This window comes from Pelophylax lessonae, assembly GCF_965119305.1.
Source record: "Pelophylax lessonae genome assembly, chromosome: 7".
Lineage (NCBI taxonomy): Eukaryota > Metazoa > Chordata > Amphibia > Anura > Ranidae > Pelophylax > Pelophylax lessonae.
The window spans coordinates 85358125-85430213 of NC_138774.1; the positions used below are offsets into that span (position 1 = coordinate 85358125).

The window sequence follows — 72089 nt, forward strand, 5'->3', positions numbered from 1 at the left end:
TTCCAGATGTGCCCCTTTGTAGAGAAGACTTGTGTCTTCATGGATGCAAAGCATACCAAAACTTTTGAAATTAAGAGATTTATTACCTGCTCATCTTCCAAGGTAATTTACATGTTGGAGTGCCCCTGCCAAAAGTATTACATTGGCAAAACTAAACGCCAACTGAGAGTATGCTTTGGTGAACATCTCTGGGATTTAAAAAAAAAAACCATGTGATTGGGAAAAAGAAAAAAAAACAAAGACTAGAGGAGAACCCTGTTGCACAAAACTTTAAAGAGTATCATGGGAGCAAGACGGATGCTTTAAAAATAAGGATATTTTCGCATCGTATCTGCCCCCTAGGAGAGGCAACTTCGACAGGGTTTTGCTTTGCAAAGAAAAATTCTGGATTTATAATTTGGATACCCTGATGCCGAATGGGTTAAACACCGAGTTCAATCTAAATGTATTTTTAAACGATTGATTGTTGTGGTCGGACCAATTTTGACCCCCTCCCCTTTTATCCATCCAGTGGTTAATGGTTATTTTTGGATTTGGAAATTGGGCTTTGGGGGTATACGCGCTATAAATACATTAGTTGGCCATCTTTGAACAGAGTTTCCATTACCCTTGTTCTTTCATAATTTGAGATTGCCATCTGTTCCTTGATTGCTAAGCCTCATGACTGAAAATGTATTTCCCTACTAGGTGTGTCCTTATTAAATGTATGATTAGGATAGTCTGGAGAAGTCTAACCATTACCTCCCTTTCCCCTTGGATTTGGATATTTATAGCAATTTTCATCTTGTGATATATTGTGTTATTCCATGTGTTAGTATGTTGTAATGCTGTAATGACGTTTTTAACAGCCTCATGACAGGGGAGGGCACTGAGGAGTCCGCGGGCTCACAGAATATAAAAGGACATTGATTGTATCCCCTCCTTCGATCATAAGAAGTCTGCTGATTGGCGGATGAAACGCGCCATCTAGTGACATCTGTTATCTCTGGGTGATGAGCCAAGGTGTTCTGAGTCTTCCACTAAGCCCGACCACACGGCGTCTGAGGACTTGAATATCATCTGTTCAGCAGCTTACACCCTGACCGCGCCATATCTCAGGCGGGCCGGCTCACTTAACTGCACCTTATAGTACTCCACTATCCCACCGTCTAGGGTGACATCTTATGCACCAATCGAAAAGACTGGGACTATTACACAGTTCCTATGATGACAATGCACCCATTTTGTAATCTACAGAAGACAATGTGGCAAGAGCAGTGAGATACTTCCAAAGCAATTGTTTGGTGATACATTGACTATCGTGCTCAGTGTGTTTTCTCCCCTACCTACACCTGTGGGAGCTATTGATTACCCTGAAGTGGGCTTGGAGGATCTTCTTTCTTACAGAACTATTGATCCCTAAAGACATTACAGCTTATAGTGCTGCTTATATCCACTCATAATCCCCGGTCCTGGGGAGGATCAATATAGTAGGAGGGATGTTTGACTACTCTTCAGAAATGAAATGAAGTTTACGGTCTGTAAACTTGTGTAACAAGGTCCTGAGCAACAACATATTTATATGGATTGAACTATTTTACCACGATCTTGCTTTGAAAGTTGTTTTTCAACACGTATTTTTTCAACTTGAACTTTGTGCTTGACTTCGGATTACATCTACTCAGCTACGGCTTGTTGCAGTGTGAAAGGCGATACATTTCTGTTTTCTGAATTGCCTTTTGATCCTTGGTTTAGAAATAAAGGTTTAGAATTAAAGGTTTTTAAATAATTGCTTCTGTACTTTATATAGGTGAAGTACAACTTGGGTGTCTCCTGAGGTGCTGCCCAGCCTGCTTCAACTTTGAGGGCTGATGTTCCTATTTGTGGGTTCCTGCCTATATGTCTCCCCTTAGCCTGCACAGATATGATCTCATAAGGTACTTGGTCAGATGACAAAAAATTGAAACGCTAAAGAAGTGGCTGTGACCATGAAACGCGTAGGAAAATTCTACAAATAATCTGACTGTTGCCTTCTTGATTTTATATTGAGGATTTTATAATTGCCCGTCTGACATAGAAAGTCTTTTTAACCTTTGTGTAATAAAGTTATGATTTTTTACATGATTTGTATATTTGATGTAATTCGATGTATTAAAATGCCATCCTTTAATGCCCATTCTCTTTTACTTTCCTTATCTTAAGTCTAGGTTCATCTTTAGCTCAGTGGCAGTGTCAAAACAGTGAGTTTACTCCACGCAAGATATATTTTTCAGGGCTTTCCTGCCCACATTTTTATTTGAAGAAAGCAAAAGTTCATACAAGTATGTCTTCCCACGCAGGGGGTTCTCACTATCAATAGAAATTAACATAGAACTCAGCCTCCTGGCTCTTTTGCTATCTGCACTGCTCCAAGTGGTACTCCTTGATCCTCCTGACCATTAGGACCTTTTGGTCCTCCTGACCATCAAACACGTCTCAGTGTTTACGCACAGACACTGCTCCTCAGCTCTGTGTCTTGACTGCTGAGGCGCATAGGCCCAGAAACAAAGTTACCATAGTAACAAACACCCCCCTTGCCCCCTCCCCATAAAAACCACACTTTTTTTTTCTGAAAATTTGTTTTTATTGAATTTTTGCACAAAAAAACAGACAAGACAATGCCACGCAGGGCAACAAACATAAACATTGACAACAGGTCAAACCCCTCCCATACCACCCCCCACCCACCCCCCCCCACTCCAGGCTCCATCCAGCACGTCCAGTGGAAAAACAAAGCATCCATCAGTAATAAAGATACCCCTCAAGACTGCTCCAATTATCCAGTAGTAAGGTCATAGAACATTATAGATTAGTCCAGCACAGAGCCCACTAGCAGCAACCCCATGGCTTAGTCAAAAAATAGAGAGACTTCTATACATGCAGTAAGAGCACAATGAACAGGAATACATCACCGACCGGCATGGCCATCCCCCCCCCCCCAGACAATCCCGAACAGTAGCACATAGAACACTAAAGCTGATCAACGGAGGTCGAGGCCGGAGAGTCTATCCATGTTTTCCATACTTTATCAAACTTGCGGGGGCATCCCCTACTGAGATACGTGGCCTTATAGAGCGGAGTCACTTTATTAACCAAGCCTTTCCTGAAAAGGATCGTGGGAGCCAAGGGACTCTTCCAGTGTAAGAGCAGAGCCTTGCGTGCATAGAAAAGCAGCAAGCTGACCAGAGTACGAACGGCCCTCGCAGGGGCCAAGCCATCCACCAACCCCAAGAGGCAAACCTCCACGGAGCTGGGGACCGGAATCTTAACCACCTCCACAATACAAGCTAAGACGGATGCCCAACAGTCCTTGACCACCGGGCACCCCCAGAAGATGTGACTGAAGTCCGCCGGTGAATGGGAACAATGCCAGCACTCCGCCGAGGCCGTCTGATAAATACGTGCCAGCCTCGCCGGCGTGTAATAAATCCGATGCAGAAATTTAAAGTGAATCAGACGGTCCCTCGCAGAGACCAGGTAGGCGAAGGGTGAACTCCACATATCATCCCAGTCATCACCATCCAGGTCAGGCACCTCCTCCACCCAGCGTTCCCGACACCTACGTACAGCAGGCGGAGTGATAGCGAACAATTCCCTGTACAATTCTGAGAGAGGCTTCCGCATACCCGCCGCTTGTATCGCTGTTTCAAGAGCTGAAGCTTTAATCACAACCCGAGAGGAACCGAATTGTGCCACAAACGCATGGCGAAGTTGAAGATAGCGAAAAAAATACCCATTTGGAAGATCATAACGCGCCTTCAGGGCATCAAAGGAGCACAGCTCCCCACCAGAGACAATATCCCCCAGCAACTTCACCCCCTTAACGGCCCAGATGGTAGGATCAGGGATCGAGGCAAAATGAGGAAACTTGGGGTTCCACCACAATGGGGAGGCCGGGGAAACACCAGTGGCTCCTGGCTCCACCAGCACCTGCATCTGTTCCCAGGCTTTGATGGTAGAACGCATCGTTCCTGTCAGCTGAAATGTAGCCCTGGACCCTCGATGCAGTAAAAGGCGAAGACTCTCGTAGGAGCCCAAAACAGCCGCCTCCAGCACCGTGGCAGAGTCCCCATCGTCCCCTGCAAGCCAGCGTCGCGCCACCACCCCCTGCCCAGCCAGGAAATATTTATAAAGATCAGGTAAAGCCAATCCCCCCTGACCCCAGGGCTCCTGCAACACCTGCAGACCAATTCTAGGAGGAGAGGAACCCCAAATAAAGGAACCTATCAAGCCATGAACGCGGCGGAAGAAAGAACGCGGGACCCACACCGGGGAATTTCTAAGGAAATACAGAAAGACAGGGAGAAGTTTCATTTTCACCAAGTTAATGTGCCCCAGAACCGACAAAGGTAAGTCGCGCCACACCTCCGCCCTGCGTTTAAAGACCTCCAGCAGTGGGTTAAGATTCAGAGTAAGATAATCCGCCACCCTCGCCGACACCCTGACTCCCAGGTAGGTGAACTCCGTCACCCATTTCAATGGTAGCGCCCCATCAGCTGCAGCAATGGCACCAGGATCAATAGGGAGCATAGTGGATTTATCCCAATTCACCCTTAGGCCGGAAAACTTTGCAAAAGTGTCCAGGATATTGAATACCGCCCGCAGGGAAGCATTGGGATCCTTCAAAAATAAAAGCATATCATCCGCATAAAGTGCCAGGCACTCCTTAATGGAGCCCACTTCCAGAGCCCCCACCTCCGGAGATGCACGCAATGCAATAGCCAAGGGTTCAATCATCAGAGAGAACAAAAAGGGTGAAAGAGGGCAGCCCTGCCTAGTCCCCCTACCCACCGCAAAAAAGGGAGACAGGGAGGATCCAATCTTCAACGCCATACGCGGGGAGGAGTACAAGAGGGAAATCCACTTGCAAAATTTAGGACCAAACCCCATGCGCCTCAGCACCACCCCCATGTACCCCCAATCCACCGTGTCGAAGGCCTTGGCAATGTCCAAGGACACCACCACCCTAGTGCCAACGGAGGCATGGGACACCTGCAAATGAGTAAACAGACGTCGAAGGTTGGTGTCCGTGGACTTGCCCGGCATAAACCCGGTCTGATCAATGTCCACCAGGGAAGGCAAGACCACCGCCAGCCTAGTAGCCAAGACCTTCGTGAGTATCTTGAGATCCACATTGAGTAAGGCAATGGGGCGGTAGGAGGAACACAGGGTGTGATCCTTCCCCGGCTTGGGCAGGAGAACAACATACGCCTCGAGCATGGAACCCGGCAGGGCCCCCTGATTGAAACACGCAGCATACAATGCCTGGAGCCTGGAAGCCAGGGAGTCTGAGTACTGCCGATACCATTCCACCGGGAACCCATCAGGGCCCGGCGATTTATTGGAGGGAAAGGATGAGATGGCTCTCTTTATTTCCTTCAACGTGATGTCATTGTCCAGCCACGCACTGTCCTCACCCTCCAAGACCGGAACCGGCAAGCCAGATAAAAGGCGCTCCAACTCCTCCAGGTCATATGCAGGTAGGGGGGAATAGGTGTCAGAGTAGTAATCCATAAAGACCCGGGAGATCTCCCCCGGGTCCCTAACCAGTTCCCCTGAACTAGACTGGATGCACGGAACACTTACCGAAGCCCTCTGATCTGCCACCAAAAAGGCCAAAAGCTTACCATTCTTGTCTCCCTTCTCAAAAAGTGACTCCGCTCTATGTTTAAGGTTGGCATGCGCAAAATCAGTATCCAACAAAGCCAAACGCCTCCTGGCCTCCTCCAGGGCCGCATAGGCCGCCGGTCCCGGAGTGGCCGAGTATTCATCCTCCAACCTACGGACCTCCAGCAGAACAGCTTCTCTGTCAGCATTAGCCTCCCTACGAGATGCCTTAATCGCAGAGATGTAATGACCCCGCATAACCGCTTTGAAAGCATCCCACAGGACAACCCCTGCCGTGGACGAGGCATTATCTTCCCAATATGTAGGCATCTGGGGCTCTACCTGCTGCATCACCTTGTCAGTTTGCAGCCAACCCGGCGAAAGGCGCCATGCACCCCTAGTTCTACCCGCTCCCACCCGCAGAGTCAACAGCAGTGGGTTGTGATCAGAGAGGCCACCCGCCAAATATGTAGCATCCTGGACCAAAGCAAGACAAGGCCCATTAGCAAAAGCCAGATCTATCCTGGACGCCGTTCTGTGCACCCCAGACCAACAGGAGTAGCCACGTACCCCAGGGTTTTTCCAGCGCCACAGCTCCGTAAGCTGAGCCGCGGAAGACCAGGAGACCAGTTCAGGAGACGACAGTCTACCCGGTTAGAGGAGTCCAGCCCGCCGTCCAGAACAGCATTGAAATCCCCCGCCATAATTAGAGGAAGATGCATATAAGGGGCCAAGGTCACCAGGAGATCCACCAGAATCTGAGAGTGGAACGGGGGAGGTAAGTAGACACTCACCAGTACCACCTGCCGGTGAAAAATCTCCAGGAGAACAATAACATACCGTCCGCCAGGATCCGTAATTACCTTTTGAATCGAGCAGGGTGCATTTCTACCCAGCAAAATAGACACCCCACGGGCATACGTGGAGTAAGTGGCATTGAAGATCCTCTGAATCCAAGGCCTCTTCAAGGCAAGCACCCTGCTCCCATCCAAATGCGTCTCCTGGAGGAGGATAACATGCGGTTGAACAGATTTAATATACCTAAAAATGGCTGTGCGTTTCACCTTGTCATTGAGACCCCGCACATTCCATGACATGATTTTAAGTAGCTCAGCCATAGAACAGCAGAGGGACACATAGCAGGAGGGAGCCGGAGGACCAAGCACAGCCCGATGACCAACCTGATCCCCCAACTCCATCCAGACATTCAGCAATACAGACACATAAGTAAAAAAGGACAGTGACCACCGGATGGAGCCTGGAGCCAAAAACAAAAAAACATCCCTGCTGTGATACCCAAACCTGGAACAAAAAAAAGTGCAACAGGGTACCCAGCCTAATCCCAAAACCCAGCAAAAATTTTAAAGGCATGGCTGCAACATAAAAACCGCAGCCGGCGTTACTCTTGTCCACCAAAGGCAGCCCCAAAAAAGGGGGGGCCGCTAGATAGTCATTCCTCAAAAAAAGGAAAAAAACCTAAAAGGGAGGAAAATTAGAGTCAAAACAAAAAAGAAAAAATTGTTAGTTCAACAACGTGTAGCACACAGAGCTCCAATGACCTGTAGACCAGTCCACAGCCCCAGAAATAGAAGCATGGATCCAGCCCAGGGCAACCCAGGAAACTTCAGGGCAGGATCAACAATACAGGAACCATAGATGTCCCCCCAGCAGCAATTGAGGAGGCAGACCGTGCGTAGACAGGAGCTGCAAATAGGGAGTACAGTGCAGCAGGGCCCCAAGAGCCCCATATCATCCAAGAGAGCAGGTGCATCAGAGGAAATTAAACGGATTCCAACCAGTCAGCAGCCTCCCCCGCCGAATTGAAGAAAAGGACAGATCCCTTGTAATCCACACGCAAGCGGCTCGGGTACATCATGCCATATTTCAGGCCCTTGGTTCTCAGGAGTTTGCGCACTTCAGCAAAGGATCTGCGTTTCTTCTGCGTTTCCACAGAGAGGTCAGGAAATAACATTATCTTGCTGTTCTCAAACTGCAATTCCTCCTGTTTCCTGGCCTCAGAGAGGATACGATCCCTGTCACGGAAATTCAAAAAGCGGACCAGAAACGGGCGCGGGGGGGCCCCGGGTGGCCGAGGTCCCGTGGGAACCCTATGGGCCCTCTCCACCACATATGTCGGGGGAGGGGGAGGCAATTTGAGTAGATCACAAAAGAACTTCTCAGCAAACAATGTAGAATTAGATCCCTCAGCCTTCTCTGGCAAGCCGACCACCCTGATATTGTTGCGACGCTGTCGGTTCTCAGCATCCTCCATCTTGTCCGCCAAAGCATTCACCTGGGCCTGCATGGCAATGATTTGTGCCGAATGGGAAGCGGTAACATCCTCCACCTCAGACACCCTGCCCTCAGTCTCAGTTAGGCGCCCCCTGATTTTATCCAGATCATGGCGGATTAGGGTACATTCAGAGGCCAGGTGGTCAATCCGGAGCATCAGGGCAGTTTTTGAGGCGTCTATAGCAGCCAGTATGGGGGCAGTAATATCCCCCCCTCCATGCGACCCCCCATTCTGACCAGCGGTCCCCGGCAGAGACCCCCCGGTACCTGAGTCCATAGGCTGTGCCAGAGGAGGGTCCCCGGCCCCCGCAGACATCTTTCCCGACTTCAAGAAGGCCTGGGCGCCTGTGGCTGCAGAGGAAGAAGATGAGGCCTGGACCTGCAAGATGGCGGCGGCCGCTTTCGCGCCTCGCGGCGGGACCGCTCGCTTAGGCCGCGTGCCCCACCTGTGCCCGATGCGGAGGAGGGCAAAACCGCCGCGATCCGAGGCACAGGGGCCGTGGATGGAGCCGGATAAGGTCAGGATGGTGGAGAGCTCTGCTAACACAGTCCGGCGCCGTCTACATCCCGGCCACGCCCTATAAAAACCACACTTACCACAATTAAGTTGGAAAGGGCAAGGCCACAGCTTTTATTTAGTTTCCAATATCAAAACCAGTACATGTTTAGACCAGTGCCAGCCACAGTTGTACTGTGAGCACTCTTAGACATTAACAACTTAAATTCCAAAAAGGGTAAGGGGGGAGGGTCTGTCCTTACCATCAGTGCCTGACAGACAGCCTCCCCCAATTTACAAACAAGGGCATAACCCATTACTGGAACTTTAACTGCTGGCAAGGTCAAAAACCGCCACCCGCACGTCAGGATTTAACTGACGTGCGCCCCACCGAAGCCAGCACCTTTTCCACACCCTGGTGAAGGCCAAGGTATAAAATGTCCAGGCCATGGTCACCTTCCAGGGACCATGTAGCATCACAACTCCACCCAGTAGCGAACAAACTTAGACACCTGGGCATTAATCTTCCGGCGTGAATCATCCGTAAAGTCGCGGGCCCAAATCAGGCGAGGCACAATCTCGGACCGAACGAGAATCAAATTGGCGAAGATCACGTAAAACAATGAGCCATATCCTGTTTAACATCTGAGACAAGGTCAAACGACTGGGAACAAACGACCTTGTTCGCTCCGGCATGCAGGATCAAACAATAGGAAACCTAAACTTAGACACCCTGGGAGGACTTGGGACCAGCATAACCCACGTAAACCACGCCAACGGATTCTAGTAACAGCATCATCAAAGCCCCGGTTCCTGCCATCTCACCGAACTTCAGACTGGCGGGAGGCCCAATAAACGAAGAATCCGCTAAGATCCCCATCGAGGATGGGTGGTAGACTGAAATAAAAGCAAAAAGGTGAGGATGAACAAATAAGGAAAAAAGGGGGGGGGGATATTCCCACCAGCCAAGCACTGAAGTGCTGCCTCGGAGAAACCCATGCCAGACACCGCGGTGGCGGCACTGATATGAAAAGGGGAGCGTCAAAGAATCCACGGCGAGGAGACCCAACTTGCCAAGGTAAAGCCAGAAGGCCCTCAAAAAATTGTAACCTGCTGAGGGAGGATGAATCAGCATGAACAAGAAAAATTGAGGGACGAGGGGGCGGACCGACCCAAAGAACAATGACAACGAAACCAGGCTAAAGGGGGGGGGGGAATACACAACAACCCGTCTACCTTTACCAAAGCTGTCCGTTAATGAGGTACGCAGCAAAAACCATCATGCAGAGCTCCGAGAATGACACTACCTCTGTCCGAATACCACCGGCAGAAGATCCGGACTGCGCAACCAGCTCGTTGATACAAACGCGGAAAAGGACTAAGTAAAAAAACACCCCAACAAGAGGGTCTCAAAGAAGGAGGAACACACTGCCGGCAACAGGGAAGGAATATGGGAAAGAATGGAAGAGAAAACCGGTGGTCCTAAATCGGGAGACTGAGTCAAGCGTCGCCAGCCATGCAGTACCGGCCACCCCGAAAAAATCTTTTGCAATGTCTTCTGGTCTGGGAAGGAGGAGTCAAAAAAGACAAGGCAGACAGGGCAGAAGAGATTGTGGAACTCGAAGAACCCCCGTGGAGTAAATACACAGAGCAAGAAAAGAAAGCAAGGTGCTGGTCAAGGTGTGAGGTAAGTAGGAATTCACCGCAAGAAACAAACACCCGCTCGTACCAGACCCGAAGGTACAATAACCGCTCCCGAGCCGAAAGCGACACCTGAAGAAGGTCCAGCAAGCTTAGGAAACAAGGTTCAACAAAAAGAGAAGGAGCCAGGAAGCGGAAGCGATCGAGCTTAAAATGAGAGGACAAGCAAGATCGTTAGATATTCCTGGAACATGCTCAGCTCTAAACCGAATGTGAAACTGCAAGCACTTAAGAACAAGAAAACTTATTAATGCGACCGGAGGGGATCAAACGGACTGGTGGGCGGCAATTTGAACCACACTCATATTATCTGACCAGAAAACAACCTGGCTAGTAACCAATCTCTCTCCCAATCGCCCACTGGCAACTATAATCAGAAACAGCTCCAGCAAGGCGAGGTTGCGCAACAACTCCTTTTGGGCCCATGAGGCCGGCCAACATTCAGAAGACTATTCCCCTTGGAAAAGGTCCTGAAGCAACAGGAGTCTGCTGCATCAGTGCACCGTTCCAGGAGTGGGTTCGGGACCAACTCCATCACATTGTGTGTCTGGAGAAAGGAGCGCCAAATTGCTAAGTTGTCCCGCATGGGCTTGGTGATACGGACATAGCGGTGGGGGGAGACACTCCCTTCATGACGTAGTCACCAACAAAAGGCCCTCCCCATGGGGAAAACCAGGCAAGCCAAAAACGAGTTGACCCAAAGGGGCTGCCGAGGAGCCTGGCCAATGTGTCACCTGGCATGCAAAACACCATCGTCACTGTGACAATGTTGATGCCCAGAAAAAACGACACTGTTACAGGGCCCCCCAGTGTTGTCAGCCCACAGTGGAAAAGCAAACCACTGGAATGCAGCTGCAAAAAACTGAAAGAAGCCGCTGGCCCGGGCAACGCCAGCCGGGCCGACAAAAGGAAGTCGACCAGGTAATGTAACAGCGACTGTAGACCAGCCGTTCGAGGAAGCCACTAAAAAGCCCAAAGTAGTAACAGGAAAACGTGAAATAAACACACACAACTGTGACTGGAATTCATGACCTAGCAATCTTTATCCACGAGCATAGACCACTACACCAAAGTGCTGAATACAAGTCCGCCGATAGCCAACAAAGCTGAAAATTAAGATCACACCCAGAGTTAAACTCTGGGTTGCTGTATTCAGAGTATAGAGTGCTGACCAGTATACCATGGAAGCAGCTGATGGGCCAGCAGACCTAACCAAACCAAATGCTTTGCCGAAAGAGGCGTACTGGAACGATGGGAAAAGGGGTGGATGAGGCAAAATGTATCCCTTCCTCCTCGGGAACCACACCCAGTGGAAGCCTACAGCACCTGGTATTCCCAGGCGGTCTCCCATCCAGGTGCTAACCAGGCCCGACCCTGCTTAGCCTCCAGGATTAGACGAGAGCAGGCGCGTTCAAGGTGATGTGACCGTTGGCCCTGTACAGTAACGTCGACCCGAGGGAGGTGAACACCGGTCGGCCAAACCACCCGCAAAGGGCCCGCCCGTAGAAACGCCTGGGAAAATTTGTTGTGAATTGTTCCATAATGTTTTTTTTTTATACTAGCGGAAGGTGCGATACACCCGTGCAGCCAAAACCGATTTTACCGCCGCAAAAATGTCTGAAAGGCAGAGACAGCAGCAGCACCGGACCTACCCAAACCAAAACACAAACATACTCACTGAGATGTGGAGGGGAAGCCAGAATGGGTTGACCTTCACGCTCCATCAGATGGTGGGGCCGCCAACGGCCGCGACATCCATCGTCCACGGGAACCTCAGGAAACCGAGGAGGATGCTGCACCGAGAGATCCAGAGGCGGAGGTTTCAGCCAGCGGCCCTAATGGGCCCAGGTGGCAATGAGCGGAGCAGGAGGACCCAGGGCAGGGGCACAGGCACCACTGCGCTGGAATCACTCAAAGGCATACGCTCGTTCCCCTCCCGGCAGCAGAGGCAGATGACAACCCAAAGGCAGACGCTCGACCCCCGGCCGGCCGGGCGCAGGGGGAAGAGGGTAGGCTGGCAGCACCAGCCCGGCAGGAACAGGTGCAGCACGCAACTCTCCCGCCCGGGCGGGTGCAGGAAGACTTGTAGTGGCTGCAGAGACAGAGCGAATAACAGTCGCATGAGGCGCCCAAACATCCCCCACCCTGCCGGGTGCTGGGAGATGTATGGGAAAAAATTGGCGCATTGGAATGACCAGATGGTGCAACAGCAGCTGCATCTCCCACCCTGAAGAGTGCAGGAAGATCAGCAGGGGCAGATGACAACCCAAAGGCAGGCGCTTAACCCCCACCCGGCCGGGCGCAGGGGGAAGAGGGTAGGCTGGCAGCGCCAGCCAGGCAGGAACAGGTGCAGCACGCGACTCTCCCGCCTAGGCGGGCGCAGGAAGACTTGTACTGGCTGCAGAGACAGAGCGAATAACAGTCGCATGAGGCGCCCAAACATCACCCACCCTGCCGGGTGCTGGGAGATGCATGGGAAAAAATTGGCGCATTGGAATGACCAGATGATGCAACAGCAGCTGCATCTCCCACCCTGAAGAGTGCAGGGAGATCAGCAGGGGCAGATGACAACGCAAAGGCAGACGCTTAACCCCCACCCGGCCGGGCGCAGGGGGAAGAGGGTAGGCTGGCAGCGCCAGCCCGGCAGGAACAGGTGCAGCATGCAACTCTCCTGCCCAGACAGGGGCTGCAGAGACAGAGCGCATGAGGCACCCAAACATCTCCCACCCTGCCGGGCGCTGGGAGATGTAGGGTATAAAATGTTGCACACTAGGATGTCCAGATGATGCCCCAGCAACATACCTCCCACCCTGAAGGGTGCAGGGAGATCGTAGGGGCGGATGACAGGAAGAATTCTGCAGGAGAGGAAACTATATGTGAAAGGTGCCATCCCCAGACCAGCCAGCAGGTGGACTGTTCGGTCAGCTTGGAGACCCAGCACACAAGAAGAACAGCAGGCAGGGCAGCATCCGTCGCTCAACAAGCAGGTGCAGGAAGCCCAGGAACAGACAGAGGGAAGAGCTGCAGCCACCAGCGGATGCAGAGGAGAGGAGAAAACTGCAGCGCCCGCCCAGGAGGGCGCAGAGAGCCGCGGAGAGGATGAAGGAGAAGGCCACACAGTCCCGGCAGCCACAAGTAGGGGGGGCGGGGGGGCAGGTCTCGTGGAGTGGCAGAGCGGGAGCGAGCCATAGGGACAGCCTCAGTAAGCTGCAAGACCTGCCGACAGTGGGTGGATGCACGGGAAGCAAAAGACCGGGTAGCGCCAGCCCCAGCAGGGCCAGTGGCACTAACAGCCAGGCGGGGGGGGGGGGGGGACTGGGGCTCGAGCAGCATGGGGGGGGGGCGAGATAGCATCTGGGCCCCAGAGGCTATACGCCTCTCTTCAGGGGATACAGGAGAAGGATGAGAGTGCATGGGAAGGAGGGAAAATTCACTTAGCAGAGGATGGGACCGATCAGCTCTTCACCAAGATTCTTCTTAAAAGACCCAGAATTCCCTGTGTAAGGTCCTCTTACTGAGCTCAGGCCCAGCCCATACCCAAGGCTCTGTCCAATCCACTCGTCCCATATAGCCTCCTGCTTGATCCAAGCTCTTGGCCATGCCCCCATCAGTCAAGGCTCTCTTTCCCTAAATGGGTCAAGAGGCCTTCGTTCTATGCAGCTTCCCAGCTGCTCTGTCTCTCCTGGACTCTCTCAAATTTGGGGCACCTCTGACCCACCCCTGACTTGTCCTGTCCTAGACAGCCTGGTACAGATGTGCACACTTGTCTCCCTTACAATCACTGACCCCTTGGGGAGGGTGGGGCACTGACCTCTAATCCTGTTTTTCCTAAAAGGACAGCACACACCTTTGCCATTAGTGGGTCTGTTTTCGCCACAACCTGGCCCAGAATTCCTTATTACACAGTGGCATAGCCTCGCCGTGCCACATACCCTACATCCTCCTCTTCCTCCTGGTGCCTGCTGTTCTTACCTCCATAGGTGATTACCTGTTAATACCCACAAAGCTAGTATGGTGATCTGAGGACTTTTGGGATAGATCAGAGTGATTCTGACAGGTTACATGCTGATTGCTGATTGGTTGCTTTGATCAATCAGAATCACTCTGATCTGTCCCGGAAGCCCTGAAGAAAGAAGGTGAAGAAGAGCAGAGCCTCAAACTCCCAAACTGCTGCACCAGCTACATGGGCAGTGACAGCTGATCACCCAGAAAGGTACGTACTGTGGGAACCAGGGGGGGGGGCGGGGGGCGGGGGGGTTTGTAAGGAGAGTGTAGGGTGTTAGTTCACCTTTTCATTTTTTCTTAAAAAAGAAGGTACACAGGGGTTGATTTACTAAAGGCAAATATACTGTGCACTGCAAGTGCAGTTGCTCCAGAGCTTAGTAAATGAGGTAAAGCTTCCCTTTGCAAAAAATACCCAATCACATGCAGGGAAAATGAAAAACAGCATTTTCTTCTTGAATCAGAAATCAGAAGAGCTTCCCCTTAGATCTAGAGCAAATGCACTTGAAGTGCACAGTATATTTGCCTTTAGTAAGTCAACCCCCCGTGAATCCTGGCTGAATCTTGAAGAACTGGCTGAAATTCACTACGTGCGTGCAGCCACCTCCCACCCGACATCCTTTGTTTAAAAGAATCCAAGGATCAGCCAGCGAAAATTGTCAACCAGTCTGATGCATCCATTATTTGTGTATTCTGAGAGGTTCTGGCTGTGGCTGTCAGAATACAAAGACTGCAGCAGATTCCTCAATCCGTGCTGTATGTATAGTATATGTACAGAAATGTGTGTATACCCAGCATTAGCCTTCAATAATCTTATATGTGTCTTTTTTCTGTTTAAAGTTTCCTATCTACATAGGGGCAGACATATGCATGTTCTGCTTTTTTGTGTCTTGCTGATCCTCTTATCTTACTGCCAGTTTAGCAAACAAGGGGGTTGATTTACTACAGGCAAATAGACTGTGCAGTTTGCAAAGGGAAGTTGCTCCACAGCTTATTAAATGAGCAGAAGATCTGCTGACTTCCATCAACCAGTCATGTGCAAGCAAAAATGCTGTTTTTTTTTATTCTCCTTGCACGTGATTGCACGTGTTTTTCTTTTTTTTTCTTTTTTTTTTAAGTAAAACTTTATCTCATTTACTACACTCTGGAGCAACTGCACTTGCAGAGTGCACAGTCTATTTGTCTTTAGTAAATCAAACCCAGTGTCTGTCTGATTGAAAACAACAAGCTCTGATATATCATAGGTAGAGGCCTATCTAGCAGTGGTGGCCGGTGCGTTGGGGGCGCAGGTGCGCCGCCCCCCATCCATGCATCCGGCCCCCTAATCTACATGCAGGGCGCTGGACGCATGGAGTTCAATGGGGTTTTTTTTTTTCTTCTAAAGCACGTTATTAGAGCCAGAGAATCTAATAGGCTTCAGAAAAGGGTGGACCCGGGGCGCAGAGCAATGCACCCTGAGCCCACCCATTGTGTGACAATAGCGAATGAATATTTGCTATTGTCACACGGATCCTCCTCCTGGCCAATCGGGAAGTGGGACCGACAACCGTTTCCTGATTGGCCGAAAGGCGATCCTTTGCCATTGGCCAAGGAGGAAGAGGAGACGCGGCGGAAGACTGAGGAGAATCCGCCGCTGCATCAGGTAAGTGCACTGGTCACTCTGCACGCTGGTAACTCTGCATTGATGGGGGCACACTGTGATCACTCTGCATTGATGGGGGCACACTGGTCGCTCTGCATTGATGGGGGCACGCTGTGGTCACTCTGCATTGATGGGGGCATGCTGTGGTCACTCTGCATTGAAGGGGGCACGCTGTGGTCACTCTGCATTGATGGGGGCACACTGTGGTCACTCTGCATTGATGGGGGCATGATGTGGTCACTCTGCATTGAAGGGGGCACGCCCGTGGTCACTCTGCATTGATGGGGGCACGCTGTGGTCACTCTGCATTGATGGGGACACGCTGTGGTTACTCTGCATTGAAGGGGGCACGCTGGTCACTCTGCATTGAAGGGGGCACGCTGGTCACTCTGCATTGATGGGGGCACGCTGTGGTCACTCTGCATTGAAGGGGGCATTCCGTGGTCACTCTGCATTGAAGGGGGCACTCTGTGGTCACTCTGCATTGAAGGGGGCACGCTGTGGTCACTCTGCATTGAAAGGGACACGCTGTGGTCACTCTGCATTGAAGGGGGCACGCTGGTCACTCTGCATTGAAGGGGGCACGCTGTGGTCACTCTGCATTGATGGGGGCATGCTGTGGTCACTCTGGATTGAAGGGGGCATTCTGTGGTCACTCTGCATTGAAGGGGCACTCTGTGGTCACTCTGCATTGAAAGCCTCACGCTGGTCACTCTGCATTGAAGGGGGCACACTATACTTTGATTACTGAAGGCCCCTTTCACACTTTTGTGACCTCAAAGTCATGCAATTTTTTGCCGCAAAGCAATGCCTATTACATTTTTCTGTTTGCGCCACCCCAAAAATTTTGAGCACCAGCCGCCACTGCTGGTAGGTGCTAGGTAAATGCATAGTGGGCCTTGTCTGCCTAACAGCAGGGCTGTGCTAGGTAAATGTATAGTGGGCTTTGTCTGCCTAACAGAAGGGCTGTGATTTATTTAGTTAGGGTGTCAGGGCTTCCAGATGTGCCTGCTGAAGGGGGAAGTCTCCCCACTGGCTCCCCAGTGTCTTGTCCTGGGTCTTTTGGACTTATAGTCAAGGATCCAGCACTTCTATCAATCTACAGTGTGTTCTCAGTGTCAGTGAGCATTGGCTGGCGTCGGCTGGCTTCAAGGAAGCGCCAATGGGCATTTTTCCTGGATTAAGTCCCAAGTGTATTTAGGTAAGCCAAAGGAGTATCCCACTCATTCCCTTCTCCCATCCCTCAAACACAATAAAAAAAAACACAAAACCAAGATGCCGGAGTTGTCCATATCTCAGTTTTCGGACCCAGAGTCGCAGCTCACATGGGCTGGAGAGGTAACCGGTGACAATGGCAGACCCACATCAGGCCCAATGCCTGAAAAACCTGCTACATAACTAATATAAATGTATAATCTTAATATGAAGATAAGATGGCCAGAAACTTCTAACGCGGTTAAAATAACAAGGTCCTATAAGCAATACAATGATGTACAATCCCCTGCAAAATAGCTGAATCATTACTTTTTTTATGAGTTCAGAATTCAGAATTCTTAAAATTAGAATACATAAAGTAGACAAAGCAAGGAAGACAGAAGACCTTATAAATATAATATAAAATAAATAATCGAAACCTGTATTTACTTATAAAACTAAAAGGTATAGAAATAAATAGCATAATACAACTATAACATAATAGTCCATTTTTAATTTGTATAAAACCTTTATTTTACAATTCAGTATTTACTACATGCAGCCGACTTGATTATGACATTGCAGACTTGTCCTCCAATTCTTCTGACTGTTTCTGTATCCCTCTAGTGTTGGGCTCAGTGTATCTGCATCACATTTCTGAGCCTAGAGAGGAGCATCTTGGGAACTTTAGTCCTTTGTGCAGCCATCGCTGAACTGTTGAACTATCCATGAACTACACCTCCCAGCAGGCCGGGGGGGAGAATTATGGGAGAGGCTTTAAAAGGATCAACCGACCAGGCCCAAGCCCTCTTGCTTCCTGGGGTCCATCAAGTGAATATTGGTCTGCCGCTCCACCTGAAAGATTGCGGCTTACCATGCCATCCACTGTTGGCGCGGGCCCAACCAAGCTAGGATGCACTTGGCTCCGCCACGCCAGGGTTATCCTTGCATCATCGCTGACAGCAGATGTGCCAGACAGACCACTGAATCAGCCGATCAAGCAGCCACCTCAACCTGATCACAAGATGGGGATCCGACTTGTATTGCTTGCAGTATAGTCGCTGTGGTCATCAGAATCGGTGAGCGGGCAGAGGCCCAAAGTCCCATGGCCAGCAAATAGCACTCCACTTTCAACACTATACACAGACATTACAGATTCAGATTGTCAAGAGGACTTGTCATTAGTCAGATCAAGCATCCTTGCACGGATTGCTGATTACTTTTGCCATACTTAAGGATCCTTTGCTTCTCTGAGCTCCAACTGCCGGTGAAGATACTCGCAAGGCCTTATATTCAGAACACTATCCTTTTTGCTCTTAAAGGGGATACGTTACTGATATTTATAATACTCAATCTCTCATTAGGATTAAAAGGTACTTTAGGCCAGCCCGGGTTTCCCTTTTGGTATTAGTGGTGGTATTGACATCAACTAATGACCCTTTGAAAATCTATTTGCTTAATGCTTGTTAATGTCTGTTACTTTGTATACTATTGCCATTCTTTAGTTATTGCTATTTTCATTCAACTGCTCTAAGAATTACCTCAACTGACTCTTGATTGCTGTTTTTCAGGACTTGACTGATTTGACACTCGTATGTGGCCTCCTTTTCTGATTAGGTAAAACTAAGAAACCTGAATTCTGTTTGCATTTTGTCGGTGTCTTATTTAAAGATACGCACATCATGTCTGAACCTAGAGTGTCAGAAGGGCTGGAAAGTTGACAGGGTTAAGGCTGCACAGAGGAACATACCATATGAAGAGTCCTTTGCGGGGGTAGTGCTACAAACCGATTATGTACATGATATTTTTGTTTGCAAAGCATGGTAGGCTTTCTAGTAATTAAGCCTCTGTGACTTAGGCAAACCTTGTTAGGGCCAGTTAACACCACATGCATTCAAGTGCATTTTTTTCTGCATCAACAACGCATGGAAAGTAGGTTTTATGGTTTCCAATGGCATTGTTCACACCAGTGTGGTCAGTTCCAGGGTGTTCCAGAAAAAAAAGTAGAGCCTGCTGCATTTTTCTTGCACTAGACTGTACTTGAACTTGGGGAAAAAGCATCAAAAATGCATCAGACCCCAGTACAGTGAAAAAAGAAGAAAAAAAGCATCTGGAATGCATCCAGAAATGCATCAAAAACACAATGGAACGCATAAAAAACGCATTAAAAACGCGCATGCAGAAATGCATCCAAAACTGTCTTGAAGTTCATTTTTGTGGTGTGAACCAGCTCTTAATCCACTTTTTAAAATGTTGCTGTCTGTGCGGCTCTGTTTAGCACAACAGCTACTATCTAATTCAGTCAGACCTCCACCTGCTGAAGATAGTTATTTTCCCAGACACTGGCTGCAGGGACCTTTTCTGCCCACATTCACCCTGTTATTTGTTATTGCTTTGTTTCTCTTTTGTTACATTTTTGAGGGACTGTTTTCTTGGATTTGCCCTAAAGATTATTTCTGGTTTGTTTCATTCCGAACTATACATGGTAATTGAAAGAGCTGGTCACATTGATCTGTTCCATGTACTTTAATGTAAGAAGCCAGACAGTCTGCTACCGGGGTCTCCTGCTATTGTCTGTTTAATAAGGTGTTCTGTGTTTATACTTAGGCAGTGCCATCTTAAGAGCCTTATAGGCCCCTGGGCAATGCAGTGCACCGGGGCCCCCTGCCTACACAATCACCCACGAGAATATACTACAAGAGAGTACAATTACCTGGAGTATATACCTTACTATATACATATTAAAGGGAACACTATATACTACAAGAGACTCTGTCTCTTGTGTTGAAGGAGAGAGAGTGACTAAAACAAAGAAAATCAAGCAGCCTGGGTGGAAGAGGGGGTAAGGAGAAGGGGGGCAGGAGGGGGGTGGAGGAGTGGGCAATGAGGAGGGGGGAGGATAAGGTGGAGGACCGAGGAGGGGGTGCCATCATACATTTGAGGAGTTTAAGGACAAGTCTATATACACACAGAGTACATACACAGTCAAATAAACTCAATATGTTTTTGTGTGTTCACTTACCTCCAGGCACAGCACCAGGGCTCTGCTCCCAACAGCTCTCTCTCTCTCTGTCTCCACTCTCCAGGGAGGCACAACAAGCCCTGCCTCAGCGGTGTCTCTTATCCAGGCTGTCAGTGTCACTGTCTGACATGACACACCACTTCAGGACAGCATGTATGCTGGCTCAGGCTGTCCGTGTAACTTGCAGCATGGAGGATCGTGGGAGGGACCAGGCAGGCACCACAGAGTCTGGGAGAGACAGACAGGTCACAAACTGTGACCTGTCTATCAGTGTATCTGATCATATAGGTGTGGGCTGCCTCTTTCACTGGAAGGAGAGGAGGAGAGAGAGTGACTTTCAGGAGGAGAGAGAGAGTGACTCACTACTGTCAGTCAGGACAGATGAGTCGGGCAGTGTATTTCTACAGCCGCGGCGCCTCCACACTCAGTACAGGCTGTACAGTAAAGGAGGCGGCGGCGGGAGAGGTGACGAGAAGCAGCCCTGGCTACACTATAATCTAGTAATCTGGATTCTGGCCTGTTGGGGGACAGTAATTGCCACGATGTGTGTGGGGCCCCTTGGCAAGTGGGGCCCCCGGGCAACCGCCGGGTATGCCCATTGGAAAAGACGGCCCTGTACTTAGGATAATTAGTAATGTACATTGTTTTACCCTTGTTGCCAGCAGTTCAGCCACCCAGGCTGGTTTAAGTGCTGAGTTAAGTGGCATGTTAATTATAGCATTGTCCAAGTGGCCAGTTTAATTAACTTAATGTTTAGCTATGGTAATTATATTCCTGTGTGCAGTTTGGATCGTTAGGGTAATATGATCAGGAATAGGATAGCCTCCTGTGGGGTATATATTTTGTGTGAGTTTGTTCAATAAAGTGTTCCAGATCTCATGCAAGCTATTGTCGGCTAGTCTGGTATGTTATGTGGCTATAATATCTGATATCTATAATCAAGACTAGAGGAAGCTGTGTACTGGCGGAAGCACTCAAGCACAGTGACGGTTCTGTCACACTTTTATACTATATTTCAAAGGTATTGAATTAACATTTCATGGAGGTCAGGTCAGTAAAATGTTCTTCCAGCACAGGTCCAAATCACATGTTTGTACGAGAATTACGATCCTTTACATCACAGCCCCCCATATCCCCCCCATCACACCCCCCCCTTTACTTCACAATTTACCCATCTATAGTACAGTCCCTCACCACACCTCATCGCAGCGTCCTTAGCCCTCTTCATTACAGTGTCATTAGCCCCCTCCACCCCCCCCTTCATAACAGTGTCCTCAGTCCCCCTTCACCCCCCCCCCCATAGCAGTGTATTTAGCCCCCTTCACTCCTCTTATTAGAAGTGTCCTTAGCCCCCTTCACCACACTCCTTCATAACAGTGTCCTTAGCCCCCTTCATAACAGTGTCCTTAGCCCCCTTCATAACAGTGTCCTTAGCCCCCTTCATAACAGTGTCCTTAGCCCCCTTCACCTCCTCTCCCTAACAGTTTCCCCACCCCTCCATCCCTTTTACAGCAGTGTTTGCAGCCACACGTGCAGTGCTAAAGAGGAGTGTGTTGGGTACACACCGCTCAAAAGGCAGCCTGCAAGATCCTGAGCTGCTAAGAAAAACCTGAGTGCTTGCCTGCTTGGTCCGCAGCCAACTGAGTGCATCACATCTAGAAGAGGTAGTGTCACATCCAAGAATAAAAGCAATTTCTTTATTAAATATCCTTTAAAAGGTACATCAAGACATACACATAGCAAAGGGTAAGAGTGAAAGTAAAACCACCTCAGAGCCAAATAGTGGAAAATGTCAAACTAACAATCATCAAACATTAGCAATTACAATATAAAAAAGCAGCTACCTTTGAACAAACATGAATAAAAAATCGTGCCAAGTTAGTAATAAACGCAACAGCACAGGCAGCGCTATAAATAGGTTAAAAAACACATATCCTAAAAGTTCATAAAGGAGCATTCATAAAATGGTCCATAGAAGGAAAATCACAATGAGTCCCAACATGACAGGTGATGTATGAGGGAAGAAATCACAAGGCTTGTTGTTGAACTAAATCCATCAGTGCCTTCACCACACCATAGTGCTCACCACCCCTTTGAAAAGCAACTCACCAGTTGCTGGATATCTGTCAAGGCATATTAAATTCCATTATCTGGTGAGTTGCTTTTCAAAGGGGTGGTGAGCACTATGGTGTGGTGAAGGCACTGATGGACTTAGTTCAACAACAAGCCCTGTGATTTCGTCCCTCATACATCACCTGTCACGTTGAGACTCACTGTGATTATCCTTCTATGGACCATTTTATGAACGCTCCTTATGAACTTTTAGGATATGTGTTTTTTAACCTATTTATAGCGCTGCCTGTGCTGTTGCGTTTATTACCAACCGTTTTTTTTTTTTTTAAGACATACACATAGCTCACAGGCGATCAGTCGATGTGTTTCTTTGTGATGGGTAAGCACAGGAAAGTGAAACGTGTCTACTGATTGGCTGCGAGCTATGTGTATGTCTTGATGTACTTTTTAAATTATATTCAATAAAGGAATTGCTTTTATTCTTGGATGTGCCGCTACCTCTTCTCCATGTGACACACGTGTAGTCCTACCTTACACAGGGAAAGTCTGGACAGAGGGCGGGAGCCGTCAAACTTTTCTTGGTAACAAGTTAGTGATTGGCTGCTAGGACTGCTCAGTGTCCTAGCAACCAATCACCCACTTGCAGCTCCTGCTCTAGGACCTTCCAGTCTGCCGCCTCTCCTGTCCTCAGCCATACTGCAAGGATGACAGTGCAACGGCAGGGGGAAAAGAAACAGGAGCAGGACGCACATGGCTGCCAGGCCAGAAAGAGAGTCCCGGCTCCTAAGTGGCGTGACTGCAGTGTTCTAGGTGGGACTGTCACCCGGTCTGCATCCGGACCACTGTCCACCATTTAGTGATGCCTGCTATATACCTATGCAGTACTGTAAATGGTCCTGATTAAAAATAAATAAAAGCTATTTTTTGGTACTGAAATAAATAAATAAAGTAAATAAATGAAAAGTATATATGTCACATCTCGTAGGTATTGTTTTTTTTTTCTTTGTACATACTAGATCCAGCAACTGGCTTCAAAATTCTTTCATAAACCATTTGGCCACACTATGAAGGATCTGGTATTTTGGTGCTTTTCTGATAACTTCACACGCTTGACAGTATCTATATTGCCAATCAATCAGTATATTTACACGGTAGTGAGACCTCCAATTGAAATACTTGTGGTACTTCTCATCGTCTTTGTCTAACTCAAGGAGATAAGCAGCCAGCTCCTTTGCACTTGGAAAGTCATCGACATGAATGAAGGCTTCACCTGGGATAAAACGTTCATAGTTTTCCCGCGACGTCCCCAACACAACTGGTACAGCCCAGGAGCCAAAAGCATTTGACCACAATTTCTCAGTGATGTAATCCTTGTAATTAGAATTTTCAAAGGCCAAGTAAAATTTGTACTGAGATATAGTAGAATGGAAATTGTCCCAGCTGAGCTTTGTGTGTTTAGCCCCATAAACATCAATAGGAATATATTTTTTTAGTTCCTCGCAATAAGCAATTCTTCGGACACCTGGATACCACTTGCTGACCACCCAGGCCACTAGTTTGGATTTTTCAGGAATGGTAAAGTTTTGTGGCTCCCTTAGTGTTTCGATCTGACCATACGGGACAAAAACATCTGAATCCTGACGAAATGTCAGTGTCATGTTGAATAGGTTGTCCAACATGTCCAAGTTTTTGATAATCAGTGGTGGCTCCACATTGGCCCACACCCAGTATTGAAAAATAGGTCGTGGCTGTTGAGGCAATAGGTTTTTGTTATCCATTATTTCCACATGATGTATAATAACACCATCAGCAACACTATATAGACTCCTGTCTGTTGTCATCATGCAGCCTGGGATACCAAAATCTTTGTAACACCTGTCTAATGGGAACGTGTATCCCCAAGGCCAGTGCCAAATCAGGATGAGAACCTCTTTCTCTTTCTTTAGATGGGGAATTATCTCTCTCTCTTTTATATTCTGCGTAATTGTTTCCTGTAGCACTGTCTTTTCTGCACATATTGCATTTCTTCCTGTTATATCCACATAATTCCAGAAAAAGGACAGCAGAATAAGAAGCATCAGGAATATTATTAGGGTTTTCTGGTTGAGACAAGCCAAATTCATTATGGTTCTGAAAGAAAGTAAAATACATGATACTGGCTGTAATTTAAGCAATATAATAAATCTAATTTTCTGACATAGTTCCTTTATTTTCTATTTATTCTGACATACAGATATACAGTGTAAAAAAAAAAAACTGTCCTTTTCTTCCAAAATAAAAGGGTATATGCTATCACAGCTTAAAAATTGGCATCTAGCTCACGTATTTACAATGAATGCTACTGCTAATGCTACAGCATACAAAGACATTGGTTTACATATTTACAATGAATGCTACTTCTGCAGCTACAGCATACAAAGACATTTTAGAAAATTTGGTGGTAATCCAACCCTTATTTGTTGAAAAATGACTGTGCCCAATGCATAAAACCAGCTCCTTAAATGCATGGCTTGACAAGTTTGGAGTGGGATATCTCAAAAAAGCTGCACAGAGCCCTGGCCTTAACCCCACTGGACACCTTTGGGATAAACTGCAAATTCTAAATGTGATTCAGGTCTTCCTGTCCAAAATCAGTACCCAATTTCACAAATTATCTTTTGGATATCTTTTTGAAAGGCGGGAATTTTCCACTGACCCTGTTCAACATCCTTTGGAACACTCTTTATTAATTCCCATGACTTTAAGATTAAATGCCCAATAAACTCTTAAAGGTGTTATTGTGAAACTTTCTCAGTGTTGGAGCTCTAAATCTTGAGGTGTCCGATTATACAAACCTAGGCTTCAACTCATAAAGTCATGTTCTGGTTCCCCACCTCCAATCTCCTACATGGGGGAATGAGGGGGTCCATAGTTTAATAGGTTCACTAACCAATAATGTAGCCTGAGAAGTGAGAACTAGAGTTCAACCTTCCATGCTTGAATTAGGGTTTGCCTTAATCAATGCCTGTATTTCAGGGATCTAAAGGTACTCATGAAGATACAAGCAGGCGCATTTAGATGTCAAATATTTATTTATGGCAGGAGTCTAAGGTAAGAACAAGTTTACATTAGCAAAGAACTCTAAGCAAAGCATAAAAACTAAAGAATAAATGCATAAAATTTAAAAAATGTTTATTTGGTTTTGCATTTTATTTGAAATTGAAAGAGCATTAGAAAAAATTATTTTTATTGCACTGAAAGCTACACACTTGAGACCTGATGTGTAACCTTCAGTACAGATTCTGTTGAATCTCCCAATAAAAGTGCACTTTAAGTGGTTCTAAAGCCTTAAGGTTTTTCACCTTAATGCATTCTATGCCATTGGCTCCAGCTGCTGTCAATCAAATCTTGTGACACGGGAGTGGGGGCGGGGCCGAGTCCCGCTGTCTGTCTCAATAGGCGTAGCAGCGGGGTTCAGGATCTCCCATGGAAAGCAGCGAAGGTGGTGGTCTCTAAGTATGTCCAATGAATGTGATTGAGGACAAAGGGAGTAGCTGTCAGTGTCCCAGGCAGTTCTGCTCTGCCTGTATGGAGTGTTACATAGTTAGTCAGGTTGAACAAAGGATGACAAGTCCACCTGGTTTACCCAATAGGAAAAGCACACACACACACACACACACAAACAGAAAAACACCATATACTGTACATGTTGTTTGGGGCGGCTGTGTGATCCCCCACTCATCCCCCTCGCCACTGTAAGCAGCGATAAAGCAACTGTTCAGCACTGGGACTCTTTATCTGCAGGCTCTGTGTGGAGTGGGCTGAGCACTTGTGTGTATGTGCTCTATCCCTTGCTCATCCCACACCCTTTGCTGGCTGTGAGCAGGCAACTGTTGCAGGAGCAGTCAGGGCCGGCGCTCCTGTAAGGCGACCCAGGCAGTCGCCTAGGGCGCAACTCAGCAGGGGGCGCCAGCATCCTGCTGTAATGTTCCGGTACCTATGGTACCCTTGTTCCCATATTTCTCCTCTCTTTGCGTCCCATCTTGTATAACAAAGGACGCATACACCTTTAAGACCGGATGACATCACTGCCGAGCGCCGCTATGAGCGGCTATTTCAATCGCCGGTTTGCTCTCACTCATGGCTCGTTCAACCGCCATGGTTGGAGCGTCCCGCTGTCTGAAGTCAGCATACCAGTTCGACACGTTCCTGTATCTCGCTACCTGAACCTGTTTTCGGATCCTGTGTCTCGCCACCCGATCACCCCTGGCATGCTGTCTTCACCTTCACCCACATGTTTATCGCACCTACGCCTGAGAAGTCGGAGCTGCTGACATACTTTCCTTGCTGAACTAAAGCCGGAAACCTCGCTGGTGATCCGTATCTCCCTACGGGATCACCCCTCTCCAATGGACACTGTTATTCCTAACCTATCTAAGTGATAAGTACCCCGCAGGGGATTCTTACTAACCAATCTCCTACTGTCATCTACTGCAATTACCAAGACTATCTGTATCTATATATTCACTATCATCTGCATAAGACTGTTAGCTCTTGGGACTACCTTGAACTATCCTTGCACTAGGTTACTCTGTCTAAAGTATACTCCAGCTGTGTCCTTTTACCATCTGCACTATACTTGACATCAGAACCTATCTGCTTACCATCACCTGCAACTCTCCTATACTACTTCTAGTGCTCACCATACAATAGCCTGTCTCTCATCTATATATCCTCATATACTCTATCCCTCCATTAAACATCTATTAATCTATTAATATATATATATATATATATATATATATATATATATATATATATATATATTATATAACAGGCTGTACACGGTGATGAAGTCCTGAGAGTTGGATATGTTGTTCAACAGATTCTCTACAAGGCTACTGAGTGTAATAATTCTGCAGCTGTAAATCCATCCACAAACAAAAACGCATGAACGTTACACCTGCCCGCTGCACCAGAATCAGTATGGACCGGCGGTTGCGGGCGGCGCCCCTTGTGCTGTGCTAGCCTGTGTCGGCTGCGCCCTCGGCCACCTGGGCACTTTTGAGCTGAGTGACGGTGAGTCTCAGGGGCAGGGCTGAGTGCCGGGATCCAGTGTCGGAAATCTTCGTAGCGGCAGTGCCGCGAATGTGCACTAGGTTTCCCCTGCCGATGATGTCAGCCGGCAGAGAAGACGGGGCGGGGGAGACCTAATGCGCATGCACGAGTCAGGACAGCGGGAAGGTTTGACTCAGCGCCGACTCCGCCAGCTAAGTAGTCACTTACTCTCACTGTCTGAAGGGGTTTTAACCCCTTCAACTTGGGATGGGGGGTGGGAGGCTGCCTGGAACACAGGCTCTACATTGGTGATGGTGAGGCTCTTCATTGGTGAGGCTCTCTAAGTCTCTATATCATATAGACTATGATATAGAAACTTAGAGAGCCTCACCAATGATTATATCACATAGTATTGTAAATTAATAAATGCAGGATTAATGTATCTGATTCTTGCTTGATTTATATGGAATGGAAGTATTGATTTTCCTGTTTGTTTTCCGAACTTTTTATTAGGTTTGGAGTATAATTTTTTAGTGTGGCTGTTTTTCTTGAAAAAAGTCTTCTCTACTAGAGATGTACAGAACTGTTCGCCGGCGAACAGTTCCCGGCGAACTTCGCATGTTCGCGTTCGCTGCTGCGGGCGAACATATGCGATGTTCGGTCCGCCTCCTATACATCATCATTGAGGCAAACTTTGACCCTGAACATCACAGTCAGCAGACACATCCCAGGCCAATCAGCATACCTCCCTCCCACCTCCTATAAATAAGCAAGGGCAGCATCCATTTTAGATCATTTCTGTGTTACTGAGAGCAGGGAAAGTGCTGGTGCTGCTGCTGCTGTTATAGCTGGGGACAGTTCCCGGTCTTGTTAGCCAGTGTTCTTGGTACACTCCTGCTGTAAGGACAGCACCCCAAAAAGCCCTTCCTAGGGCTGGTATTTGAGGTTTTTTTTGGATATATATATATATATATATATATTTGTCCCCAAAAGCCCTTTTGAGGGCTGGTATTTGTGTAATTTTTTTTGTTCTGTGATATATATATATATATATATATATATTAAAAAAAATACTCAAATACCAGCCCTCAAAGGGGCTTTTGGGGACAAATATATATATATATATATATATATATATATATATATAGCATGTCCAGAACCAGAAAAAAAAATTCATATAGGTGTAAAAGGGGTTCCCACCATCCCTGCTCTACTGAAAAATTATCTTTTTTTCTGGTTCTGGACATGCTATAGAGCTGAAACTTCACAGGTACACTTTAGACCCCCTATACACTAAATCACACAAAAAAAGTTCTTAAAAATTGTCATTTTTGATAGAGAGCCAATTATTGGAAAAAAAAAAAAAAAAATTCTTTGGATTTATTGTCTGGGGGGTCTAAAAAGTGTACCTGTGAAGTTTCAGCTCTGTAGCATGTCCAGAACCAGAAAAAAATAGAATTAGGGTTAGGGCTAGGGTTAGGGCTAGGGCTAGGGTCACCGTAACCCTAACCCTAGCCCCTAACACTAAACCTAACCCTAACCCTGTAACCATAACCCTAACCCTCTAACCTTAACCCTAACCCTCTAAGCCTAGCCATAAAAATAACCCTAACCCTAAACCTAACCCTAGCCCTAGACCTAAGCCTAACCCTAGCCCTAACCCTAATTCGTATTTTTTTCTGGTTCCGGACATGCTACAGAGCTGAAACTTCACAGGTACACCTTTTAGACCCCCCAGATGCTAAATCCAAAGAATTTTTTTATTTTTTTTTTAATTTTTCCAATAATTGGCTCTCTATCAAAAAATTACAATTTTTAAGAACTTTTTTTTGTGTGATCCCTCTCCGGCATGCCACAGTCCAGGTGTTTGTCCCCTTGAAACAACTTTTCCATTACTATTGTGGCCAGAAAGAGTCCCTGTGGGTTTTAAAATTCGCCTGCCTATTAAAGTCTATGGCGGTTCGCGAACATTTGCCGATGTTCGCGTTCGCCGTTCGCGAACGGCGAATTTTAGGTTCGCGACATCACTATTCTCTACTTCTCCTGTGCACCCTGTTTGTATTCTGCAGCCAGATTTTCTTAGGCCTAAAGGCTGCTACATATTTTAGGTAAAAAAAAAAAAAAAAAAAAAAAAAAAAAAATCGCATTAAGCGTATTTTGATTGGTTTTCGCAAAAGTTATCGCGTCTATTAACTACGGGAAAGATGTTATTTTTATTGTTTTTTTTTTTCTAGTAATGGGGGCGATCTGTGATTTTTAGCAGGATTGCGACATTGCAGCGGACAGATCTGACCCCTACCTGACATTTTTGACACTTTTGGGGGGACCAGTGACATTACTACAGTAATCAGTGCTAAAAATATGCACTGTTACTGTAATAATGACACTGGCAGGGAAGGGGTTAACACTGTGGGTGTTACATCGTGGGATGAGTACATGGGGGGGCGGCAATTTTTATTTTGCCTAGGGCACCAAAAATCCTTGCACCGGCCCTGGGAGCAGGATCTGTGTAAAATCCCCTGCCAAGTAGAGGGCATAAGAGTCAGAGCCAATGGGAACATCAGAGAAAGAGCCTTGCTGTGCAGCAGGGCATTATGGAACATGTACAGTAGTGTCTAGGCAGCCTTATGAAATGGAAGTGAATGATTTAAAGAACCACAGGAGCAAAAATCCCTGCACACTGAGGAGGAGACAACCAGGAGTTTTTCATTGGCATTCTGGAGAGATCAGGGCGTTTGGCAGGAGGAACCTGAGCTGTACAGATGTGTTGCCTTTGCTGAGCTTGTCCTGAGATGGGATGCTCATGCTGTGTCCATAAGAGCCTAAGGACTGAGCTGCAGAGGGACTGCTTGCTTAAGCCTTGGGACCAGAGTTGGGAGATCCGTTGCCGTGCATGCCTACACCAGAGCTGAAAGACTGAATCTTCTGAGGATCAATGCTTAAAGACTGAGCCTTGTGAGACTTGACTTCAGAGGACTGCAGATTGCCAAGTGATCTGGATCAGATCCTTGTGGACCAGGATAGGTGAGCCTAACACTGATGCAGTGAATGCAGAAGAAACCCCCTCCCCTTGTTTCGTAGCCCACTACCCAACCACCGCTGCACACTCTTAAAAGGGACAGCTACATGTGCACCCCCTACAGAACAGCCCCAACGAAAACCAGCTAACTCTGGCAGGCATCAGGTGCTTGCAGTCACCTCCAGGGGTTCCCTTTAGTTAGTAATGCTTACACACATCTGCTATTGGAGCTATATGCGTAGTGTGCACACAAGGACCTTTGTTCTCTGACAGTGTTCAGGTGTTCTTTTCCCTCTGCAGCAGCTGTCAGATTTAAAATTGGCTCCACCGACACAGCCTGATCATTCATTCAAAATCTGTAAATAAATAAATTACAAGTCTTGTCTTCCACCGCAGCAGACAGACTTGTAATTCTTAGTTGAACAGAAGTGTGCTGATTACTGTGCTCCTAGGCCATTGCGCCCACAATCCACTAATCATGGTTGCAATGCCTTACAGGCTCATTTGCAAGACATTATTAGAGGCAGAGAAGTGCATTCATTGTTTGATTTGCAAAAGGTGGAGTTAGCATTTAATATATTTAGTTACTGTGGGCTAGATCAACAAGTCACAACCTTGGCACACCCAAGTAAGACTAACCAGATACACAGTAAGAATAAAGTTTTTTGTGAGGATACTTTTCTAGCTACAGGGAAACAGGACACGGTACATAGAAAAAAAGCATAAAAAAAAAAAAAAAAAAAAAAAAAAAAAAAAAAAGGTACAAAGCATTTTTTTCAACTAATTTAAAGTGCAGCTTGCCAACACTAAAAATACGCTAAAGCTGTTTGTTCTTTACCAAGAACTGTGTTTGCATAAGGATCAAGGCAATATTGAACAGATCCGTTGTGACTAAAAAAAAAAAAATGTCATTCCTTTCTCCGTGAGGGGGTTGAAAACATACTAGTCTAAGTGAAAAGGTAAAACGTGTAGGAAACATTAGTCGGATTCAGCTGGACTAGTTCTGTAATGGTAAAGAAATCCCAGGTACCATCTACTCATTAATTTTGTGTTTATTTTACATGTAAATTAAATACTATGTTTTTGAGATAATATATTATATATGTATTAAATTTGCTTTCTGTGGTGTTTTGTGATTGGTCATATTGATGTTTAGAGAGATTTTTTGTAAAACATCGTGCTGACTAAGAGTTTTTTGTCCCATGGCGGTTTTTACATGATCCACTGCTGTGCCCTTCCCTGGTGGACATTCGGGCGCCAAGCTGGGGTCGGATGAGCTTTTTCCACCTTTGTTTCCCCTTTTGCATTCCCCATGTCCACTATGAGGACTCACAAGCAGCCATCCTTCCAGCGCATGTCAGCTTCCCTTGCGGTCCAAGGTGGTTGTGGCCGCAACATGGCGCCCGCACCGGAAGTGACATTCAGAGGCCAGTTTTTGGCCACGTCACTTCCGGTGGGACCGGCCTACATATAGGTCCGTGGCAGAGCAGGAAGCCGTACATGGCTCCCTCTGCACGCCGGACCACGGACAGGGAAATTCCATCCTTCCTGCAAGAAGTGTATTATATCTACAGGTGAGATTGCTGCTCGTGCTGCACTCTGCACTTTAAATGTATATCTTTTTGCACTTACTCTTGACTATTTGGATTCTTTGGAGTTTGTGTGCTGGATTACTACTTGGCTGCTACTAACCCCTATGTATGGTCACTCCTTGTCTGTTTGGGGATACCCTTCATGGTTTATCTATGCCACACCTGTGGACTCCCCTTTCCCCTTCAGCTCTCAGTCTGAGGCTGTGTGGGGGCATGATTTGGCCGCTGGTGGAGGCTTGCACTCTTTTTCTAGATCCTCCCCAGATAGACCTTTTGAATATGTGCATTACAAGTTGTTGATCAGGGCACATATATATTTGTGCCCCCCTCCCCCTCTTTCTGAATTTGTACCTAGACACTTCAGGCAGTCCATACCAGGGTCCAAGCCCTCTGGCTGTGGATCGTGGCCCAGTCCAGTGTCCGCCAATCCTCTTGGGCACCCCTGGTATGCTGGATGTCTTCATCTTTCTTCTCCGGGTAAGCACCAGGATCGTGCCTGCTCGCCTTGGGATGCCATTTCTCTTTCTCAGCAGATGTTATATTTCTTGACAAAATGGTAAGCTATATTCATGAATATAAACAGGAGTACACAGTATACAAATTGTATGTGCGGTGCCCAACAGTTGTGTATGTTTGTGTATATCACTTCCCATTTTCTCTATGTGTGTCTCTTTATCCTGTATCTCCATTTAGAATCAATGATGGATTACAAGGAATTGGTCCATGAAGAAGCCGCTACATGAGGAGTTCTACCACGGCGAAACATGTAGGACCTGTGATCCAGATCACTGCTCTATTGTAGTCAATGTTTAATTTGTAACAATTTTTTGCTACCACTTTAATGTATTTGTTGTTTGTACCTCAATAAATTTGTTATATTTTATATATGGAGTATTCCATATATAAAATATTTTGTTTGTATGTCTACATAGCATATCTCAGCCCTAGAAAATCCCAATTTTGGCAAGGCTGCAGTCCAATGTGTATTCAGATTTTGGTCTGATCCGGACTGCCCCTAACCATACTTTTCAATCTTCTAGTTTACAGGGATGTGGCTGCTATATGGTCAGTAAAGTGAGCCAACAACCTTACTCTTTCTCTATCGATACGTTAATTGGGGTGAAGAACCCCGTTTTGTTACTAATGTTTGGCTCCCAATTTGCAATTATATGTCAAATGTATGAAACTTTGATAGAAGGAATAATTTTGACTAATTGATTCGTTTGACTAGGCCTCTTTGGCCTTTTTGGCACCTCATCATCATCAAACATACGACACTGTAATAACAATAGAAACACTGCATGATATCACTTTAGACACGGCATATACACAATCATGTCCAATAGCAATTGGCGCCATCTCTGCTAGCCCCCCATGCAAATTTGGAGACGGTAACGCAACCTCAACATGGCTCAACTCCCTTGGATATTATTAATTTGTCATCCTATCAACTCTCCCAGGATGAGGTGGAGGTACTCCAGTTGGGCCTAAGTTTCTCCCCCCTCCAGGGTCTCAACAAATTCGATATTCACCTCTTTGCGAGGAACCTCACTTTCAAATTTATTTTTGATAAGGACAAAGGAACCACTTCTATTCGTGATGAGGACCTCTATGAAGGGTTTAAAACCCAAGACTTCCATGCCTTAAAAATACTCATCCAATTGTTAGATGAAAATGAGTCTGCTTCTGGGGACCAATCGTCGGACTCCCTTGTCGTCAGGGGATGAGGTTGACGATTAACCGATCCCCAGAAAATTTAAGGCGAAATCTACTAAATTCCCCAAGCTCCAAACGTGCTCAGCAATTTGGGCCTGTTTGAAGCAAACTATTAGGAAGCAAACTATTAGGAATATAGATAACCTCAAATTACCGGCGGTTAGATTTCCTAACCTTTCTCCATCACACAGATTGGCCTTGGATGGACTGATCCAGAACGACCACGTTGTCATTAAACCCTCGGACAAGGGCGGTAACGTGGTCGTTATAGATCAACACCAATAGGAGGATATGTGTTCCAATATTCTGTCAAACCGCGACTGGTATGTACCAGACTCTCAGGCTGTCATTGAACAGTTTGGGGTTCGTCTTAAATCCATTTTGGCATTGGCTTTGTACTCCTCCATTATTGATCAAGACTTATACGACTTTTTACTTGTGAAATGGCCTACCTTGCCCACATTCTATTCGTTACCCAAGGTGCACAAATGTCTTGATAAGCCGCCAGGTCGCCCAATTGTGTCGGCCATGGGTTCTCCAACTGAACCAGCTAGTCAATTTGTAGATGACCAACTTTGTCCGCATGTTGTTAGACTTCCCTCATATTTGAAAGACACTTTGGAGCTTTTTCAGGGTCGTGGAAGGTCTCACTATACCAGCAGGCTCTCTTCTAGTTGCCATGGACATTGAGGCGCTGTACTCGAGTACCCCCTACTCCAAAGGAGTGGAGGTAATCTCAATGTTCCTTCGGGAGCAAGTGCAGACCCAGTGGCCCATGGCGGACTTTACCATCCAGCTCCTTGATCACATTCTCCGCTCTAACGTATTCACATTTTGAGGCGTCACCTACCTCCAGGTACAGGGGGTGGCGATGGGGACCTCATGTGCCCCATCGTACGTCAACCTGTACCTGGGGGGGATGGGAATGGGAGCTGTTCATAGACGATGGTGCTTCGATGTATCTGTGCCACAGAGCAAGTGATGTCAATGATGTCATCGTCTGGACAGGCACCTCAGCCGAGTTGCTCACTTTTGTTGAATACATCCCGGGCAATAGCTACAATCTGAGAAGTTCACTGTCCTATATGACACCTGTAGTGTTCCATTCCTGGATACACTGATATCTACCAGTGGGGATGGAACACTGCACACTTCTCTTTATCGTGAGGCAACAGCCGGGAATACTATACTTCATTCTACCAATGGTCATCCACAACCACTGGTACAAAGTATTCCTTATTCCCAATACCTCAGAATTCGATGCAATTGTGCTTTGGACAGTGACTTCAGACAGGAGGCCAAAGCATTGCAACTTCAATTACTGGCCCGAGGTTACAGCAGAAAGACTCTTAAAAAGGCATATAATAGAACTATTGCCCAGTCAAGAGATGACCTTATCTTTGGTACAAAAAAAACAAAAAATCTAACAACACTACAAAATATAACTCTCATCATCAACTAATTAGGAATGTGATTGACAGATGATGTCATTCTGTCTAAGTACATTCGCCAATCACCAGAGATAGTGTACAGAAGAGCCCCATCACTTAGAGACAAACAGGTCCACAGTCACTGTCAGGGACATGACCAGATTTTGGAAGGTGCGACTGGTGGTTTTGGTACCTATCGGTGCGGGAATTGTGCGCAATGTCCTTGGGTAAGGGAGGGACATTAGTTTCCTCTCCCACGTGGAGGCACTCTTAAACCCCGTTTTCATGCCACCTGCTGTACAGAGGGGGTTGTGTACCTGGCTAGTTGAGTCTGTGGTTCCTTTTATGTCAGAAAGACTAAGAGGCCTTTTTATTGCTGCATACAGGACCACCTTTATTACATCAACGCCGGTCTGTTGTACAGACCCATCTGTAAGCATGTCGGCCTTAATCACAGCTTTGACCCCTATACGATTCAAATTTCTGTACTGGAAGAAATTAAGCCCAACCCTAGAGGGGGCAATTTTGACAATTCCATTTTAAAGTGTGAATCCAAGTGGATTTATCGGCTGCAAGGCGCACAACCCCCTGGCTTGAACACAGCCTTATCCTTTAAGCCATTTCTGGAAAAAATTGGCCATTCCGCGGTTTGCTGCGGGTGTGGTGTTTTTTTTTTCATCCTAGGTACTATCTGCTCATTAATTTTGTGTTCATTTTACATGTAAATTAAATAGTATGTTTTGAGATATTATATTATATATGTATTAAATTAGCTTTCTGTGGTGTTTTGGGATTGGTCATATTGATGTTTAGAGAGATTTTTTGTAAAACATCATGCTGACTGAGAGTTTTTTGTCCCATGGCGTTTTTTACATGATCCACTGCTGTGCCCTTCCCTGGTGGGCATTCGGGCGCCAAGCCGGGGTCGGGTGAGCTTTTTTCACCTTTTGTTTCCCCTTTTGCATTCCCCGTGTCCACTATGCAGACTCACAAGCGGCCATCCTTCCAGCGCATGCCCACTTTCCTTGTGGTCCAAGCTGGTTGTGGCCGCAACATGGCGCCCGCACCGGAAGTGACATTCAGAGACCGGTTTTGGCTGCGTCACTTCTGGTGGGACCGGCCTACATATAGGTCCGTGGCAGAGCAGGAAGCCGTACATGGCTCCCTCTGCACGCCGGACCACGGACAGGGAAATTCCATCCTTCCTGCAAGAAGTGTATTATATCTACAGGTGAGATTGCTGCTCGTGCTGCACTCTGCAATTTAAATGTTTATCTTTTTGCACTTACTCTTAACTATTTGGATTCTTTGGAGTTTGTGTGCTGGATTACTACTTGGCTGCTACTAACCCCTACGTATGGTCACTCCTCATCTGTCTGGGGATACCCTTCATGGTTTATCTATGCCACACCTGTGGACTCCCCTTTCCCCTTCAGCTCTCAGTCTGAGGCTGTGTGGGGGCATGATTTGGCCGCTGGTGGAGGCTTGCACTCTTTTTCTAGCTCCTCCCCAGATAGACCTTTTGAATATGTGCATTACAAGTTGTTGATCAGGGCACATATATATTTGTGCCCCCCTCCCCTCTTTCTGAATTTGTACCTAGACACTTCAGGCAGTCCATACCCGGGTCCAAGCACTCTGGCCGCGGATCGTGGCCCGGTCCAGTGTCCACCAATCCTCTTGGGCACCCCGGCTACGCTGGATTTCTTCATCTGGCTTCACCGGGCTAGCACCAGGATTGTGCCTGCACGCCCTGGGATGCCATTTCTCTTTCTCAGCAGATGTTATATTTTTTGACAAAATGGTAAGCTATATTTATGAATATGAACATGAGTATACATGGGGGGGGGGGGGGGATTTGTATGTGCGGTGCCCAACAGTTGTGTATGTTTGTGCACAGGGCTTTTTTTCTCAGAAAAAAGGCGCTGGAACTCACCCTCCCCAGCCAACTCCCCGCCCAAACCACCCCAACCACGCCCACAACCCCGCCCCCAGCTACGCCTTCCTCAGAGGTGAAAATTGCACAGTTGCCAAATAGTGGGTGTATTGTGCAGTGCATAACTTACAGGATGTAGTAGCCATAAACATGTACAGTACACAACATTAAAAAGTACAGTATGTACCATACAGTACAGCACCAGAGACTATGATCAGGAGCATGTAATGTACACTGTACATACATAATCTAAGGCGTATGATACACACTCCTAACCACTACCCCCGTATAATGTGCTATACATTATATAATCATGACCCACTGTACTCTTTATACATTTTCTCTTTTACACACTTCTGGCAACTGCTCTCTGTCAGTTGTGCTGTACCTTACATACTCCTGACTGCTCAACTCTGTATGCTGTGATGTATTTTGCATGCTCCAGGGGTCATTATTGTAACACATGATTGTAGGAGGTATGTAATGTATAGCACAGCATACAGTTACGACTAGTTAATATACAATGTACTGTATTTTACCAAACCATCACTGTTGCACGCTGCTATACATGACATACTCTTGGTTACTGAACTCTGTATACTTTGCTGCAGAAAAGTTCCCTTGTCCTCTCCAAGCAAAAATCCCAATTCTCTCAAGTATCCCCCACCCCTCAAAGTAACCATCAATTACTCGCCTCTGCAAACTTCTTTGCTTTCCTCTCCCTCCACCCCCAGCTCAACTTTGCACTTTTTCCACAGTTCACCTTAGCACCCCCCTCCACAACTCACCTCAGCACCCCCATCTAGAGCTTATCTTCACAGCTTTCACCTCTGTATTATCTGTACACCCCCTTCCCTGCTATCACCCCTGCAAAAGTCCCCCTTTCCCAACTCCCTTTCCCGTTGCACAAATCCCCCTCCACAGCTCTTTTACAAATCCCCCCTCCCCCCAAAGCTCTCACCTTTTCACAGATCCTCCCCTCCCCCCAGCCCTCACCTTTTCACAGATCCCACCCCTCCCCCCAGCCCTCACCTTTTCACAGATCCCTCCCCTCCCCCCAACTCTCACCTTTTCACAGAGCCTCCACTCCCCCCAGCCCTCATCTTTTTACAGAGCCCACTCCCTCCTCCCAGCCATCACCTTTTCACAGACCCCCCCCCTCACCTCACCTTTTCACAGAGCCCCCTCCCCCCAGCCCTCACATTTTTACAGACCACCCTCCCCCAGCCCTCAACTTTTCACAGACCCCCCAGCCCTCACCTTTTCACAGAACCCCTCCCCCAGCCCTCACCATTTCACAGAGCCCCCTCCCCCCAGCCCTCACATTTTTACAGACCACCCTCCCCCAGCCCTCTACTTTTCACAGAACCCCTCCCCCAGCCCTCACCATTTCACAGAGCCCCCTCCCCCCAGCCCTCATCTTTTTACAGACCCCTTCCCCCCAGCTCTCACCTTTTTACAGATTCCCTCCCCTCCCCCCAGCCCTCACCTTTTCACAGACCCCCCAGCCCTCACCTTTTCACAGACCCCCCAGCCCTCACCTTTTCACAGACCCCCATCCCTCACCTTTTCACAGACCCCCCCAGCCCTCACCTTTTCACAGACCCCCCCAGCCCTCACCTTTTCACAGACCCCCATCCCCCAGCCCTCACCTTTTCGCAGACCCCCTGCCCCCAGCCCTCACCTTTTTACAGACCCCCTCCCCCCAGCCCTTACCTTTTCGCAGACCCCCCACCAGCCCTCACCTTTTCACAGACCCCCCTCCCCACACAAAAAAACTCTCTCACCTGGTATTCACAGACTGTCCTCCTCTTTTACTGCTTCAGGAATGCAGCCATCATGGCTCTGTTAGCTGTGCCCGGGCTTTTTTTTTTTTTTTTTTCATTACAGTGACATCCCTGCAGTTCAGCCTATCAGGAATGCAGCATGGAGCAGGGGAGGAGATTCACAGCACTTCATCGGCTCCGTGCTGCACATAGTTGTAACAGGCAGGAGATGAAGAAAGAAGCCGCCTCCCTAAGCCCCTCCTCCGTGCTGCATTCTTGATAGGCAGAGCTATAGGAACATCATTGTCGAGACCCAGAACATCCAGCTTCATGTTCCTGCAGTGCCGACACTCGCACACAGAAAGTGGTGGAGGAAGTGAGTCCTCCACCAGCTTCTGTCTATGTGACAAGCGGGAGAGGACAGGGCAGCCAGAGGTGGCGCAACTCCGTTCCGGTGCGTTCCGGCAGAAAAAACGCCCTGTTTGTGCATATCACTTCCCATTTTCCCTATGTGTGTCTCTTTATCCTGTATCTCCATTTAGAATCAATGATGGATTACAAGGAATTGGTCCCTGAAGAAGCCGCTACATGAGGAGTTATACCTCTGCGAAACATGTAGGACCTGTGATCCATATCACTGCTCTCTTTTTTTGTCAATGTTTAATTTGTAACAATTTTTTGCTACCACTTTTTTAATGTATTTGTACCTCAATAAATTTGTTATATTTTATATATGGAGTATTCCATGTGTTTGTATGTCTACGGAGCATATCTCAGCCCTAGAAAATCCCAATTTCAGCAAGGATGCAGTCCAATGTGTATTCAGATTTTGGTCTGATCCGGACTGCCCCTAACCATACTTTCCAATCTTCTAATGGTATAGAAATCTCATCATTCATCAAAGAGGCTTCCTCAGTCCAAATGAGTGTCAGGAAGATACTCCAGCATTTGTAGCCACACAGCCACCCCATCAATGCTATCCCCCCAGCAACAATAAACCCCCTAGCAGCAAGCATCCATAAATCCTCCAGCACACCCCAGCCCCTCTTGCCAGTACATACACTTTGTGCTGGAACGGTGTAGTATTGAGTAGTAGTAGTATTATTGAGTTTTGAGTTCATGCTGAAAAAAACCCTGTGTATGACTATTTTCTACTTTCACATGCAACTCAGCTATTTGTCACATACTTTCCAGTTTCTATTTACTTCCTTTTTAAAAAATCCTGTTGTTTTTAGTGTCCAAAAGCTCAAGCAGACATGTATACAAGTGAGTGAGTCAGGCTATTGAATTAGAATAAGAGGGTCTGCATGGAAACAGACAGTGAAAATAAAACTGGTCCCAAACATAAGTGGCCAGATTACACATGTTTTTGCAGAGCAAACATGGACACAGTCCCTTCTGCTCTATAGGCGGCCAGGAGTAAAGGATCGCACACAAGGGCCGAAAATCAGGCAGCATCGGCCAGTTCAATACAAAACTGCCCAACATTTGGTCCTTGTGTACAGAAGCTGGTCTGCCAGAAGCTGGCTGTTTGGCCAGCTTCTGTCAAAGGTGCATGATCGAAAAAGGTCTACTGATTGGCATCCGGTCAGCGCTCTAAACCATTGGCTGAGAGTGCTGATCGGTGTGCTCTGGTGGGGGGGCAGAGTTCTGTCAGAGCAGAATAGCTCAGCAGGGAAGATCACCGCACTAACGTTGGATAGTTAGTATAGCAGCTCCTCGGGAGCTCTTCAGTTTTTTTTTTTCCCATCAACCCGTTGGGTTGAACAAAGAAACAAAAAACTGAAGCATGTACCAGAATTAAATGTTGTTCATTTACACCTGGCTACCTCTGATCTGCTCCAACTAAAAGAAGGATTGAGTCCTCTTACATTTTTTTTAGCAGACCCGAATTGACCCAAAGGTAGGCAGGTGTAAACGGACACAAGTCCGTTTACACCCGCCTCTCTATAGGAATGCATGGACCTTCCAATCAGGTCCACCTGAATAATTTACAGGCTGAACTGATAAGAACACCTTCCCTTTAATGTGACTTCTGCATAAATTATGTGTAGCAATATTTCCAGACATTGGGCCTAATATGGGTCTGCCATTGTTACCGGTAATACTTCCAACACATTTAAGTTGTGAACCCAGGTGTTAAGGTGTACAGTGTGAAGCGTACAGTGTTAAGAGCTGCAGCAGCATAAGCAGTTACAAGGAGCTACCTCAGTCAGTGAAGGGCTGGAGGGAGCTGTTCACAGGACTTTTGAGCTAAACAGAGTGTCAGGAGTCAAGTGTACTACTGTCCTGGATCTTCTGAGTTAACAAGTTTGTTAAAGTCGAAGTTCTAGCACAAGTTCAGCATAACAGTATTTTCAAGCGAACTGAGACAATGACCATTCCGGCATCTTTAGTTTGTTTTGTTTATTTTATAATGGGGATGGGAGAAGGGAATGAGTGGGATACTCCTCTGGCTCAACTATGTTTAACTGGGAAACTGTACAGAAAAATGTCTGTTAGAGCTGTCTTGACGCCAGCTGAATGCCAACGCTTCCTGGCGCTTGAAAATACTGTGGCAGAATCTGCCTTCTGGGGTAGATACAAGCCTGAATGGGCTACTGATTGGGTTTCCTCCACTGCCCAATGAGAATCCTCTCACAGAGGGGAGATTCCCCTCTCAGTAACCACACCTGGGAGACATGACAGACCAGCTAAAATCATGACCCTGCTGTTAAGCAGCCAAGGCCCACTATATTTTTACCTAGCACCTACCTTGTAGGGTGCTACATATGGTAGAACAGTACCTTAACACAATAAAGACTCTTCTATTTTTGAGGAGAAGTTCAAAACAAAAATTGTGATTGAGCGCAATTAACATTTATGGATGCTCCCTATATGATAGCATATCTTCACTTTTTCAGGTTCAGGTGCACTTTATTTGTAAGAATCTTAAAAAAAGTGTATACGCCTTTGTGAACAGAAAATACAAGCCTTCTGATCATTTTAATATAGGCATAACAAGACAGGACCTGTCAACAAATAATAATCTTAGATAATCGATCTAAATGTTCCCTTGTTGCATTGTATCTGAGTCTGGTACAATCAGGCTATTAAAGGCATTCAAAACTTTCCTTCAATTAACCTCATCTAGAATTTTGTAGAGCGAGAGAGTATGATTTTTTTTTTTTTTTAGCTTCTGATGTTGTACTTTTAAATTCCCTCTTTTGATGTCTCATGCCTTAACCACTTGCCTTCTGTGCACTTAAACACCCTTCCCATCCAGGCCAATTTTCAGCTTTCAGCGCTGTCACACTTTGAATGACAATTGCGCGGTCATGCTACACTGTACCCATTTGAAATTTTTATAAATTTTTTTCAAACAAATAGAGCTTTCTTTTGGTGGTATTTAATCATCTCTGGGTTTTTTATTTTTTACAAAAAAAAAAAAAAAAAAAAAAAAAAAAGAATAAAGACAAAAAATTTTGAAAAAAAAAAAAAAAAAGTTTCTTATTTTCTGCGAGTAAATTTTGAAAATAAATTTTTCTCCTTCACTGATGTGCGCTGATGAGGCGGCACTGATAGGCTGCACTGATGGGCACTGATGAGGTGGCACTTATGGGCACTGATGAGGAGGTACTAATATGCCGCACTGATGAGCACTGATAGGCGGCACTGCTGGGCACTGATAGGCGGCACTGCTGGGCACTGATAGGCGGCACTGCTGGGCACTGAGAGGCGGCACTGCTGGGCACTGAGAGGCGGCACTGATGGGCACTGGCGGATGGCACTGGACACTGACGGGTGGCACTGATGAGCGGCACTGATGGGCAGCACCATCAGTGCCCACACTCAGTGCCCATAGTGCTGCCAGTCAGTGCTCATCAGTGCCTAGATGAGCAGGCACTGATGGGCACTGACTAGCAGCACTATGGGCACTGATTATGGGCATTGATGGGGGGCACTGATGGCGGGCACTGTGGGCACTGATGGGGGGCACTGTGTGTGTGTTTTTACCTTGTGTAATCAGGGCACTGGTGATCGGTGCACTGATTACATTCTCCTGTGTCCCCGGCGCTGTGAGGCTCCCCCTCCTTCCTCACACTGCAGGCTCTGTGTGAGGAAGGAGCGCCGGCGATGAGAGATGATCTCATATGTTTACATATGAGATCATCGCTCATTGGACGGCCAGATCACGTGGTGAATGGCCGCTGTGATTGGCCATTCACCACGATCTGTGATCGGCCGTGTCCAAGGGACACGGCCGACACAGATTTTCCCCGCAGCGCGCTCGCGGGAGCGCACTGGGGGCGTGTCACTGGGAGGCCGTTTAAAAACGGCCTCCCGAAAATTCGAGTCCGCACTGCAGCCGTATATAGGCTGTAGCGCGGACGGGGGGTGGTTAAAGCGTAACTCCACTTTTGTTGAGAAAAAAAAAAAAAAACATTCCCCTCTGGGTGGTCTCTGTACGTTGCAGGGATTTCATCAAACTTTGTTGCAGATTCCCACCTTTTGTTATTCTGAAGAAATCACCATTTGTTCCTCTGTGCTGAGTGGGTAAAATGGGAGTGATTTCATTTTTACTGTATCTATCAGCTGTGGCAGTTGCAGAGCTCTAATGAGGAAAGCTGTATCCCTTTAGACGTGTTCCTATTGGGAGTATCTCACCAAAAATGACATTTATGTTGCAGGGAATGCCTGAAATCTGGCTTGTATCTAAGGCCCCTTTCACACGGGCTTTCCGATCCGATTGTCAGCTTTTCAGGGGGACCTGATCGGATGCTCCATGCAGCCCTATAGAGCAGCGGATGTCAGCGGAGACAACTCCGCTGACACCCGCAGCTATCCAATCAAATCCTGTCTATGAAATCCAGATGGATGGAAACCCTATTTTCTGGAGGATTGGATCGGATGAGAACGGACAGGCGGTCCGTTTTCATCTGATCTCCCCATAGAGGAGAGCTTGGATCTGACAGCTCTGTCTCTGCACACAGAGCAGAGACGGAGCGGTCATCTGCCTGCTCAGTGGGGATTGGCGGATCGATCCCCCGCTGAGCAGAACGGACTCCGTCAGGAGCACTGCCCGTGTGAAAGGTGCCATAGGCAGACTTCTGGGAAAATTGGCGAGCCAATCACACAAGCAGGAAATTATGTTTCTGGGGTGTGGTCAGTACTCATTCTGTGTACAGAACAGCTCCAGGTAGCCATATTGCACTGCATTTCCATGAAATTACAACAGCTGCAGATTGAAAAGGAAATGTCATTTTTAATAACATTCAATTACAATATGATTTGTGTCGCAATTGTATACACTATATTGTTTTTTCTTTATTTGCTATTTTTTCCCCCTCGAAAGTGGAGTTACCCTTTAATCACTTGCCAACCGCCCCACCCAGATTTACTGCGACAGGACAGCTCGGCTGCTCATAATCACAAAAATGTTCGTGATTATACACACGCAGTTTCGGTGGCGCGCACCCCGCCGGAGCCGCGCTTCCGCTGTTATTAGACACATCGGGAGCAGCTGGCGGGATCACCCCCGGCCTCTCGCAATCTTCGGCTAGAATGACAGAAGAACCACCTGCCTATGTAAACAAAGCAGGCGGGTCTTCTGTCAGAGAGGCAGGGAAAGATCGTGTGATTCAGCCAAGCTGAATCACTGATCTCTCTCTGCCTCTGTCCAACCCATCCCCCCACACAGTTAGTAAGCACAATAGGGAACACATTGATCACCCCTGGGGTTAACCCCTTCCCTGCCAGTGTCACTTATACAGTAACAGTGCATATTATTTAGCACTGGTTATAACCCCTTCCCTGCAAGTGTCATTTATACAGTAACAGTGCATATTATTTAGCACTCATTACTGTATTCATGTCACTGGTCCCCAAAAAATGTCAAAAATGTCAGTTAGGGGTCCGATCTGTCCGCGCAATCTCGCAGTCCTGATAAAAACTGCTGATCGCCGCCATTACTAAAAAAAAAAAAGAAGAAAATTATGAAAAGTTCATAAATCTATCCCGTAGTTTGTAAACACTATAAATTTTGCGCAAACCAAATATACGCTTTATGGGATTTTGTTTTTTTTTAACCAAAAATATGTAGCAGAATTCAAATTGCCCCTAAACTGATAAAAAAAAAAAAAAGATTTTTTAGATTTTTTTATTGGGAATGTTTTATAGCAGAAAGTAAAAAATATATTGTGTTTTGTTCAAAATTGTCGCTTTTTTTGTTTATAGCACAACATCTAAAAAACGCAGAGGTGATCAAATACCACCAAAAGAAAGCTCTATTTGTGGAAAAAAAGGACAATCAATTGTATTTGGGTATGACGTCGCACGACCGCACAGTTGTCAGTTAAAGCAAAACAGTGCCGAATCACAAAAAATGGCCTGGTCATTAAGGGGGTAATTCCTGGTTAAAGTAGAACTATAGGCAAAACTTTTTTTTCTCATTTTAGATAGAGCAAGGGAGGGTTATAACCCCTGTCAGAATTTTGTTTTCCGGCTGTGTCCTATTATGGAGATTTCCCTTCACTTCCTGTCCCATAGCCAAACAGGAAGTGAGAAGAAATCCCTGCAAATTAAGGTAATCCCTTGGGACCCCAAGGACACCAGAACCAGTGTCCCCATTAGAAGATGTCCCCTCTAATACTTTTCTGGGGACAACCCAAAATATGGGAGATCGATCCGTCCATCCCCGCTGAGCAGGTGGATAACAGGTCTGTCTCCGCTCACTGTGCTGAGAGGGACCTGTCAGAGTCCTGCTCTCTATTGGAGAGCGGATGAAAATGGACCGCCTCCAGATGGATGGAAAATAGGGTTACCATCCGTCTGGACTTCACGGACAGGATCGGATAGCAGCGGGTTTCAACGGATATGTCACCGCTGACATCTGCTGCTTCATAGGGATGCATGGAGCGTCTGATCGGGTCCGCCTGAAAAACTGACAGGCTGTCCTGATCGGAAAGCCCGTATGAAAGGGGCTTTACTTTCACTTTCAATGATAATAGTAAACAGGGCAAATAGAGAAAATGGGGGGGGGGGGTGGTCTCGGCATGAAAGAGTGAGGACGCATCCGCCTGGAGATCCCGGCTAATCACCCACATAAGCACCCGTAATCGGCACCTAAGGACCCCTCCTCTCACCCTCCGGTATTCCACCGAAACGGAGGCTGTCGCCACAGCCTCAGAGGACCCCGCGGCCACGTTCCGCATTGATCAATGCCTTTTTCTCAGGAAGCCACGGGACGGGGACGGAGCCTTTCAAGATAGCTCCAGGGCAAGGTACGCAGCCAGTGCGTGCACAGTCTCCCATACCCTCGCCACGGCTCCCACTGACTGCTCCGCTCTCCCCGGCATCCCTGGGCTCCTCCACCGCCCACAGTGGCCCCGATGACATGGCAGACTTGCTGGGCAATAAGGACTTAAGAGCCCACATCCTCTCACTCCCCACCTAGGCGGACCTAGACAAGCTAGCTGACAGGGTGGAGCGGGCCCTGCGACAAGAAATAGACACCATTAAAGAAGACACCACTCACTTGGGGCACCGGGTCGAGACAGTGGAAACCAGTGTGGAGGAATTAATCCCAGTGGTACAGGCCCTCACAGACAGGTGCAAGCAGCAACACAAACGCATTGACGCCTTGCTAGATCAACTAGATGTGGAAAATCGCAGCAGAAGAGGCAACATCCGCATCAGGGGCTTACCAGAGGCCACAGCTCCCCGGGACATCGTGCCCACCCTGCAAGTCCCAAGGGCTTTTTGGGGTGCTGTCAGGACACTGTCCTTACAGCAGATGGGCCTTTGAGGACTGGAGTGGACACAGAACACTGGCCTTGCTATTAATTCAGCAGCATCAGCACTCTCCCTGCTCTAACTAACACTGCAGCTTCAGAATGAATCTAAGATGGATGCTGTCCTTGCTTTTTTATAGGAGGTAGGAGGGTCTGGGAGGGAGGGTATGCTGATTGGCTGGAATGTGTCTGCTGACTGTGAGGTACAGGGTCAAAGTTTGCTCAATGATGATGTATAGGGGGCGGACCGAACATTGCATATGTTCGCCTGCCGCGGTGAAAGCAAACAAGCGATACTTCGCCAGCGAATAGTTCGGGAAATCTCTAGTTGGTACAAGGTCCCCTCGAGACTCGCACGGATCTACCCGGGACAGCCTGATCGCTGCTGGCGGGGCTGTGGGGGTCAGAGCGCCTACCTTCATGTGTGGTGGGAGTGCCCGCTCCTGCGCCCCTTTTGGCTGGATATTCGGGTGCAGATCCTGGCGATCCTGGATGTGGACATCCCTGATGACCCACGGTACTTCCTGCTCCACCTCCCATCCATTCCCCTTAGCCAGTACAGGAAAAGCGTTCTGCCATGTCTCCTCAACGCGGCCCGCCGCCTTGTGCCGATCTACTTGAAACAGTAGGCGGTACCAGCCCGCGAGTCCTGGGTTAAGATGATAAATGGTATAATGGAAGCGGAGGAATGGATGGCCAGGTGCAAAGATCGATATGACAAGTTTTATGCCAAATGGGCTCTATGGACGCACTATGCTACCTGGAGCTCCTCAGGATTTAATGTATACAATACTGTAATGACATCTTATCACGGGCATCCCTGTTGACATTCCACCTCAACCCCACCCCCACTGGACTCTGTCCTCCACTCCTTTTGGGAAACTCTCTGTCCCATGTTACTGCTCCCTGGTTTACCCCCACCTATTTCCCCCTCTATTCCACTTCTGCTTTCCCTCTGACTTAGCCCCTCTTCTCCTATGTTCGGAGCAAAAGGGCTGCCTCCCCGTCCTGCCCTGCTACACCACCTAGCCCAATCCAGCTGGTTTACTGGATGGGGTGGGACGGGTAGGGGTGTTATGTAATGGTATCAACCAATGATCAGACCAGTGGTGATGTGCAATTTCTACTTTACTTAACAATGTGGAACGTAGATTACACAGGAGATCATGTGAACAGGGGTTTGCAGTACAAAACAGTAATATGAGGAAAGGAGAAATATTCATAAAAACGTGTGAAAACAATTATATTGCAGTTCTAGTAATGGCCACTAGATGGCAGCAGAGTGTTCTGAGTTCAGTTTACAGATAGGAAAAGATCTGAATATTCTCACGTGTTCCCAGAGATTGATCGTTCATTCAGCAGACTGGGAGTTGAGGGTATTTCCTGCTGGCACAGACTTCACACAGGCACTGCTGATGCTGACTTTGGTCAGGAGGCTCTGGGGGCCGTAGATAGGACCAACCGACTGCTTGGACAACTTCTCCACATGGACTGTAACAGAGTCCTCTCCAGTGACTGGGGCTTGGATAAATACCGCGTGCTCTTGTGCTCACTGCTGGAGGCCCACACACCAGGCTTATCGAATGAGGACCCAGCACCCGAGGACAGCTCACTTGCCCAGTCACTGCTGTCCCATCAGGCAGGATCTCTCTGAGCACAGGAAGCTGGGCGGAGCTGGCATTTATACTCCCTGGGCATGTCCTGGAACTCAGGGGATGCTGGGAGCCCAGAGGATTATGGGGAATTGAGTTAAAGGGACTTGCACCTGCATCTGGATAAAGGGGCATACCACTACACTCCACTTGAACTTGCGATCCCAGGCAAGTTCACAGACCATACAAAGTCCTCTTGTGCAAAGCATTCAGGTGGTTTCCCAAAGTTGCGCCTCTGAGAACATCTCAAGGGTTGAGGTTCAGGCTCTTCTCCAGGAGCAGGCAAAAGGTGCATCCTCACTTTCAGGCCTCTCCGTAGACAGTGGGTCAGAGGGCTCCACAGCAGGAGTAGGAATCTGAGCTGGGCAATCATTGGGCTGTACGGCATCGTCTGTACCTGTAATCTCTCCTGAGAGACTTGGAGGTAGCAGTGGGGGAACAGGGAATAGCCAACACTGATTCTCTGTTGGGGTTGTTACTAGTGGCTCTGGCTCTGAAACCTGTTCTTCTGGCTCTCTAGATGAGCTCCCATGAATCTCCCTGTAGCTTTCAATAGGCTTAAGGAGCCTGCGGTGCAACCGTCTTGGCCTGTCTTGAGTATTTTGCTTCTGTATGTCATAGACTGGCACTCCTCGGATGGGTTGCCGTAACACAACTCCAGGCATTTCCTCCCATGGAGTTTGTAGCTTACCCTGCTGATGTGCACCTTTGCGCCGGATCAGGACCCTGTCTCCAGGTTTCAGGTCATGGACCTCCGTTCCTGACTCTTCTTGTTCCACCCAGATTCGATCCTTTACGAACTGTTGGACTTCTGACAGGCGTCGCCTCCACTCTTGAATCCAGGATGCTGGAGTATACTCCATTTCTTCAGTGGGGACAACACCCCATAGATCTGTGGGTCCCCCAAGAGTACGGCCGAACACCACATGGTAAGGAGAGCGACCTGTCGCTGAGTGCACAGTATGGTTATACTTCCAAACCACTTCAGCCAAGTAATGGGTCCATCTGGTTCGTTTCTCACGGGCCAGTCCTCTCAACAGCTGTGTCAGGGTACTATTAAACCTCTCACATGCTCCGTTACCCTGTGGGTGGTATGGGGTCGTATGTGTCTTTTTGACACCTAAGGAGTGACACCATTCCTGGAAGAACTCACTTTCAAAGCAGGGCCCTTGGTCTGAATGTATCTTCTGAGGGCAGCCATAAGGGAGACAGAAATGCTTCCACACTGCTTGGGCTGCAGTCTTTGCAGTCTGGTCATGAGTTGGCACGGTTACTGCAAACTTAGTAAAGGGTTCCACCATAACAAGGACATAGCGATGTCCATCTTTTGACATGTCAAGGGTGAGAAATTCAACTGTTAGTACTTCCAATGGGGCAGACGTGTTCCAAGTCATGGGAGGCACCTGGGCCTCAGCCCCTTTTGTCACGGAACATACCGCACAGTGCTGAGATATCTGATCAATCAACTGGAACAGCCCCACACACATGACTTGCCTTTTGAACCAGGCAAATGTCTTGTGGACACCCCAATGTCCTCCTTCCACATGAATTCTTTCTGCCACTTGTCTAGCTCTGGCCCGTGACAGTACGACCTGCCAGGTTACCGAAGAGTCATGGGGGAACATTATTCTGCGATACAATATGCCATCTCTCAAGAGGAAACGTGACCATTCACCCAACAGTTTTTGTGTCTCTGGCAGCAGTCGCGATCTTTCTCTTCTACTGGGCCACCGCTGTAACTGCATCGCTTCTCTTACTGGGGCAATCACAGGATCATTCTTCTGTATTTCCGTCCAGTTATACTCTTTCAATACATGGATGAGGTCCACCCGTGGTTGACTCTTAGGTCTAGCCCTCATTACGAGTGGAATTTCTTCTTCTTCAGCCTCTTCATCCACATCTCGCTGTGGTTGTACTGAAGGGTACCGTGATAGGGCATTGGCCACGTGTTTGTCCTTTAGTGCTGCCAAGGTAAGAAGCAGATTTCTAACTTCTTTAGGTGGTCCCAGGTGGGTAGGACATAGTTTCAACAGCTCGGGCTTCAGCCCCTGGATGATATTCATGCCCAATATCACCTGCGGCTTTCCTTTTCCGGATACACGTGTAACCACCACACCTTTTTGGCCAAGGTCCTGTCCCCACAGTTTTACCTTCATCCAGGTAATCCCAACCACTTCTATAGGAAGTTCGTTGGCAGCTGTCAGTGAGGACCATGGGGTATCTCGACTCATTTTCTTCTTTGGGAAGTATTGCTGGAACAAAGGTTCTGGTAGAATAGTGACTTGGGAGCCAGTGTCGAAGAGACACTCGATCTCTTGGCCATCGAAGCACCCATGTACCACAGGGCAATCGACCCCCACGTCCTCCGTGTGTGACTGGGGAGTCGTTTTGCTGGACCGCCCCACTGCTTGACTCCTAGCGGCGGGGCGCTCTGGGTTTAATGGCCCCCTTGGTATTTGATCAGGACAGTCCCTCAAGCAATGTCCCTTTTGTTGACAGCCCCAACATGGGGAGGGTGACCTCTCCCTTCTTGGTCGCCGGCGGGGCGGTGATCCATTTCTCCATGAAGGGATGTTCTCCCTTGGCCCCCTTGGATTATCTCGCTCGCGCCTCAGCGTGGCAAGTTCTGTCTGGAGCTGGGCCATTCCTTCTGTAAGCTTGTGGATGGCCACCTCCCATGGAGCTATTTGTTCAGTTTGTGGCAGTTTACATGGTTTATCCCCTGTGCTGGCCATGAGAACGTCCACACTGGCACGTCTGGGCTCTGAATACAGGATAGCTGCTTCTAAAATTTCGTGGAATTTTAAGTTTGGGTTACTTCTGTCCTTTTCTTGTAGCTTTTCCCTGACTTTGTCAGACAGAAGTCCATCCAAAAACTGATCCTTCAGCCACCCATCTGTATCACTCCAGCCAGCACGTCCTGCTCGCCTCCTCTCATTGCGTCGGATCTTGGCTGCTATATCCTGCAGTTCCAGAGCGTACTGCGGAATGGATTCTCCCACTCTCTTCCTTCTACTGATAAAGCGAGCCCTAAGATCCCCTAATGCAACCGGTTGGGTATACACTGCTTCCAAGCGGCTGATTATCTTGTCTAGGGAATCCTGGTCCTCTGCTGGAAGGTGCAAAATTAACTTCCTTGCTTCCCCTTCAAGGGCATTAATGGCCAGATCTGCCTGCTGTGTGGGTGGCACCCCATATGACCGGATCAAGCCCCGCAATCTCCTAATCCAGTCATCCAAGTCCTGATCTGGTCCTGTGTACTTAGGCAGTTGCTGTGGTAGCAATCCTGCCAGCAATAGGGAAGCTATGGCAGACTGTTTGACACCCTCAGTGCTGCTTCCCTCACCACTGACTGACATGGCTGATCCTATTCGTGACGCCAAGTGTTATGTAATGGTATCAGCCAATGATCAGACCAGTGGTGATGTGCAATTTCTACTTTACTTAACAATGTGGAACGTAGATTACACAGGAGATCATGTGAACAGGGGTTTGCAGTACAAAACAGCAATATGAGGAAGGGAGAAATATTCATAAAACGTGTGAAAACAATTATATTGCAGTTCTAGTAATGGCCACTAGATGGCAGCAGAGTGTTCTGAGTTCAGTTTACAGATAGGAAAAGATCTGAATATTCTCACGTGTTCCCAGAGATTGATCGTTCATTCAGCAGACTGGGAGTTGAGGGTATTTCCTGCTGGCACAGACTTCACACAGGCACTGCTGATGCTGACTTTGGTCAGGAGGCTCTGGGGGCCGTAGATAGGACCAACCGACTGCTTGGACAACTTCTCCACATGGACTGTAACAGAGTCCTCTCCAGTGACTGGGGCTTGGATAAATACCGCGTGTTCTTGTGCTCACTGCTGGAGGCCCACACACCAGGCTTATCGAATGAGGACCCAGCACCTGGGGACAGCTCACTTGCCCAGTCACTGCTGTCCCATCAGGCAGGATCTCTCTGAGCACAGGAAGCTGGGCGGAGCTGGCATTTATACTCCCTAGGCATGTCCTGGAACTCAGGGGATGCTGGGAGCCCAGAGGATTATGGGGAATTGAGTTAAAGGGACTTGCACCTGCATCTGGATAAAGGGGCACACCACTACAGGGGGCCATACCCTGCAGGTGGGATGGGCCACTTGAGTGGCTCTAGTTACACTTAAATGTGCACACTGCGATTTTTTGACCAGATTGTTCATCTATGTATTCACAAGTGCTTTGTTTGGAATCTCTTCTTTTCGCTCCTGGTATGTTCATAGGTGTTACCTCCCTTTATGTTACCTTTTTGGTTTCTGTTTTGATATGTTTCTTTGTTGTATGATACTTTCTTAAAATAAAGATTATATTAAAAAAAATAGAGAGGATGAATCTCCCTAAGGCCCCTTTCACGTATACAGTCTGTTTTTCATCCATCCGTTGACGGAGGAAAAAAAATGGACATTAAAGCATCTCTATGTAAAAACGGATGACAACGGATGATCATCCATTAACATCCGTTTTCATCCGCTTCCCTCAATGTCCATTTTTGGAACAGATGAATGCTCTATTCTTCATCCGTCAAAAAAACGGATCGGACGAAAAACGGATGTAAACGGACAAACGGTAGTGGATGTAAAAAAAAAGGTTGAAAAAACGGATGAAAAATGGATGAAAAACGGTTGCAAAAATGGATGGAAAACTGATACATTTTGACGTGACTGAACTGATGAACTGAACGGACCGTATGTGTGAAAGGGGCCCAATGGGCCATACACACTATAAGATTTTCTGAAGACTTTTTCCTATAGGCCCCTTTCACACAGGCGGATTTGAACAGTCCCCAAATGCATCTCTATGGGGCATCGGATGTCAGCGGAGACGTGTCCGCTGACACCCGATCCGATTCGTCAAATCTGGACGGGTGGAAACCCTATTTTCCATCCGTTCTCGGATGGGATGAGAACGGACCGACGGTACGTTCCCATCCGATACCCCCATAGAGATGTATGGGGCTCTGACCAGTGGCGGCTGGTGCTCAAAATTTTTGGGGGGGGGGGGCGCAAACAGAAAAATGAGTGACCAGCGTACCCCCAATCAATGCAGAGCGCCACAGCATTGTCCCCAATCAATGCAGAGCGCCACAGCATTGTCCCCAATCAATGAAGAGCGCCACAGCATTGTCCCCAATCAATGAAGAGCGCCACAGCATTGTCTCCAATCAATGAAGAGCGCCACAGCATTGTCTCCAATCAATGAAGAGTGCCAAAGCATTGTCCCCAATCAATGAAGAGTGCCAAAGCATTGCCCCCCATCAATGAAGAGTGCCAAAGCATTGCCCCCCAATCATTGCAGAGCGCCACAGCATTGTCCCCAATCATTGCAGAGCGCCACAGCATTGTCCCCAATCATTGCAGAGCGCCACAGCATTGTCCCCAATCATTGCAGAGCACCACAGCGTGCCCCCTTCAATGCAGTGTGGGCTTCCCCCGGGCTTCCCCCCCGAGACCAATGCACTTACCTGGCAGCGGCTTCTCTTCAGTCCCGGTGGCGGCGGCTTTTCCTCACTCTGTCCCTCCGGCGCGTCTCCACGAGTTCTTCCGGTCCCTCCTCGGCCAATGGCAAGGGGTTTGCCTTGCGGCCAATCAGGAAGCGCGTATCGGACGCGCTTCCTGATTGGCCAGGAGGAGGATCGGTGTGGCAATAGCGAATTTTCATTCACTATTGTCACACAATGGGTGGAGTTGGGACGCACTGCTCTGGGCCCCGTCTCCACCCTTTGCATCGCCCGATTAGAGCCTCTGGCTCTAATCGGGATGTAAAAAAAAAAAAAAAATCCCCATTAAGCTCCATGCGTCCGGCCCACCTGCATGCAGATTAGGGGGCCGAACGCATGGATGGGGGGGGGGCAGCGCCCCTGCGCCCCATATACACATAGTGCAGAGACACAGCTGTCATCCTCCTGCTCAGCTGGGGATCGGCGGATCGAGAAAAACTGAGTCCGTCCGACGGACGGGCTGTGTGAAAGAGCCCTTAGACTTACCCAAACCATATAATATGAGGTCAAACCTAAACACTTTCAATTTGTATGCAATCTGGCAGGCCCTTGCACTACATAGAAAAGGTAAATCTGAAGGAAAAAGTCTTCAGAAAATCTTAAAGTGTGTATCCAGCTTAACAGGGGCACAGACAGCAATAAAAACTGACAGGTGTTCTAATCCCTCTCCACTCTATGCAAAACTAAAAAAAAAAAAAAAAAAAAAAAAAAAAAAGGGAGGAAGTTTTGCCTTTAGTTACACTTTAACATAAAGAAATATGTATGTGCAAAGTTCTATGCAGTATGCCAAGAATTCTAATAAACTAAAATAATGTTCTTCTAAAGTAAACCAGAAAAATATACTTTAGATTAAAAAAATAAATAAACAGTAAATGTCGGTGCTTACCAGATAGTGAGACCTTGTTGCTCTAGAAGTCAAGCTGTGCATAAGGTAAGCTGCTTGGGGCGTCTGGTTGCCAATATACAGTCTTGTCTCACTTAAAGCCATTCTCATTCAGTTATTGAAGGCAATAAATGGACACACCTTTCATCCTGAGAAAGTCAGCAACCAGGTCACCTTGTGAAAGTTTAACCACTTGCTGTCCGGGGCAACTTACATTTTTCTACACACATGTTAAAATCAGCTTTTTTTTCTTTTGCTAGAAAATTACTTATATTCTCCAAAGCTGAGACCCTGGTGAATAAGTCAGCGTCTGTTGCTATTTTATACAGTATGTCACACAATTTTTGTGCTGCAGTTTATAAAATGCAAATTTTCAGGAAAAAACACGCTAAAATGAATTTTTGTACACACAAACACAGCATAAGCCCAATTTTTTAGTAAAATCTACAACAGTTGCGCACACCCGTTAAATGGCAACAAACTATGGTAACTAAATGTGTCCTTAGGTGGTGGTTTAAAAGCCTTTACAGGTTATCAGTTTAGAGTTGGTGATCAATTACGGCCCTAGAATCATTGCTTTCATGCCAACGTTTGTGGCAATACCTCACACCTGTGATGCAGTCACTGTTTGCATAGGCATGGTGGACTTACACATGTTTCCATTTGTGTGCAGGTACTAAGGAGAGGGAGGTGCTTTAACCACTTAAGCCCCGAAAGATTTTACCCCCTTCCTGACCAGGGCCTATTTTGCGATTCGGCACTGCGTGATTTTAATGGACAATTGCACAGTCGTGCGACGCTGTACCCAAATGAAATTGACGTCCTTTTTTTCCCCACAAACAGAGCTTTCTTTTGGTGGTATTTGATCACCTGTGCGATTTTTTGATCATGCGCTATAAACAAAAAAAGAGCGACAATTTTGCAAAAATAACAATATTTTTCACATTTTTTTTTATATGAAAATCAAAATTTTTTAACATTTTAGGCCAATTTGTTTTCTGCTACATATTTTTGGTAAAAAAATGGCAAAAAGCGTATTTTGATTGGTTTGCGCAAAAGTTATTGCGTTTACTAAGAAAGGAAAAGATTTTTGTCATTTTTACTGTTTTTTTTTTAACGAGTAATGGCGGCGATCTGCTATTTGTTTTGCGGGACTGCGACATTGCAGTGGACAGATCGGACCCTTGACTGACATTTTTGACACTTTTTGGAGTACCAGTGACATTACTACAGTAATCAGTGCTATACATATGCATTGTTACTGTACAAATTACACTGGCAGGGAAGGGGTTAACTTTATTTGAGAAGGAGGGGTTAAGTGTGTCCCTAGGGGTGTGCTTCTAACTGTGATTGGATGTGGCTTTTATGTAACAGCAGAGATCTATGGTCCTACATAGCAGGACCGTATGATCTCTGCTGTTACACAGGGGAGAATGACAGGCGGCTTTGTTTACATTAGCCGCCTGCCTTTCTTCCGATGTAACCGAGGATTGCGAGTTAGCGGCAGACATCGGGTCCGCCGCTCACACGTGCGGGGGCCGTGAGCGAGCGGGAGCGTGCCTCCAGCGGCGCGCGCTTGCTCCCTAGAGCCTCACAGGCTAGCGACGTAGTACTACGTCACTTTGCCTGTGAGGGGCTGACTGCCCCTCTGACTGTCGGCAAGTGGTTAAAGTGTTTGTTACCCCAGCATTTCATTTTCATGATATGTGCCTGCTGTACCATGTACTTGTATCAAAATGTATTCTGTTCTCTTTGTATTGCTTCCTTTGTAGGGTTCCTTTGTGAACCCTGGCAGTCCCTCTGCTTTCCTATTAAATCTTGACTACACTAGCCAGGAGAACACAGCATGGTCAGTTCTCTAGCTATGCTGGAAACTCAGCCTTCTCTCCTCCAATGATCAAACTTGTCCTGACATGCCTCCCCTGCACAGCCATTCACTGAGAAGCTCAGTGTGCTGTTGTCCCCCCCCCCAGCTCTCGTGTAGCTGAGAACAGGGGGAGCAAAGTTTCTGTGATCACTTTTAAAAAAGGTCAAAAAATGTATTTATGGTGTAGCACTCTACAGGTAGGTGATAGGTAAATGTATAGTGGGCATCGTCTGCCTAACAGCAGGGCTGCGATTTATTTAGCTAGGGTGTCAGGGCTTCCAGATGTGCCTGCTGAGGGGAGAAGTATCCCCACTGGCTCCTGTGAGAGGTTTCTCATAGGGCAGTGGAGGAAGCCCAATCAGGGGACACATCCAAGCTTGTAACTACCCCGGAAGGCAGATTATTCTGCAAAGGATTCTGGGAGTGGGTATAAGTTTGGGGGAAGTGCGTGACACGGTGTCTTTGGCAGGAGCAGAGTCCGAGGAGGGAGAGAATGGCTGTCTCTCCTCCTGTCTGAGGAAGTGGATGTCCCGGGGTGTCGACTGAGAATCCAGAGAGTGCTGAGCTGAGCTGAGGGGATCCCGTGTGCCGAGAGCTTGTGGAGAGAGAGAGGGGTCCAGTCCCAGGAAAGCCTACACAGGTCGTGAGTACTGCGGATTGCCCCTGGGGGTCTGCCAGAGTCAGAGGGGACCACTCCGGAAGAGGTTCTGGGATTCAGTGTCAGCTAGCTGAAAGGGGGTACCTAGGTTGAGGACCCTGAAGTTACAGAGGGGGGTACATAGTCAGTGAACCCCGAAGCGTTCAAGTGTAAAGGGGGCACCTGCAGTTGGACCCTGAATTGTACAGAGTGTGTCAGTTGAGAGTTGCAGTTTCACAGAAATCTTCAACGTACTACCTCAAACCAGTGCAAGGTAGGAGGGGAGTATTCAGTGACTTTGCAGTACAGCAGTGTCAGTAGTTCTACAATTCACAGTCCTGGGTCTTTTGGACTTATTGTCAAGGATCCAGCACTTCTATCAAGCTATGGTGTGTTCTCAGAGTTAGTGAGCGTTGGCTGGCGTCGGCTGGCGTCAAGGAAGTGCCAACGGGCATTTTTCCTGGATTAAGTCCCAAGTGTATTTAGTTAAGCCAAAGGAGTATCCCACTCATTCCCTTCTCCCATCCCCATTTCCTACAAAAAAAAAAACCACAAAACCAAGATGCCGTAGTAGTCCATGTCTCAGTTCTCACACCCAGAGTCGCAGCTCACATGGGCTGGAGAGGTAACCGGTAACAATGGCAGACCCACATCAGGCCACAGGCCTGGAAAACCTGCTACAATAATGTTTTTTTATATATCTATAGACAAATGTTTTGCCTTTCATTTATATTTTAAACTGAATAGTGATCATTTACCATGATTTTTACCATTTTTAAAAATGATTTTTATTTATATTTTTAAAAACATTTTTACTTTTTTTTTTTTTAAAAATAACTTTATTGTTATCACAAGGGAGCAAACAAGCCACCTTGTGATAGCTTTGGACAGGAGAAAGGTATTCTTTAAGGAAAAATCTGGGGTCTTTTAGATCCCTAATATCTCCCCTGCTACCATTGCATCCAGTGAGCGAGGAGGGGGCAGAGCAGAGAGCTGCCCCTAGGGACACACTTAACCCCTCCTTCCCCAATAAAGTTAACCCCTTCCCTGCTAGTGTAATTTTTACAGTAACAGTGCATATGTATAGCACTGATTACTGTAGTAATGTCACTGGTAACCCCAAAAGTGTAAAGAATGTCAGTCAAAGGTCCGATCTGTCCGCCGCAATGTCGCAGTCCCGCAAAAAAAAAATCGCAGATCACCACCATTCCTCGTTAAAAAAAAACAACAAAAATTACAAAAATCTTTCCCTTAGTTAGTAAACGCAATAACTTTTGCGCAAACCAATCAAAATACGCTTATTGTGATTTTTTTTACCAAACATATGTAGCAGAAAAGAAATTGGCCAAAAATGTTAAAAAATTTAGATTTTTACATTTTTTTGGGGGGAATTTCATATAAAAAAATGTGAAAAATATTGTTATTTTTGCAAAATTGTCGCTCTTTTTTGTTTATAGCGCATGATCAAAAAATCGCACAGGTGATCAAATACCACCAAAAGAAAGCTTGGTTTGTGGGAAAAAAAGGATGTAAATTCGTTTAGGTACAGCGTCGCATGACCGTGCAATTGTCCGTTAAAGTCACGCAGTGCCGAATCGCAAAATAGGCCCTGGTCAGGAAGGGGTAAAATCTTCCGGGGCTTAAGTGGTTAAAAGTGCTCCCCACCGTGATTCCAGAGACCCATGCGAAAGGTAAGCCTGCAAGGCTCCAGCAGACAGTCACAACTCAAATTTAAGACTACAATCATTTGCTTCACATGTTTTATAAGGGACCAACTGAAAACAGAGGTAGGATCTCTTTTTAGGGATTTTGATTAGTTATGGTTTCCTCAGTGGGCTTCCAAGTGCCTATTGGTTGGGTCCTTAACCACTTAAGCCCCAAGCCTATTTCTGACACTTTTTGTGTCCAAGTTAAAATCAGTATGTTTTCCCAGAAAACTACTTAGAACATGACGATAGAAAATGGCGGTCGTTGCAATATTTTTTGTCACGTGGTATTTGCGCAGCGGTCTTTAACCACTTAAGCCCCGGAGGATTTGGCTGCTAAACGACCAGAGGGCATTTTGCGATTCGGCACTGCGTGACTTTAACGGACAATTGCGCGGTCGTGCGACGCTGTACCGAAACGAATTTGGCGTCCTTTTTTTCCCACAAACAGAGCTTTCTTTTGGTGGTATTTGATCACCTGTGCGATTTTTTGATCACGCGCTATAAACAAAAAAAGAGCGTAAATTTTGCAAAAATAGCAATATTTTTCCCTTTTTTTTATATGAAATTCCCCCAAAAAAAAATGTAAAAATCAAAATTTTTTAATATTTTCGGCCAATTTGTTTTATGCTACCTATGTTTGGTAAAAAAAATCGCAAAAAGCGTATTTTGATTGGTTTGCGCAAAAGTTATTGCGTTTACTAACAAAGGGAAAGATTTTTGTCATTTTTGTTGTTTTTTTTTTTAACGCGTAATGGCGGCGATCTGCGATTTTTTTTGCGGTACTGCGACATTGCGGCGGACAGATCGGACCCTTGACTGACATTTTTGACACTTTTGGGGTTACCAGTGACATTTCTACAGTAATCAGTGCTATACATATGCACTGTTACTGTAAAAATGCACTGGTAGTGAAGGGGTTAACTTTATTTGAGAGGGAGGGGCTGTGTGTGTCCCTAGGGGCGTGATTCTAACTGTGATTGGCTGTGGCTTCAACTGTATGCAGAGTGATCAATGGATCTACATAGTAGATCCATGTGATCAGCTCTCATACAGAGAGGAGAATGACAGGCAGCTTGTTTACACAAGCTGCCTGACTATCTCCCTCTCCCCCGCCGATCGCAGAGTGGCCGGCGGCGATCGGGTCCGCCGGTCACGCGCGCGGGGGGGTCCGTGACCACGCGGGAGCGGGAGCGCGCCTCCGGCGGCGCGCGCTCGCTCCCTAAACCCTCACAGGCGAGCGACGTAGACCTACGTCACTTTGCCTGTGAGGGGCTGACCGCCCACGTAGATAGTCGTGCGGCGGTCGGCAAGTGGTTAAAACGAAATTTTTTGGAAAAAATTACGAAAAATCACATTTCACTGCATTTAAAAAAAGCTAAACAGTAAAGTTAGCCCATTTTTTGTATATTGTGAAAGATGATGTCACGCCGAGTAAATAGATACCCAACATGTTACGGTTTAAAATTGCGCACACCCGTGGAATGGCGACAAACTACGGTCAATAGAAATCTCAATAGGCAACGCTTTAACATTTGTTAACGGTTAGCAGTTTAGAGTTAGAGTGTAGCTCTTTTTTTAAACTATTGCTCACGCTCTGGCGATCGCAGCGATACCTCACATGTGTGGTTTGAACAGCGATTTCATTTGCAGCTCGACTTCCATATACGTTTTCTTTCGTGCACGAGCTAACAGTGACGGGGGCGGCTACATTTTTTATTTTTTTTCCTATTTATTCTTTTTTTTTTTTTTTTTTAACTTTATTACAGGTTTTTTAAAAAAAAAAAAAATCTGATCACTTTTATTGCTGTCACAAGCAATGTAAACAGATACTATTTATGGAGTGATCGAGGGTCTAAAAGACCCTAGACCCCTCCACTACACTTCCATATATTCAAAACGCCAAAAACAGCATTTTTGAATACAGTCGTTTTTTAAATCTGCTGCCTTTTTGCAGCAGAGTAACCCGGACGTGACGTCATGGACGCCACCTCCGGGTTAAGTCATCGGAGACCCAATCGAAGCCGCTCGGGAATCCATCCAGCCAGCGGACGCACCGGCTGGTTGCTCAGGTCTCCCGGTGGGACGGGAGACCCGGGCAGAGCGACGGCAGGCGGCGGGAGGGGGGGCGTGCCCTCCCGCTCAGCCAAGTAACGATCGAGCGGCGCCAAGCCGCATCGGTAGCTACCGACGGAAAGCAGTCCGCTGGCTCCAAACCGCGGTACCGGGATGGTGCCTCTAGCTACGTCACTTTGCGGTAAGTGGTTAAAGTGATACTAAAGTCTTGTTTTTTTTTTTTTTGTAAAAATAACAAATATGTTATACTTACCTGTTCTCTGCAGTGGTTTACACAATGCAGCCTGGATCCTCTTCTTCTCGGGTCCCTCGCTGGCATTCCTGGCCCCTCCCTCTGGTTAAGTGCCCCCACAGCAAGTAGCTTGCTATGGGGGCACCCGAGCCAAGCAGCAGCTCTGTTTGTCCATTCAGACACAGAGCCATATATTGGCCCCACCCCTCTCTGGCCCCACCCCTCTCTCTCCTCATTGGCTAACTGACTTTGACAGCAGCGGGAGTCAGTTGCCCTGCTGCTGTGTCTCAGCCAATCAGCTGAGGCACTCGTATACATCACTGGATGAAGATGGGGCTCTGGTAAGTATTAGGGGGCCGAGGGGGGGTGCTGTGCACAGAAGGTTTTTTTTTATCTTAATGCATAGAATGCATTAGGATATAAAAAAACCTTCTGGCTTTAGAACCACTTAAACCATTTCAATACAGGGCAGTTTCACCCCCTTCCCGCTCTGGCCAATTTTCAGCTGTTAGCGCTGTTGCATTTTGTATGACAATTGCGCGGTCATGCAACACTGTACCTAAACCAAATTTATGTCATTCTTTTCCCCACAAATAGAGCTTTCTTTTGGTGGTATTTGGTCACCGCAAGGTCTTTTTGTTTTTTGCTACACAAATACATTTTTTTTTTGTTTATGTTCTAAAATCTTGTACATAGATACGTTTTTTCCTGCACTGATGAGCACTGATGAGGCCGCACTGACAGGCATTGATGAGGAGGCAGTGATGGGGTGGCACAAATATGCAGCACTGATGGGCACTGATAGGCGGCACTGATACGCAGCACTGATGGGCACCGATATGTGGCACTGATAGGTAGCACTGATATGCAGCATTGGTGGGCACTGATAGGCGACACTGATGGGCGGCACTGATGAGCACTGATAAGCGGCACTGATAGGCAGCACTGGTGGGCAATAATGGGCACTGGTGGGCAGCACTGATAGATTGCAATGATGGGCACTGGTGGGCGGCACTGATAGATGGCAATCATGGGCAGCTCTGATGCGGAGGGCACTGAAAGGGTCCCTGAGCCCTGATTGCTATCCATGGTGGTCATAGGTGGGCATCCCTGGTGGCCATGGGTGGGCATCCCTGGTGGTCATGGGTGGGCATACCTGGTTGCCACGAGTGGGCAATCCCTGGTGGCTCTAGTGGCACCCCCCAAGGGTCTGCACTGGTAATCAATGCTCTGATTACCAGCACAGCCCCCCTTCCCCCTGTCAGGAGAGCCGCAGATCGGCTCTCCTCTACTCGTGCCTGTCAGGCACGAACTGAGAAAAGCCAATCAATGGTTCTTCCTATTTACTATGTGACCAGTTGTGATCAGAGTGACACACCGCAGCACCGATCGCCATGGGCGCGCAGAGCGCTCTATCCTGCTGGACGTCATACGACGGCCAGTCAGGATAATACAACCCTTTTGTCGGTCAGTCGGGGTGTCCAATGGGGTCTGGAACATGTTATTACCAAATAATGGATTTTCAAGTGATAGTAAAGTGATTATAAAGTGTAATTTTTTTTTTCTATTAAAATAACCAACATGTTATACTTACCTGCTCTGTGCCGTTGGTTTTGCACAGGGCAGCCCGGATCCTCCTCTTCTCGGCTCCCTGGCTGGAGCTCCTCCCTCCTGTTAAGTGCCCCCACAGTAAGCAGCTTGCTATGGGGGGACCTGAGCCGAGCTGCAGCGCCGTGTATCCTTTCAGACAAGCAACTGCCGTTCGGCCCCACCACCTCTCTCTCCTGATTGGCTAACTGAGTTTGATTGACAGCAGCAGGCGCCAATACCGCCACTTCTGTGTCTCAGCCAATAAGGATAGAGAGGGCTGAGGCACTTGTGGACATCGCTGGATAGAGATGGGGCTCAGGTAAGTATTAGGGGGCTGAGGGGGGCTGCTACACACAGAAGGCTTTTTATCCAAATAAATAGAATGCATTAAGATAAAAAACCTTCTGACTTTACAACCACTTTAACCACTTGTACATATACTGCAGCAGGTTGGCTCTGTTCCGTGAAACGACGTAACTGTACATCGCTTCACGGGACAGCGAGTGGGGGGCGCGCGCTGCCAGGGAATGGGCGAGCATGCCCACTTGCAGTAGGGGAAGCTGGTCTGCGGGTCCGGCGGCCGTGATTGCTCCTCGTGGAGACAGAATGGCGGTCTGCTGTTGTTAACATGGCAAACCGCTGTTCTGTCAGCAATAAACACAGGTCTCCTGTGTTCCTCTTATTTAGTAACACAGGTCGCTGTGTTTATTCCATAAGTACATCCCCCACACAGTTAGAAAGCACGCCCCAGGGACACATTTAACCCTTTGATCGCCCCTGGTGTTAACCCCTTCTGTAGTAATGTCACTGGTCCCCCCAAAACCGTCAAAAATGCCAGTTAGGGGTCCGATCTGTCCGCCTCAATGTCACAGTCCTGCTAAAAACCGCTGATCGCTGCCATTACTACTAAAAAATAAAAATGACATAAATCTTTCCCTAGTTTGTGAACACGATAACTTTTGTGCAAACCAATCAATATACACTTATTGGGATTTTTTATTTTTTACCAAAAATATGTAGCAGAATAGATATTGGCCTAAAATGATGAAAAATTTTGATTTTTAAATTTTATTTATTGAAAAAGTTATATAGCAGAAAGTAAAAAAAAATTTTTTTTTTTTCAGAATTGGCGCTCTTTTTTTGTTTATAGCGTAAAAAAATAAAAATCGCAGAGGTGATCAAATACCAAAAGAAAGCTCTATTTGTGGAAAAAAAGGACATCAATTTTATTTAGTTACAGTTTCGCACGACCGCGCAATGTTCCGTTAAAATAACACAGTGCCGAATCGCAAGAAATGGCCTGGTCATTATAGGGGAAAACCCTTCCGGTCCAGAACTGGTTAAAGTGCGTCTAAACCCAAGAACACAAATATAATAAGTGTACCATTCCTCAGCTGTGGTGGCTGGCGTATATTTCCTGAATCCTTGTCCTTCTTTTCCTATGGTGACAGCATTCACTCGCTGCACTGTATCTATGGAAGAGCAACCTTATCACCCTAAAACAGGAATACAGATCACTGTCCCCTCTGCTCTTCTCCATAGCAGGGAGGTATTGTGTAGTTCAAAGAGAGAACTGGGAACAAAGTACTGAAAAAGGTTCCATTCACACAGGTGATGTAATCAGTTCCAACTTCCACCTGTCAGTTTTTAGGATGGACATGATTGGAAACTTCATGTTAGTCTATAGGCAGGTTGATGCAAATGGGCTTGCGTCCATTTACATCAGATTACCTTTGAATCTATCCAAGTCTGTAAAAAAAAAAAAAAAAACACAAGTAAAAGGTTTGCATGCTTTTCTGTTTTTCCCGACCTAAATGTGAAGGATCAGAGATAGTCTGATATAAACAGATGCAAGTCCATTATTATAAGGCTGCCCCTAGATCCAATGCGGGTTCAGAAATCACTGGTTTGTCAATGCAGAAAAAATCTTCGGGCACAGGTGACATCTGTCTGGTTCTGCCCGAATGAAAGGGATCCAAGAGTGCAGCACAGGTAGAGTGTACTGGAAATGATCAGCTCCCTAGATTTCTAGCAAAATCAACAGCAGTTTGTTTTAATCTATCTAACAGACATAAAGGTTAAGTTAAATTTCATTGTTAGGATTACTTACACTTTAAAAAGAAAGGTACACAGAGAAAGTAATGCCTCGTACACACGCAACGATTGTTGGCCGTGAATTTTCGGCCAACGTCCGATCGGCCGATTGTCGGCTTGTTAGTATGATGCTTCCGACAACCGACTGCGACTTTTCGGCCGAACAAAATCTGGTGTGCATGCTATAAAATTTTTGTTGGCCGTCAACAGAACGGCCGATTGTTCGTCAGTCAGTATAGATTTCGGCAGACAAAAATCTGATGAGCAAGACTGGGCATGCTCAGAGAAGAAAAAACACACGGAAAGTAAACCATCACATGACATCACTTCTGAAGTTGGTTGTTGTTGGCCGAAAAAATTTGTGTGCAGTCTAGAGCACATTTCAACCAACACAACAACACTGGACAAAAGACGGCCGATCGGTCGGCCGATAATCGTTGCGTGTGTACGAGGCATAAGGTTCAATAAGTACAACCGCCAAGAAGGGAAATGAGTGGGAAACCCATCCAATAAAACACGTCTAGTTCACTGTTTTATCCACTATTTAGGAGATCTAAAAACCAACAAATCAGATAATAATTACCCCTCTATCAGTCCAGTAATCAGCCTCCACGTACTTCACATTCCTTTAAAATGTGCACTGCCGTACCTGTGTATTACACTTTTTTGTTCCCGTTGCCTGATCTTTCTATTGTCACTCCCTCTAAGAGGCTGGTTAGACCTGTATTGCTTGAAGCAGAAAAGGTTGCTGTTCTTCAAGATTCATTTTACGTGCCAAGCTGGTGCAAAGCTGATAGAGAAATGCCCACAAAGACTTGCAGCTATAATTGCAGCAAAAGGTGGTTCTTTAAAGTATTGACTCAGGGGGGGGGGCTGAATACAAATGTACGCCACACTTTTCACATATTTGTAAAAAACTTTGAAAGCCATTTATCATTTTCCTTCCACTTCACAATTCCGTGACCCTTTGTGTTGGTCTATCACATAAAATCCCAATAAAATACCTTTATGTTTTTGGTTGTAACATGACAAAATGTGGAAAATTTCAAGGGAGATGAATACTTTTTCAAGGCACTGCATATTTTGAGGAGCAGTTGAAGAGGGGTAGAGAATTGGTAGCAAAACTGTATGGAATGGAAGGGACAACGACGAGACCAAATTGTGTAGGAGAGGAAGAGAAGGCAGGGAAACTGGTCTCCACTCAGGACCACTAGCCCACCAAATCATATTTATATAGGGGTATCAGTGATTAGACTCCATATTGTGCCAAATCCCTAAATTAGAATATAGAAATGAAGATTCCCCTATTGTGGGACTTTATAGGCACTTGAATCATGTAGCAAATAAATTAATAAAAACACGTTTTATTCAGAAATCATCAGTAAAAAACAAAAAACACAGAATATACATAGTATGAGTAGCTGAAAATACATCAACTGAAGTGTAAAATGATGCTACAGACTGATATCCTCCACCCCAGAGATGTATAGTAACTAAGTAGAACTACTTCACTACTGTACTTAAGTACCGAAAGGCGGTATCTGTACTTTCCTAGAGTAGAATTTTTTTCTCCTACTTCCACTTTTACTTCACTACATTTTTTCAATGATTTCAATACTTCTACTCCGATATTTTTTTTCTTGTGCTGCATAGTTACTCGTTACAATTATATAAATTACCACTGCCAGAACAGTAGATGGCAGGTTTCATGAAGCTCAAAACATGTGTATTATCAGCGCATTCGAAAATAAATGCTACTGTATGTATAAATAAAAGCTGCATTTGAAATAATAAAAACCAATATGATGTTCAAACTTTTGACTTCTTTCTTTAATAACTACATAACACAGCAATTTTTCTTTAAAACTACTGGTACTTTTACTATCAGTACTTGAGTAGCAACATTTTTAAAAAAACTACTTGCAATACTTAAGTACAAAAAATGTTGAATACTTTAGTACTTCTACTCAAGTCACTTTTTGATCAAGCATTTCCACTTCTACTCAAGTCACTTTTTGATCGAGCACTTGTACTTTTACTCAAGTATGGGTTTCGAGTACTTTATACAACTCTGCTCCACCCGACGCATTTCAGAGACTTTGCAACTCCTTCATCGGGGTATAGGAGGTATCCTTTGTCTATAATGTAAATACATAAGTCAGAAATATGTATTGATTTACAATACATACTGTACACATACCAAACATACCAAATATCCACTTCTGGACCACTCACCGAGTATTTATGTCGCTACTTTGACGTTAAATACCGGGGTTATGGCAGCAGATAGCTGCCATACCCTGATATTTTTTTACCAAATAAAAAAATACCGGGTATGGCAGACGGGAAGTCTGCTTTAACATAAAAGTGGTCCCAGCGGTGGATTCGCCACAGGATCACTTTTATGGGTGGCAGGAGAGGTGCCCCCCCCCACCGCTTCCTGGTCATTTTTCCCGCTTACCAGAGCCGTTGGTAGCAGGGAAAGCTAGCCGATCCCCGTGTAGATGGCCAGCAATTTGAGTGAGGGCAAGATGGCCCCCCACTCAACTATATGCCCATGGAGGTCCGGAGCGACGTGAAACATAACTTCTGCCCAATGGCCTTAAAGGGACAATTTTTTTGTAAAAAAAATGAGTTATTTATTTATTTTTTTATTGCTTTTATGTGAGATCCGAGGTCTTTTTATCCCCAGATCTCACATTAAAGAGGACCTGTCCTGCTTATTTCTATTACAAGGCATACGCAAGTCGTGCTCACATATGTAAACGGTGTTCAAACCACACATGTGAGGTACCGCCATAATCGTTAGAGCGGGAGCAATGATTCTAGCCCTAGACCCCCTCTGTAACTCTAAAGTGGTAGCCTGTAAAAAAATTTAAAGCGCCCCCTATGGAGATTTTTAAGTGTCAAAGTTTGTCGCAATTCCACGAGCATGCGCAATTTTAAAGCCTGACATGTTAGGTATCAATTTACTCAGCGTAACATTATCTTTCACGCTATAAAAAAATTGGGCTAACTTACGGTTTTCAATTTTTTTAAATAAAAAAGAAAAGTGTATTTTTTCCAAAAAAGTTGCGTTTGTAAGACCGCTGTGCAAATACGGTGTGACATAAAGTATTGCAACAATCTCCATTTTATTCTCTAGGGTCTCTGCTAAAAAAAAAAAAAATATAATGTTTGGATGTTCCAAGTAATTTTCTAGCAAAAAATACTGTTTTTAATTTGTAAACAACAAGTGTCGGAAATGGGCCTGGTCCTGAAGTGGATAATTAGTCTCAAACTTACAATCACTCAAATGGTGTAACGGAGACCATTCCATGTTTTATATGAAACAAAGTTTCAAAACTTGCTGCCTTTCCGCCCAACCTTGGAAGTAACGTATATTGTCCTGAATTAAAGTCAATATTGGAGAAGAGCATCAATGGGAGTGCTACACTCAACTTGAGAAAACCGGGAGACACTGAGGCCTAGCAGAAACGGGTCCTATAAATAAAAACAATGTTAGGTAATAATTATAACCTAAGGGTTGTAAAGTTATTTATATAGACTGGGCTGTACACTCAGCTACCCACTTAGTTCACTGCAGGCATGTAGGAACTTAGAATTTGCCAAAGACAATGGAGGCACCAGTAAAACGCTGGGACATTATACAAGGTGATGGGGGTTCTAGAGGGCTATGATAGAAGTTGTGCAATGCAGTAAAGTGGTCAGTGAGATATACTGTGACTTAAACCCCCTACAAAGACAATAGATTTGCCATGCTGACAGGCAAGAACTTGTAGCTATGCAGAAAAAAAAAAAGACGTACTATATCTCTGCAAAATATTCACACTTCCACGTACTTCCTATATTAAGCAATTCCAAGTGGGGTTGTCAGCCCTCGACTACAGAACACCTCCCTCATCATCTTCTCCAAAATTTACTGTAAGCGGTGGGTGTTTTGAAGTCCAACAGGGGAAAACTCGGCAGGGCTGACAATGCTGTTTGGTGGGGGTAAAGAGTTTGCAACAAAAATTGTCAGCTCATTACAGAAAGTTATGAGCTCACTGGATTTCCAACAGGTAAGAAGGCATTTTTTTTTTTTTTTATTTGCAGCTTTTTTAGATGGACAACGCAAAGGCAAATGTGCATTTATGGCAGAGATGCACTATACAGTGGCGTAGCGTGGGGGGTGCAGGGGGGGCCGACAGTGTCGTGGACAGGTAGGTCAGTATAGAGGTCAGTGTAGTGGCCAGTATAGGAATAAGGTAGGTTAGCGTAGTGGACAGGTAGGTCAGTATAGGAATCAGGCTGGTCAGTAATATTGTAGGAAGACACTCAGGGAGTGCTAAAAGTCCGCAGGTTAGGGGGCGCAAATTACTTGCCTTGCCCCGGGCGCTGAAAACCCACGCTACGTCACTGGCACTATATATATATGTGTGTGTGTGTGTGTTTTTTTTTTATTTTCAGCCCAGACATACCCTATAGGACATCGGTCAACTTTAAACCAGATGAGACACAATGGACATTTAATGTAAGCATAAAAATACAAAATGCCTATTTAAATGAAACCTCTACTTTCCCTGTAACATATTTTTGCTATGTAAGCTATTTTTTGTCTGCACAGAGTATGAAGTCAAATTGCAGGGGCCCCTTGTTTGATTGACCAGCCATAGGATTGCATGACTTCCACATGTGCGCAGGAGTTACATATTACCAACACAAATTATTGTGCAATAACAGCCTTCCTGCTTGTTTTTGTAATTAAAAGGATAAGGGTGACCAGCGCTATGGAGTAGGAAATCCTGAACAACTGAAAAGGTGTAAGCTGCCAACAACCGAACCCACAAGGGGTTAAAGAGTGAAATAAATAAAAGGAGGTTGCAACGGTGCTACCTTTAAAGTGATAAGTGCTATATAAGTGCCAACTTTAAATAAAGTTGCACCCTTCGGAATTCACTGTTTTTTTATTTATTTTGAGTATATACATAGCACAGCACTTGCACTTTATTTGATTGCACCTCTTGGGTCCAGGATAAACAATTGGTTTTCCTTGTCACTTCACAAGTCACTAGTGCACTTTGCTTTGGACCCAACGTGTTATGGTACAATTTTATTTGCTGGCACTTTATTTAAAGTTGGCACTTATATAGCACTTATCACTTTAAAGGTAGCGCCGTTGCAACCTCCTTTGTTTTTGTAATTACCCCCCCTTAGCCACTGAAAATTTCCAATTGATTGTATAAGACAGCAACTGAAATTTCTAATTAAGTGCATGATGTTATAGTGACATCTAGGGGTGTAAGGTGATATTTCCTACACTACGTTAGAGTAAGAAGGCCCCTTCACACTGTTGTGCTTTTCCAGGACAACAAAAGTGCATGAAAACTATTCCCCATAAAATCCTATGTAACTGTTTAAACTGTGGGTGCACTGTGCTAAAAAAATGGTTACATGTGCTGCATCTTGAGTTTTTCAAAAGTGCACCAAAAGGGCACCTTCCATTGTAAGTCAATGGGAAAGCATCAAAAAGGGCATTAGTGTGAAAGGGCCTTTAAGCTGCACAAAAGCATACAAAAAAGGGCCCTATTGGCTAATACGTATTCAGTATAATTAATTGTTAAAAGAACAAGTCTCTCCCTTGATTATTAAGATGTGATGTAGTGCTGCGCTGCCTCTTTTTAAAATGTGACAGTGTAGTACAATAAATTAATAAATATTAATAAATAAATTAAAACGCAGTAAGCGTATCAATCCTATAAAGTGCTACAATCACTGATAATCAACCATGATACAATTCATGATAAATTATAGAAAAATACATAAAACGGTAAAATATAATCAACTAATACATACTGTGAATATGCAAATGAGGTGCTGAGAAGTCCACCCATAGGTGCAAATAGTATGATATTAGTGGCTCGTGAAATAAAATATACCATTTGATACATGAGTGTGAGCCATAACTGCTTATGCTTGAAGCGGTGTGCAAAAATTAAAAATATTTTGAAAGTGTTCAGTGTCCTTTCCTATTCCTGTTCCTGTCTATGGGACAGGAACATGAAAAATCAAAAGTCCTCATTTTAAAGGCTTTTATGCAAGTTATTGCCATAAAAAGTGTATGGGGACATGTATCAATGCAATTTTTTTTTTTTTTTAAAGCAGCAGTGATTTTTAATGATGCTTAAAGTGAAACAATAAAAATGAAAAATTCCTTTAAATATTGTGCCTGTAGAGTGGTGCATCTGTACAATGTATGAAGCCTGCTTCAGGAATTATGGGACGCTCATTGGCGGGCAAACCTCACGCCGAGCCCCCCTCCACTCTATACAAAACTGGAAATTTTTTATTTTTTTTCTGGAGATAGACTTTATTCTCTCATTGCCAGAGCTATACATCCTTCAGAAATCACTTGGCTATTTAATGAATGACCTGATTATCTTGGATTCCGCTTTAAGACTGCCCCAGTAGCCAGTTGGCCATTCAGTACCTATATATTTATAAAGTATCGGGATCTCCAATTGAAATACTTTTGGTACTTCACATCATCTTTGTCCAACTCGAGAAGATAAATCGGTTAGCTCCTTCAGACTTGTAAAATCATCAACATGAATGAAAGGATCTCCCCGGACAAACTGTTCATAGTTCTCACGGGAGGTCCCTAATACAACTAGAACAGCCCATGAACCAAAGGCATTTGACCAAATCTTCTCAGTGATATAGTCTTTAAATTTGGAATTCTCAAAATATAAATACAACCCAATTCCAATAAAGTTGGGACACTGTACAAATTGTGAGTAAAAAAAGGAATGGACTAATTTACAAATCTCATAAACTTATATTTTATTCACAATATAATACAGATAACATATCTAATGTTGAAAGTTAGACATTTTGAAATGTCATGCCAAATATTGGCTGATTTTGGATTTCTTGAGAACTACACATTCCAAAAATGTTGGGAGAGGTAGCAATAAGAGGCTGGAAAAGTTAAATGTACATATAAGGAACAGCTGGAGGACCAATTTTCAACTTATTAGGTCAATTGGCAACATGATTGGGTATAAAAAGAGCCTCTCAGAGTGGCAGTGTCTCTCAGAAGTCAAGATGGGCAGAGGATCACCAATTCCCCCAATGCTGCGGCGAAAAATAGCGGAGCAATATCAGAAAGGAGTTTCTCAGAGAAAAAATTGCAAAGAGTTTGAAGTTATCATCATCTACAGTGCATAATATCATCGAAAGATGCAGAGAATCTGGAACAATCTCTGTGTCTAAGGGTACAGGCCGGAAAACCATACTGGATGCCCGTGATCTTCGGGCCCTTAGACGGCACTGCATCACATACAGGAATGCTACTGTAATGGAAATCACAACATGGGCTCAGGAATACTTCCAGAAAACATTGTCGGTGAACACAATCCACCGTGTCATTTGGCGGCTAAAACTCTATAGGCCAAAAAAGAAGCCATATCTAAGTATGATCCAGAAGCGCATGCGTTTTCTCTGAGCCAAGGCTCATTTAAAA

General features: G+C 46.3%; 1 protein-coding gene across 1 annotated transcript; it reads right to left on the reverse strand.

Moving 5' to 3' along the window:
* Positions 1 to 23049: 23049 nt before the first annotated feature.
* On the reverse strand, positions 23050 to 54462 carry LOC309560976 (4-galactosyl-N-acetylglucosaminide 3-alpha-L-fucosyltransferase 9-like). Its single transcript, XM_082264681.1, has 2 exons — positions 54387 to 54462; positions 23050 to 24177 (listed from the first exon to the last, which is right to left on the reverse strand). The coding sequence occupies exon 2, from the start codon at positions 24168 to 24170 to the stop codon at positions 23079 to 23081; it is 1092 nt and encodes a 363-aa protein (XP_082120807.1). The 5' UTR covers positions 24171 to 24177; positions 54387 to 54462; the 3' UTR covers positions 23050 to 23078.
* Between the last annotated feature and the right edge of the window lie 17627 nt (positions 54463 to 72089).

What these genes read in the sequence shown, in the direction of transcription:
- LOC309560976 (XM_082264681.1), bottom strand. Translation starts at nt 24,170, where the DNA reads ATGAATTTGGCTTGTCTCAACCAGAAAACCCTAATAATATTCCTGATG.